Source organism: Carassius carassius, chromosome 13 (assembly GCF_963082965.1).
Source record: "Carassius carassius chromosome 13, fCarCar2.1, whole genome shotgun sequence".
NCBI lineage: Eukaryota > Metazoa > Chordata > Actinopteri > Cypriniformes > Cyprinidae > Carassius > Carassius carassius.
In genome coordinates, this window is record NC_081767.1 from 18811505 (window position 1) to 18883593 (window position 72089).

A 72089-nucleotide genomic window follows, 5' to 3' on the forward strand; every position below is an offset into this window, starting at 1 on the left:
TGCAGAGATGTATTGCATTGCAATTAATGTACAGTGATGCTTCTTATTCACAAGCAGCATTACAGATATATTAATTGGGAGTAATCATCGTTGAGAGATCTTTCACCATTAAATAATGCCTGTGAGTTCTAATTATAGGCCCATTTATTATGGCAACCTTTATCTAATGAATTGGGTCAACCTTTGCCTGAATGTGGAGCTAAGAGGGTTTGTAACTTCATGATTTGTGTCTAGGCCTATTACATCAGCACTGAAATTCAATATGGTCTCAACTAAGTGGTAAATTAAGTGCTATATAGAACAGAATTTGCTGTCTTTTTCAATTGTCGTTTTAGAAATCCACTTCAATTCACAGATGAAGAGATTAACAAAACAAAAATCAAACAAAACAAAATGCACATCGATTAATACCTGAACAAACCGACAACAAATATTTAACTGTAAGCAACAGGGAAAATACCTTTTTTATGTATTCTCACATTTACAGTGTCACGGTACAGGTACCACTGAGAAAATGTAGGATTTTTGCTTTCACCAAGAGTGTTTCATGCCAGAAGCAAACAACAAGAAATATGTTCAGAAATGACAGCAATGTGTTTGCACCACTGAACTCTAAAGACAACAGTGGTGCATACAGCCTTTTGTCTCATGAATTGGACACCAATGAAGCAATGCGTTTGCCAAAAGATTCTAAAGAGTGGTTACCATAACACTTTAGCATAGTCTTTCAGGTTGCAATACAAACATGTTGACTAAAAAGCTTTATAATTTAGCTCAAAAACAAATGGGTTTGGATTCTAGCCAAGTGCTGTTTTCGAGTACTCAAATCATATTTAATGTTACCTGTGGACAAGGCCATATGTTTGTTTTCCACACTGGTAGGGCTATTTTACATATATTTTTAGTCTCTACATATTTTTCTTGCCTGTCAATAACGTCATTGTCAATGTATTTATTAGTGGAGAAAATGTTCAAATCCCAATTATAAAATGATAAGCACCATAAGCGCCACAGCACCTTGAACTGAACTGTAAAAGGCTATGAACTGTAAAAATGTGATTCACAGATAACAACTGACAAAAACTAATTTGGTTAACTACTGATTAATTTGAACCTGAAACACAGATAAGCAAATAACATGTCTTAATAGTTAAGAATATTTCAACAAAACTGAGATAAATACTAATGTAATAGTCAAAACCAGCAAACAGTTTGGCCAGGAAAAGAGACCAACTTGATCAACCTAAACTAGTGAAAACCATCAAACTACTTAGCTAAGATTTTTAAAGAGCTTTAGAAATAGTTATTTATACATTGATATTTGAAAACCTAAAGCCACATGCCAAGACAGCATCCATCTGAGACTTTGATAAAAGACACCAAACGGTGAGCCAAAAAAAAAAAAAAAACGAAAACGAAAACACCCAGGACAAACACTCTCTCACAAACACATTTGCTATCACACTTTCCAGCATTTAGCGAGAGGATGCATTTCTTGGCTGTCTCATGGAACCTGTGCCAGTCCAGCTCCAGAGAGAGGACACTGACAGAATTTAATCCCAAATAACTGATTGATTGAGGCTTGCTATTGATTTATTCAAAGCTCTGCAGCTATAACTCTGCAAAGGAAAAGCGACTGAAATGGATTTGTAAAGCTTAAATAACTTTATTTGAGTCATCAACAGTGCTCTTGCCACATGCCGCTACCATCTTTGCCCTTTTAGTAGGTCACAATGCCCCATCAGCATTCCTCTCACCTTCACAGGTCATTAAAGAAACATGTACAATGAAAACGTCTGATTTATGTGCAATGCAATTGTTCACAAAAGGCTAGATGCATGGATTATGACAAAAATACTCACTTTGACTTCAATAAGAGCAGTGAAGAGAAAGGTTTACATGTCATACTCAATAAAATGTTGTTTAGGGATTTAAGGGGCTTGACCCTGAAGAACATTGGGCTGTACACTCAAAAAGAGGTTTTTACAGTGATGCTATAAGAACCACTTTGATTTTCCTAAAGAACCTTTCACTGAACAGTTCATAAAGGAACCATTTCTTAGTGTAAAGAATATTTAAATAATCTGAAGAACCTTTTTTTACTATAAAGAACCTTTTGTGCATTTGAAAGGGTCCATGGCTGTTAAAGGTTCTTTCACGGAGCCATCAATGCCAATAAAGAAACTTTTTTTTAAAAGTGTATGCTGTATGCACTTTAGAAACCCTTGCTGTGCAGGGAGTAACAACAGCACTGCAGTGCATATGAAAGCCTTCTCTGAGCTGGGTCACAAGTAACACTTTTCCGAACTTAATTTATTTTTATATTGTTTTACATGTTAGTTGTTGTTATTGTTGATAAATGTTAAATGTATAATTATACAAACCCGATTCCAAAAAAGTTGGGACACTGTACATATTGTGAATAAAAACCGAATGCAATTATGTGGAAGTTTCAAATTTCAATATTTTATTCAGAATACAACATAGATGACATATAAAATGTTTAAACTGAGAACATGCATCATTTTAAGGGAAAAATAAGTTGATTTTAAATTTCATGGCATCAACACATCACAAAAAAGTTGGGACAAGGTCATGTTTACCACTGTGTGGCATCCCCTCTTCTTTTTATAACAGTCTGCAAACGTCTGGAGACTGAGTAGGTGTTGTCCCATTCTTGTATAATACAGGCTTCTAGTTGCTCAACTGTCTTAGGTTTTCTTTGTAGCATCTTCCTCTTTATGATTGTAAGGGAAACAGGTCAATTTAACTCAAAGGGAATCATTTAAGATTGCAAAGGGAATTTGAACAGAATCACTCTTTCACGGCTGAGCACTGAGACGCCCTGCGATTCATTGAACGAGCCGTTTAACATCAAATCTGCGCTGGATATTAATATCCAAAGTATAGTGAAAACACTATCAATTAGCACAGTAACAAGATCGGCAGTTTAAGACATTAACTTGTAAGCACAAAACACAAGATACTTCTCTTTTCAATATGAATAAGGCTTTATTAGATAAATCTAAGACATATAAACTAATCTAACACATGAACGCACGCACTCACACATTTCACACAAGTTGCAGGAAGATCGAAAGTTAGGGAAAGATGAGTTTAAGTGAATGGAAATGTGGAATCCCAAGTTTACAGCAATACGTTAAATTGCCTAGACATGAACAGCCATCAATCACTTAATTAACCCTCGCATTGAGTTCCTCAATGAGGTTAAAATTATATTAGATACACCAGTACAAATGTCTGAAGGTACATTGCCTGTGTAAAGGTGTCCCTTTGATGTCGTTGAAATGGGGTTTCCGATGTCGCTGATTGGCTGGAAGTTCAGTAGTCGCTGAAGTGACGTCTTGGGAAGCCCGTGGTTGGGCGTTGGCTGAAGATGCAGAGTTGTGTGGCTGGTTGAAGTTGAACTCGACGTTACAAAACTTAACTCAGAACACGAAACTCTCAAACGGAAAAGAAAAGAAGTAAAGTTTGACGAGACTAGGTGGTGTTTCTTCTCATCGTGGCTAAGTAGCAGCAGGCAGGCCGAAGCACGCTGGAACCGCGCTCAAAGAACAGTGATGACTAACAGCATGGCTAAAAGCTAAAGCTAAGAAGCAAAGCTAAAAGCAAACTAAAAGCAGGCATGACTAATAGCAGAAGCTAAACGCATAGCTAAAAACTAAAACGCAAGATTTTATGGTGTCCTAAATATTTAAACTGGCCTGTTGGCCACACCTCAAATGTTGTCTTGACCAATCAGATATTGTCTTTGCTCTGGCGTATCATAAATCATATGTTATCTTACCAAGCATGTGGTCCGATTTTTCCCAGAAAAAAAAAGGTTCAAAGACCAGAGGTTCAAAGGCCCCCCCCCCCACCTTAGGAATTTCAGTCTGGTTCTGTTGGGGGAAGTCAATGGAACTTGTGTAGTACTCTCATGGGTTTCCACGTGATGTCCGGCGTTGCCTATCAAATACGAACAACAAATTTGACAATCTCTTCTCTGAATTGAAATTGTCAATAATTGTTTTAGTGGTGTTAATGTTGAAAGCTGTTCAGTGAAAGGGTTGGTTGGTCATCTTGCTTGGGACTTGTGGCACAGAATGTTTTATGACTTCCTGTTGCCTTACTGAGGAATTTGGCTCATGTTTCAGCCACAGCCCTGATCGACTCTTTAATTTGTCTGGTTTGAGTCATTTCTGCTACATGATGCACCAAATGTTTTCTATGGGTGAAAGATCTGGACTGCAGGCTGGCAATTTCAGTACCCGGATCCTTCTACGCAGCAATGGTGTTGTAATTGATGCAGTACGTGGTCTGGCATTGTCATGTTGGAAAATGCAAGGTCTTACCTGAAAGAGACGACATCTGGATGGGAGCATATGTTGGAGCATATACTTGGATATACCTTTCAACATTGATTGTGCCTTTCCAGATGTGTAAGCTGCCCAATCCACATGCACTCATGTAACCCCATACCATCAGAGATGCGGGCTTCATCAGCTCAGCGCTGATAACAACTTGGGTTGTCCTTGTCCTCTTTAGTTTGGATGACATGGCGTCCAAATTTTCCAAAAAGAACTTCAAATTTTGATCTGTCTGACCACAGAACAGTTTTCCACTTTGCCATAGTCCATTTTAAATGAGCCTTGGCCCAGAGAAAACAACTTTTCTCTAGAAATGGCTTCTTTTTTGACCTATAGAGTTTTAGCCGGGAATGGCGAATGGCACGGTGGATTTTGTTCACCAACAATGTTTTCTGAAAGTATTCCTGAGCCCATGTTGTGATTTCCATTACAGTATCACTCCTGTATGTGATGCAGTGATGCTTAGGGCCCGAAGATCACGGGCATCCAGTATGGTTTTCCGGCCTTGACCCTTACGCACAGAGATTGTTCCAGATTCTCTGAATCTTTGTATGATATTATGCACTGTAGATGATGATAATTTCAAACTCTTTTCAATTTTCCTTGGAGAAACTCCTTTCTGATATTGCTCCACTATTGTTCGCCACAGCATTGTGGGAATTTGTGATCCTCTGCCCATCTTGACTTCTGAGAGACACTGCCACTCTGAGAGGCTCTTTTTATGACCAACCATATTGCCAATTGACCTAATAAGTTGCAAATTGGTCCTCCAGCTGTTCCTTATATGTACATTTAACTTTTCCAGCCTCTCATTGCTACTTCTCCCAACTATTTTGTAATGTGTAGCTCTCATGAAATCCAAATGAGCCAATATTTGGCATGACATTTCAAAATGTCTTACTTTCAACATTTGATATGCTATCTATATTCCATTCCTTTTTTACTCACTGTGACGAGTGGGGCAGGGCCGAGAGACGTGGGAACAGAGCGAGGCCGGTGGAGTGGACCCACTGGTCTCGAGTCCCATGGAGGAGATGGAAGGATATAAAACTGGAGCGACGACAGTGAAGGACGAAAGAGGACCAGACCTGGGTCCTCTTTAGTTTGTGTTTTGATTTTTATTTGTGCGCGTCAGTCGTCCGTGAGGGGCTGACGCGCTGTTTTGTGTTATTTTGATCATTAATTTGATCATTTGATTGTCCGCCGGTTCCCGCCTCCTTCTTCCCGATGATTATGAAAGTTTAATTCGTTACAGTGGTGCCGAAACCCGGGAGAAGGAGGGACGCGCTGCTGAAGATCCCTCGCCACTGTGGTGAATCCGCGGAGGAGATCACCCAGCTGGTGGAGGGCCGAGCAGCAGTGCGTCTGGGAACCAGATTTTTTGTTTTTTTTTCTCTCCCCTCTCTCGTCTCTGTCGCTCTTCCTTCCATCTCCTTTTCTCTCGCCTCGTCTGTCCTACCCCTAGGTTCCCGCAGGTCCCCGCGAGCGCGTCAGTCTTCGTGAGGGGCTGATGCGCTGTTTTGTGTTTATTTTGATCATTAAAATATCATTTGATTGTCCGCCGGTTCCCGCCTCCTTCTTGCCGATAATTATGAAGGTTTAATTCGTTACACTCAAAATTTGTACAGTGTCCCAACTTTTTTGGAATCGGGTTTGTATTACACAATTATAGTCTTGATAACAGTATAAAAAGTAAACATGACTTGAATGGCTTAACTATAACAAATTGGAACACACTGAGAAACCATGACAACTATGGAAACTGAAAAGAAAACACAGGAAACAATAAGATGCAAAACTAAAAGTCCATGAAACTGAAACCAGAACTGAATGACCGCTAGCTATATTAAATTATAAACCATAGCAATTACCATTATTATTGAAGTGATGAAGATTGCTTGCCTTCTGCATAACCTAACATGAGTCTCAGTGACAGTAATGTTAATGTGAGGCGCTACACCCAGAGTCAATATGATCAGAAAGAATAAGTGCATTCATCAATGATTTGCTTAATGAGTCTTATATCATAATTTAGATAGAATCAGTACTGCCGTTTTTTAATTAAAGACAACAGTGGATTATTACTGGTCATCAGGGCCGGATTAATAATAGGGCTAGGTGGGGCAGAAGCCACAGGGCCCGAGCAAGGAGGATGCCCGTGATTGGCTGTGGAGTAGATAAGTTTAGGTTAGGTTTAGGGGTGGGGTTAGGTGTGCTCATTCAAATGAATAAGCCACCTAGTAAAATATGTACGAATTACTGTAAGATCGGTGTAAAAAGTCCACACACTGCATTTAAATAAACGTGCGTTTTGATTGGTTATTACATTATACGTCATTTCATAAAGACAGACGCAACGCGATACTGTCATTATTTTTACGCCTGCTAGAGGCCGCTTAACTTTAAAACGTAAATATAGGTTGTAATAAGGTGCTTGCACAAACGACCTATATTGTCGTTTTTTTTGTTGAAGGAAAGGCTCGTCTTATACTGTTCTATTTAAAAATGTAAATGGCTTTTTTATTTTAAAATATTGTGGCTGCACTTTAAATTAAAAAAAAAATATATATATATATATATATATATATATATATATTTCTATATTTCTATATTTATTTAGTTAAGTTGCTGTTGCACTACTTTTTTATACTGTTCTATTTAAAAATATATACAAATGGGTTCCATTTCCTGTATTCATTCATGTTTTACAAAGGGTTTAACCTGAGCCAGACCTTACCACAATGATAATATCACAGTTATGCAGGCCAGTGATTCGCGGGTCAATGTATTAATAACCCGCACCAGACCAACGTTTTCAACTAACCCACCCGCAACTCAGACCGCAAAAAATAACAAATAAAATATTGTACCTGACCCGCTTCCTGACCCACATTTTTAAAAAGCAGTAAATGCTCATCGTAGCGTCATTGGGCCAGAGGAACGTAGGCAAAACTAACTAGGCAAAAAAAAAAAAAACTAATCTTAATATTATAATTTTGTCAAGAATTATAAAAAATCGTCAGTAAGCTCATAATTTGTACTAAAATAGTCTAGTCTGGCTATGTCTATTTTTATGTTTCTGCAAGGTCATTGGTCATTTCTGCAGACATTGAGGCTCGGGTTTGTTCCGATCCGAGCTCGTCAGCGGAGAGCGCATTTCTGAATATCCCGATCCGCTCGCTCATTCCATGGGGTCTCACTCAACCCAGAATGGCCTGCTGGTTCGAAAATATGCAAGGAGTCTTTTTTTTTGTTTAGTAATAAACTGGTGTTTTCTGTGTCACTGCAAAGATGAAGTTGACGATGCAGACTCGCCATGAACGCCAGAGAAAAATGCACATTTCATATGGATTACATCATCAGAGAGTAGCCCATTTATTTTGGCTTGAATATTTTTGTTTAAAAGAAGTAGGGGTGTAACGGTACATGTATTCGTACCGGACCGTTTCGGTACAGGGCTTTCGGTACGGTGTACGTGTGTACCGAATGACCAAATGCAATATTTTGTGTGCGGAACAATAGGTACATTTTCGTGTTTCCAAACGAAAATATTAAGTGGCGGAAGTCTCCGTGTTCAGCGCATATCCCGCCCTGCAGCTGATTCTAAGGCCGGTGACACACTGGCTGCGTGGCGTTTCTGCTGCGTGTCAGTTGCGTGACGGCTGCTTCGCGTTTTCTGTGTCTTTACACACCAGAATCGTGCCTGACGCGGCGCTGACGCGCTGCTGCTAATATAGGTGACATAGAGGGAGGCCGCCGACAGACCACGATCTTGTCTTCACGACAACAATATCTATACTTCATGTTGAGCATAAATATAAGGCCTACTGATAAAGGACACCGTCAACAGTATTGACGGCAAAATAGACTATGTTTGACAGATGCAATATGCCAGTGTGTCACCGGCCTAAGGTGTTCAAAAGGCATCACGCGAGTGTGAACATCACTACAACTAGGAAAAAAAATTTGTAATTCAAACGCAGCTCCCGTCGGCATTTAAACAGACCTTTGCTCTTAATTCCGATCGGTCCAATGCAATAACGAAATCTGAGCAGGTCTAAAAACTGAAACTGGTGATGCTGCACTTTAAACTTTGGAAAAGTTATATATATTTTTTAAATATGAGCAGGCCTACAAGCAAGGATTGGTAATGCTGCACTGTAATCATAGTTATTTATTTATATTTTTCATTATATTTTATTATATGATATTGGTTTTAGACTGAGAGTATTTTATTTAGTGGAGAACTTTGCAGCAGTATTTTATTTCTTATTCTTTTTTTTATTTTATATATATTTTATTAAAAAGTATTTTAAAAAATTGTAAACAAATTGTTAAAAAAAGTTTATAGTAATAAACTAACTGCAGTTTAATGTTTGCATTTCTTTCCCTTACTGTACCGAAAATTAACCGAACCGTGATTTTTGCGTACCGTTACACCCCTAAAAAGAAGACATTTCAAGCTTTCTGTAATATATAGCATATATTTCTCAAATCTGTGAGGCACAAGCTGAGTTTTGGTGCCCTCCAGTTCACATGCAATGCAAGTGATCGTGCCGGCGCCTCATTACAGTGTCTGCTATATATTTGCATCTTATTTGTTAAATACGGGCAACAGATTGATAAAACATTGATCAAAATTAAGATACAATTTATACAAAACTAAAATCTTTTAAAAAGAGTTTTCTATAAAACAAAACTTAATGAAGTCGTCAAAATCATGTTTTACCAAAAACAGCGACGTTGCTCCCCATGCAGTCTTCTTTGCCACCTCCATCTCTACGTGCAGACTGAGCTCGTGTGTCATCTTCATGCCAGTTATTCAGCCAATAAAGTGTAAGCCTATGTATTTCAAAAATGTGTCTAGTACTATATAAATGACAAAGGTTTAATTGAGATTTTTAAGCTGATGATGGAGTGGAAGTTGTGGAACAGCAAGTGGACAGATAAAAACACAGAGCCATCGTCCACACAGATTAGGTTATTTTGATTATGAATTTTTGCCTTTTTTTTTAACAAACTCTATACATTCTCTTAAGAGTTGGGAAATAACCCGGTAGAAAAATGTCAATAGTTTTGCGCATCATGATGTAAGTGTAATAATTAAAACTCCGTAATCTTCGGGAAGAAGGAGGCAGGAACCGGCGGACAATCAAAACTTTAATAATCAAAAATAAACACAAAACAGCGCATCAGCCCCTCGCGGACGACTGATGCGCACAAATAAAAACCAAAACATAAAATAAAGCCCAGGCCTGGTCCTCTCTCGTCCTCCACTGTCGTTGCTCCAGTTTTATATCCTTCCATCTCCTCCGTGGGACTCGAGACCGGTGGTTCGAACAGGTGTAGTTCATCTCCAATCACTCCACCGGCCTCCCTCCTCGTTCCCACGTCCCTCGGCCCCGCCCAGCTCGTCACATACCCCCATCGCCCCTTGCAGGCCGGGGGGTACCCTCGAGACTGCGCTCTACTCCCCCAACCCGGTGGACGGCGACGGCTCCTCCGGTTTTGGGCAGCCAGCAGGAGTCCCCCGTTCCCTGCTCCTCCCCATTCAGACGGACGGCAGCAGGCTCCGGCTCCCTGGCGAACGGCGCCGACTCCTCCGCTCCCTCACGGACTGCAGCCGCCCCTCCACATCACGGGTGGCCGGCAGCGAGCTCGCCCATCCACGGCAACTCACTCCAGCCCACCGCCTAGAGTGTCCATGGCGGCACACTCCTCGCCTGCTCGATGGCACCGCGGAATTCACCACAGCGGCGAGGGATCTTCAGCAGCGCGTCCCTCCTTCTCCCGGGCTTCGGCACCACTGTAATAATAAAAACTCCGTAATCTTCAGGAAGAAGGAGGCGGGAACCGGCGGACAATCAAATGAAACTTTAATAATCAAAAATAAACACAAAACAGCGCATCAGCCCCTCGCGGACGACTGATGCGCACAAATAAAAACCAAAACATAAAATAAAGCCCAGGCCTGGTCCTCTCTCGTCCTTCACTGTCGTCGCTCCAGTTTTATATCCTTCCATCTCCTCCGTGGGACTCGAGACCGGTGGTTCGAACAGGTGTAGTTTATCTCCAATCACTCCACCGGCCTCGCTCCTCGTTCCCACGTCCCTCGGCCCCGCCCCACTCGTCACAGTATGATTATCAGTTAAAAGCGTTTTAAGTATCGTGGTTTAAAAACAAATGGTTTTAAACTATTCATGGACATTAAGCATCGGGGCAGAATTAATGTAGGTAAATGCGTGCGTTAAGACGGTTTCAGCCTGACACCTGCTCGTACATCACCCGACTAAACTTGAGTTATTTTCTGTGTCTTGTGCTTAAACATTCAAATACATAGTTATGTGTCAAAATGCCCATCTTTGCGAGTATCCCCGTCAACACAGTCATGTGTCTTACATCAACATTACTAGTTAAATATTAAGCATGGGCAGTAGTAGGCTGTATGAGATCCTGGCATTATATGATGAGATCTTCACCCAAAAATGATCATTTACTCACCCTCAAGTTGCTCTAAACCTCTATGAATTTCTTTGTTCTCCTTAGCATAACAGAAGATATTTTGAATAATGCCCATTGACTTATTTTTTATTATTTTTTTGGTTACCAGCATTGCTCCAAATATATTATTTTGCATTCAACAGCAGAGGGAAACTCATACAGGTTTAGAACAACAATATAATTTTTTTATTTTTGGGTGAACTATTCATTTAAAGCAGCCTAATACAGCTGCTATTGCCATTTGTGTCAATAATGTAAATCAAACATCAGAAAGAAAATCACTCACTGTCATTGACTTAATTAGTTTTGTAAAATAAGTAATAATTAATGTATATTGAATTTATACAGTGAAGCTATTCAGTCTATTTTTACATAGATCTATTTTACTTAACACAATATAATATTATTTATTCTTTTTTAGTTGTTTGTTTTTCAGGTAGGTTGATTTTGTATGTATCTTTGGTCTATTATAATTTGTGACTGTTTACTTGTGTTCTAGTAAGATTGTTTTTACTTGGGCAAGTATTTTTTGTGATATTGAAATTGGTAATAAGAAATTTCAGTGCATCAAAAAATGTTGATGGCATAAAAATCCTATTTATCATATACTGTACATACACACACACACACACACACACACAGAGAGAGAGAGAGAGAGAGAGATTATTTCATGAAACTGTGTTTATCAATTCTTCCAATTTAACAAATTAACATTGTCTTATTATATCACTGTTTAACTAGTTTCAACAACCACTGCTCATATGCACTCAGAGCTGATTCACAACTGGCCCTGCTGTGTAAAGCTAATAATTTACTAACAAAGCTGACATATTCCCTTGCCTGTTATTTGTTTAGCCTTTTGCTAGCATTTTACCATAAAGTTCACATCTATTATGCATTGCAGGTGCATGCATTATACATAGGCTAAAAGGGCACTATAATAAGACCAGCACCTGCAGAGTTCTAATCTGAAGGCAAAACACTGAGTTTTCTTTCAGTCATGAAGAATTGGCACTAAGCAGCCAACATCAACATTATAAATTTACAAAAAGTCATAAATATATTTTGAATTACACATGCACCCTTTACCCATTTTAAAAATAAACACCACATTAGCTCACCATTCCTCATTTTACTGTTTAATAATATTCAGAGGGTGTGTTGACAGTCATGTATATAATGTCAGCCTAAATGTATAACTCTGATGGTTCTGTTATTAATACAAGGATGTAACTGTAATTGAATCTATTTGACATAAAACATAATTAAAAAGTTTAAGGTCATTCTGTATACATGATTTTGGCTGATTTTCTCTACATTCCCATTTGTTTGCAACAAGAAACAGCAGGAGTCTTTAACAAATTGGCTATAGTTTCCATGGACCGAATTCAGATTGGATTCAAGAGGGTTATTCTGAAAGTCAGGAGATTACTGATTGGGCTTAACAGATGAGCTTTTAGAGAAATAAACTGAAGCAATTTAGTAAAAGGATGGATAAATGATGAATATACATGATGTTCCTCTTATTCCAATAGTTTGATTAATTTTAATCAGTGGTTTTGTCAAGGAAGCAGTATAAAGCTTCAGCTGTAAAATGAAGTGATTGCCATAATTCTGAGGTTGAATGTGTGTGTGTGTGTGTGTGTGTGTGTGTGTGTATGTGCTCTTGTTTTTGTGACATATCAGGACACAACTTTGTATAATTACATGGGTATGACACAGTATTACAAGGAGAGGGTGACTTATGAGGACATAACCCATGTCCCCATTTTTCAAAACGCTTATAAATCATACAGAATGCGTTTTTTTTGTTGTTGTTGAGAAAGAAAAAATGCACAAAGTTTCCTGTGAGGGTTAGGGTTAGGTGTAGGGTTGGTGTAGGGCCATAGAATATACAGTTTCTACAGTATAAAAACCATTACGCCTATGGGATGTCCCCACTTTTCACAAAAACAAACGTGTGTGTGTCTGTGTGTGTGTGCGTGTGTGTATCTGTGCGCACATGTGTGAGTACAGTGGAGTTGGTTGGCGTGAGTGAGCGTCCTTGAGTGAGTTTAATTTTTCAACTCTCTATTTTTGTACAATTTTTTAGTTGGATTAAAAGCCTTCGGTCAGCGTGCTCCGAGTAATGGAGACAAATGCAGGCGATTGTCTGGGGATGACTGTTAGGCATAAGTGTAAATGCATGCAAGATGCCTCGGTCTCAGTGAAGGATTTATATGAGTTCTGTGATCAGTGGCACAAACATTAGGTCTGCATAATGCATGAATAAGACTATAGTGCTGTTTCTAAGTGAAATTAACAATTAAGGACACATTTGTGCCTGTTCTACCTCTGTCAAGTCCAACAAAAAAGTTGTTCTTTCAAATGTACCGGTGCTTGTAAGAAGTGAAAAATTTGAGGAGATACTTCGGAGGTACAGTAAGCTAATGGGTCCTATCACGCTGATCCCACTTGGCTTTATGTGTGTCGACCTTAAACATGTAATGTCATTTAGACGCCAAGCAATTATGATTTTTAATTCCCAGAATGAGGCTTTGAACTTGCCCGTCAAGTTGAGTATTGATGGTAAAGGTTATACGATGTTTATGAGTTCAGAGACGGTTAAATGTTTTGTGTGCTGAGAGTTTGGGCATGTTCAGCAGTCTTGTCTGAATAAAAATGGAGTGAAAGTTAATATCAAGGTGCCGCTGTTAATAAAGTAACAACCAGGCAAGTAGTGAGATAAATATGGCTGTTGTATCATTGGAGGTGTCAGTTGTTGAAGGTGCCGCACCGAGAACCTCGCATGAGGTGAGTGTGGTCTCAGAAAACTCAATAGATGCTTCTGTGGAAACAGATAAGGTGACTGTTGTAAGTGGAATTGAGAACATGGTCTCACAATCAGTAACAGGCTTCTGTGAAGAGCAGGTAGATACTGAACACAATTCACATAGCAACATAAAACAGATGAAGCTTACTAAGGTAACGGTAAATAATGAAGACAAAAGTACTAGCTAAAGTGTAGAAGATGAAAGCTCTCAAGAATTTATAACATATATGCAAACGGAGGATTCTGATAATGATAATGAACATATTGAGAGCATTTTGGATGAGAACAATGAGACTAGTTAAAGTGTGCAGACACAGCTTACTGTTGAAGGTAGCAGGTCTAAATTGTATTAACTTCAACAAGTTAGCAACTTCCTGGATTTCACTAAAGGACTTAGTAAGCCTAAAATCGAGACTTTTTTTTCCTGATTTAGGTCTGTTTTTGCCCCAAATATTGTGACCGAACATATGCTTTTCTTTGAAAAACTTCATACAGCTTTAAATAGTGTTCCGCAGTTATTGTATTGGCTGGAGATTGTAATTCCACTTTAGATCACAAATTAGATAGGAATCATGAAGAACCTCACAGTCAGTCAGCAGATGTAAAATAAAAATATATAATATATATATGTTCATAACATATTATGAACATTGTAGATGTTTGGAGAGAAGCTTTTCCTGATGTAAATCAATACACATGGATAAAAGTATATTCTAAAATGGTTTCTGCAGCAAGACTTGGCAGAATTTATGTACAAATAATTGTCAGATATTTTTTTTTAATAGTTGTATTACTCCCACTCCCTTGTCAGACCATCATTATATGTCTGTCAATGTTACTACTGCAGAGAGCACATTTAAATGCCCCTACTGGTGTTTTAATAATAAGCTTTTGCAGGATCACAATTTTGTCAATGGTTGGACATCAGTAAAGTTAAAGTCAAACTATTTTGTCAGAAGTATTCTACACATAATAAGAATATTCTTGAAAACAAAATGAGACAAACTGAACAAGATATCTTGCAAATGAACACTGAAAAGGAAGATGGAAGTACTGTTGAAGTTTTGGAAACAAGAAAAATTCTTCTCTTGGTAGAGAAAGCCAAAGAGACTTTGATTCGTGCAAGGTTTACATCTTCATTTTTTTTTTTAAATTTGTAGAAGAAAGTAGCAGATAGAAAAACTTTAAGTCGTCTGAAACTTCCAGAAGGAGGTGAAATAAATGAATATGAAATAATTGTTCATGTATTGCATATTTATGAAAATCTTTATAGAGCAGAAGATGGAGAAATAACAGAAACACTTCTTCAGGATCTGCCTCATTTGACGGAAAGTGATAATCCTAGGCTTGATCAGCCACTGCACATGAACAAATTGATCAAATTGATCTTTGCTACAATCAAAGATCTATCTTCAGGCAATGCTCTGGGTTTAGATGGCTTAACTACAGAATTTTATAAAACATTTTGGCCAGTCATTGGAGAAGACTTGTTTTTTTTTAGAGTGCTTGGATATTGGCACTTTATCTCTGAGTCTACGGAGAGCAGTTATCACCTTGATACCCAAGAAAGGTGATCTTGCAGATATAAGAAACTGGTGACCAGTGTCTCTGCTTGTAGTTGATTATAAGATACTGTCCAAAGCATTAACTAATAGATTAAAACTTCATATATCAACAATAATTCACACTGATCAGTCATACTGTATTCCAAAACACACGATATTCGATCATTTGCTTCTGATTTGTGATTTGATTTAATTTGCCAGTGACAATAGTTTTAATGTGGGTTTTTTATCTTTGGATCAGGAAAATTTTTTGATCACATGGATCATGAGTTCCTTTTCAAATGTTTTGAAGCTTTTGGATTTGGTTCTTCATTGATTTTTTTACATGAAAATGTTGTATGCTGATATTTATAGTATTTTGAAAATTTGTGGTTCACTCACAAGACCTTTTCTAGTTGGCAGATGCTTACGGCAAGGATGTAGTATGCCAGGTATATGCCATTGCCATTGAACCTTTGCTAACTGCTCTCAGGCGTCAACTTTGTGGAATTTCGATGGTGGGATTTCTATTTCAGAAATGATAAATATTAATCCCAGTGCTTACGCTGACGATGTTTCCATAGTAATTAGATCAAATGAAGAGGTGTACAATCTGGAAGTGACTCTTGAGATCTATCAAAAAGTCTTCTTAGCTTAAGTCAACTGGAAAAAAGTACATCTTTTTTATTAGGCCAATGAGAGTAAGAAGGCATTCCAAAACTCACTCAGCGCTGCCACTGGAGTTCTGAAGGGTGTAAAGTTTTTTTTTTGGGGGAGGGTAATACATGGGGAAAAATTTGGGAAGGCCTCTATGAAAAGGTGGCTGGGAGCTTACAGAAATGGAGATGGATCCTTCCTAAAATATCTTATAGAGAGAGGGTTCTTTTGTCGTAAACAATCAGCAGCATCAGTGCTATGGCATTGTTTGACTGTTATTGATGAATGGGGAATGAATTTTCAAAAGTAATAAATGTTTCTTTAATAGGCACTTTTATGGCATGGGGTTGATTTTTTATTAAAACCAGAAAATTTCAATGCAATATTATATATATATATATATATATATATATATATATATATATACACACACACACACACACACACACACACACCTGGACTTATTTTGTGTGTTTTTTTCCCCTGTGACCCAGTTTCTGTCTTCCGTGTGTGGTTTTGATTAGTTCCCAGGTGTGTCTAGTCATTTCCCCATGTGTTCCATGTCCCTGTTAATTTAGTCATGCCATCCACCTGTGTTTCCCCAATTATCCCTTCTATAAAAGCCTTGTCCTTTCAGTTCCGTTTTGTTGGGTCTACTCATCTACTCGTTACTAGTTGCTTGTCCATTTGCCACTTGTTACTTGGCACTTGCCACTTGTTACTTGCCACTTGCCACCTGTTATCTGCTACTTACCTTGCCTATGTTTTATTTAATAAATCCTTGTTTCGTTTATCCCTCGGCTCCGTGTTCCTTCCAGCAGCGTAAGCCGTGACAGAAGACCCGACCTGAAAAAGTTAAAAAAACTGCGTGTTTTCCCTCCGTTTTGTTTTCCGTTTTTTCACAGTCTTTTTTCTTTCCGTAGTGTGTCATGGATCCCCTCTATCGCCCCGAATACCTCCTCCTCCTGCTGGAGCAGGAGGGACTGTCTCTCGAGGACCATACCAGACGGTTTCTCTGGCTAGCTAATGCCACCAGCTACCCGGATTACGCGCTCTGCACCTTTTATCACGCCAGCCTGAACCCTAGGTGCAGAGCGTTGTCGCCCGAAGATGGTCCTCGGGAGGATTTCGCCGCCTTTATAGAGTGGAATCTGGTGAGAAATGGGTCACCTCTCACGGTCGGCCCAATGGAGGATCTCGCCACGTCCACTCTGGACCCAGAGCCCAGCCTACAATCTCCCCACGGAACGAGGCATAAGCCCGAGCCCACCGATGACGGAGAGCCAGAGAGCAACCCGTCAGACCAGGTGCGAGAGCCGGCGACACTGCCCACCACGTGGGAGCAAAATGTGGAGCGCCAATTGGGTCAAAATGAGGGGGTTTCCAATGCACCTATGCCTGATCCTCTGTTAAGCCCAGGAAGGGCTCCTGATCCTCCTTTAAGCCCAGGACGGGCTCCTGATCTTCCGTTAAGCCCAGGACGGGCTCCTGATCCTCCTTTAAGCCCAGGACGGGCTCCTGATCCTCCTTTAAGCCCAGGACGGGCTCCTGAACCCCCGTTAAGCCCAGGACGTGCTCCTGAACCCCCGTTAAGCCCAGGACGGGCTCCTGAACCCCCGTTAAGCGCAGGACGGGCTCCTGAACCCCCGTTAAGCCCAGGACGGGCTCCTGATCCTCCTTTAAGCCCAGGACGGGCTCCTGAACCCCCGTTAAGCCGAGGACGGGCTCCTGAACCCCCGTTAAGCCGAGGACGGGCTCCTGAACCCCCGTTAAGCCCAGGACGGGCTCCTGAACCCCCGTTAAGCCCAGGACGGGCTCCTGAACCCCCGTTAAGCCCAGGACGGGCTCCTGATCCTCCGTTAAGCCCAGGACGGGCTCCTGATTCCCTGTTAAGCCCAGGACGGGCTCCTGATCCTCCGTTAAGCCCAGGACGGGCTCCTGATTCCCCGTTAAGCCCAGGACGGGCTCCTGATCCTCCGTTAAGCCCAGGACGGGCTCCTGATCTTCCGTTAAGCCCAGGACGGGCTCCTGAACCCCAGTTAAGCCCAGGACGGGCTCCAGCCCCAGAGCTCACTCCAGTGCTTGCTCCTCCGAAATTCCCACCCTCCCACCCACTCTTGCCTCCTCCTCCGCTGTCGTCTGGCTGCCCCTCTGCTCGCCCTCAGCCTACCATCATTGTGGTGCGAGCTCAGCGGGACCGCCATCCTCCAGCGACGCCTTGGTCGGCGTCTCCCTCACCTCCAGCCTCTGAGGCCTGGACTCCGCCTCGGCCCGTTGACCCGTCGGCTCCACCATGGCTCCTAGCTCCTTCCTCTCCGCCGTGGCCCGGCAGTCTGCAGGCTCTGCCTGGCTCCCTCGTCCCTCCGGCTCCGCCTTGGTCTGGCGTCGTCCATCCTATGCCTCGGGACTCCACTCCTCCGGCTTTGCCTCATCCCTCCGTCCCTCCGGCTCCGTCAGGCTCCTTCATCCCCTCGGCTACACCTCAGTCCTCGGTCACTCTGGCCTCACCGCGGCCTTCCGGATCCACATCGCCGCGTCAGTCACCAGAGCCATCAGTTCCGCCTAGGACCTCCGGCTCCTCCCCGTCACCCTGGCTCTTCGGCTCTCCGTCTCCGCCTCGGGCTCCTCCTCCACTTGCTCCGTTGCCGTGGGTCGAGTCCCTGGAGTCGGTGACCATTCCTCCTCCATGGCTCCTTCCTCCGTCGGCCCCACCTTGGGCCGTGATGGCTGTGGCCTGGGTCCTGCCGGGTGCCTCCTGCTTCAGATCCTTCCTGTCTCCTCCCTGGCTCCTCCCTCCGTCATCTCCTCCCTGGCTCCTTCCTCTGTGGTCCCTGTCTGCTGGCCCCCTCCTGGGAGGCTGTCCTCCACCGGAATCTCCTCCCAAGTTCCCACCCACGCCTCCCTTTGTTGTTTCTACGGTGCGAGGACGCACCTACCGGGAGGGGGGAGTACTGTCACACACCTGGACTTATTTTGTGTGTTTTTTTCCCCTGTGACCCAGTTTCTGTCTTCCGTGTGTGGTTTTGATTAGTTCCAAGGTGTGTCTAGTCATTTCCCCATGTGTTCCATGTCCCTGTTAATTTAGTCATGCCATCCACCTGTGTTTCCCCAATTATCCCTTCTATAAAAGCCTTGTCCTTTCAGTTCTGTTTTGTCGGGTCTACTCGTCTACTCGTTACTAGTTGCTTGTCCATTTGTTACTTGTCACTTGCCACTTGTTACTTGCCACTTGCCACCTGTTATCTGCTACTTACCTTGCCTATGTTTTATTTAATAAATCCTTGTTTCGTTTATCCCTCGGCTCCGTGTTCCTTCCAGCAGCGTAAGCCGTGACACACACACACACACACACACCATGTCTTTATCATTTATTTAGCTTCTTTTAAAATGACTTTTTTTTTTTTACAGTTTCAATTCCAGACTTATCATCATACAGCATTAATCATTATTTTATCAGTATTTTATCCCTCAATTATGTTTATCAAACATTTGTGTACACAATTAGAAAGTGTCAGAGAAGAAGAAAATATTAGGAGATTAAATATCTTAAAATATCTCAGGTAAACATGATTTATTTATTATTATTTCATTTCCAATCAAGCTGTTATTTTGTCAAACTATGCAAAACTTGCAAAATATTATTAAGCTGTATGTACTAACTAAACTGAAATTATTAATGAAGTTGGGCCTTTTATTTTAAATGGTTTAAAATGCCATTTCCACCTAGAATGCCATGAAACCCAATGCACGATTTGAGATGTGGTGAAAATTTGACGGGTGAGAAAAATTTTAAATATATAAATATTTAGGTGTATAAAAATAAATATGAATGTATAAAATATATAAAGTAATACACGACTTCCCTGAGCTATAACCAAAGTCATCGGAAGGAATTACTATCCAAAACCTTACAATAACCTAATAAGCTTTCATTGTAATTACTAAGGAGTTACCATGATCTTCATTTATAGGATAAATAATACATTATGTATTCACTTTAATTATGAACTTGTAAATAGTAGTTCTTGGTAGTGTTCTGCAAAGTATGAAAAAATATTAGTTAATAGTCAACTGCCTGCTATTACTGTGTTATGACTAATTTGTATTAATAGTTACTAGAATGTTAAATATTGCTTTACTCATTTGTTCCTGTGTAGTTATTCATTAATGATACAACAAGATTTCAAAATAAAAAATAAAGTGTTACCCATAATTCTTCTAAGAAACAGTACATATTATCTAGCTACATGTACGTCGTTGTTGGATCACATTAGCAGTATATTGGAAATTATAACTCTACTCTCTGCTGGCTGGCAGAAGCAAGCAAAACATACACCTCTGTGACCTGCACTGAGGCTAGAGAACAGTTGAATTTGTTTGATATTGGATAGCAGATTGTTTCTTTCTGTTAGTTTGGCCTCAAGTCTGCAGCATCCTGAGAAATATATTTTATCTGATTTAACCAGACTCCCACAGAATGAGAGAGAAAAAAAGTATCACATAGCACATTTTCCCAGTGGATGGTGAAGTGGCTTTCTAAGACCTTATTTCAATGCTCCAACAAACCAAACAATTAATCTATATAGATTTTGTGGGTTTCTTGTGTCAGGAATTAAAGCATATTATTATAATGAGTTTATTTTTCACAAATTTTCACATTTACAATTATATTTAGACAAATTATTTGTGTCATTAACTATGTCCTGGTTCTTTGTTTTCCTTTTATGTTTTTTATTTTCAGAGATGTTCTTACCAAAACTAGTTATTAGTTCACAAGCATGAGAAGTGAATACATCTTCTAAGGTTAGGACACTTAATGTTAATCATTTTTTCACTGTCAGTCAAGGTAGAGTCCACCTCTTCTCCTGCAAGCACCTGATGGCTATTATTCTGTTCACACACACAAACAAACACACACACACACACACACACACACACCACACACACACACACACACACACACATTTTAAACTATATTCTTATGATGATAATAATAATAATAATGAATGGTACTTCACTCCTTTGACAGTTCATTCCCACCCTTTGTCATCTTTTTATTCACTGTCGATTTTGTGCTCTTGCTGATAATATACAGTTTGCATAAAAAATATACAAATAATTTAAAATAAATGTTTTAAATCAACACACAGCTTTTTTGCATAACTGTCACACTATATTTGATATATTTTTATAATGGATCATGGTTCGTATAAACACAAAACAACAGTAAAACAAATGAAACAAACATGAAACAGTAAAAAAATATAAAATGTAATGAACAAAAATGGTATATAAGATGATTTTCATATACAGCACCATGTGACATCTAGCCCTAGCCTCTCCTGCGTTACTGTGCTGAAATGATATGTTCAAAAATGTAAAAAAAAAAAATTGTAAACCTAACATTACAAAATCAGACACTTTGAATGAAGTTTCAGATGCATTTTTTGGAAAGCTTTTTCAGCAAGATTTCTAATCCAATTTTTACTGTGGTACAAATAAATTCATATTTTTGGTTTCCTATCTTTCTTTTCATTTCCAGGTTGCTCCAAAGATTAAGACTGAACATTCCAATTCGATTTTTCTGAATGAAATTGAGAAATGGGAGACATCAGAAAGAACATATAAATAAACACTGGTTGAATATGGCCACACATGAAAAATGTACATCTTCACTCTGTACACCTCTGTACCAGAGGAAAATGTTGCAATTTGTTGTCAATACAACAGTCTAATACCTTTTGAGGACCAACAAATTCATGGTAAAGTGTCAGTCATTCTAATTGAAGAGATACAAAATCATCGGGAACCTTGTACCAGTGTCCCAGAAGTCCTCCCCACTGGCCAGGTTGGGATCGATGTTAATGTCCTCCAATCTCCAGTGTCTGATTGGAGCACTAATGTCTATCCCACTCTAGTCTGCTCTACATCTGATTGGAGTACCGACAGCCTCCCCACTTAAGGCTCTTTGTCGACATCCTCCAACAACAAGCCTGATCTGTGTCGCATCTGTGATGTCCTCTAAACTCCAGTTAGGAGGAGCTTGTCTTTGGAAAATAATAGCAAAGAAAGTACACTTAGGAAGTACACTTCCTATCATCCTATTCAGTTGGACCTATAGAAGAACACATATAAGTAGATTCTTCCTATATCAGCTAATCTGAACATCAACCAAGGCCACCCTAAGATCCAGATAACTTGAGAGAGAGCTCTTCGACTGCAAAAAACTCTCTTACTCTAGTCAACAAGATCACAAAGGGTCCTAACAAAGAGTGTTTCTAGTGCTAGAGTCACAGCCATCTTGGCCCTTCAGCCATTTTCTTGACTGTAGTTCTAGAGCTCTGCCTCTGCCACTCAGCTATGCTGTCTATTTTTAAGAAGTGATAAATAATATGCATTAAATCAATTTTCCCATAATAAAATTTATGGCTTTTTAAATCATATGCATACATGTGCACAGTATCCAGTAGCAACTCACTCACAAACTTCTCTGCAGTCCTCTGAAACCTTTAACAGTTAGAGCAATTCACTGAAGAATTTTTCACACAAAAAACGGTTATGGTGTTAAAGGGGTGGGTTATAGATCATAGATTCAAAGAGCCTTGTTTCAGAGAAGTGGTCATCAACATGAAGACAGAACTGTTTAAATGTCTTAAGGGATAGTATCTGGCATATAGGTGTAAGTTTGAATATCTCCAATTTCCAACTGTATTGATATTTATGCAGAAACAACTGCATCCGAGTACAAGGGTTAAGGTACCCTTTTTTAACTATTTCTGAAGCAGTCTTTCTCGACCTTTTAATGGAGGCACATACATTTTCAAACTCTTCCTAATCAAACACATCTAAAAAAATAAATAAAGTAAAAGTAGTTCCCTCTTTCCTCAAAGTTATGCCCTGGAATATTGTTGGAATTAAATTGCTGGAATCTAGAGCCTAGACAACACAGTCTCACCCCTATTCGTCACATACTGGCGTTTGGTCATTTTCCCCTCACGTCCATAAGCAACGTTGAGGGTACCCCCTATTCGTCGCTTGACAACGTAGAGGGGGTTCATCCAATATTTGAATGCAAATCCCTCATCTTTGGATTTTGACGAACCTGGCTTGGAGCGCAATATTTTATTGGAGCAGAAACCCTGGTCTAAATCGGAATCATGACTTTTTTCACTTTTAATATAATTTTGGGCTACATTAAAACGGCAAAATTGCAGGACTGCATATTTGCTGTAGGCTTAAACATGCCTTAATTTAGGTGGGATATTTTTAATTGTCATTGGTATTTCTATTTGCAATGGCTTATAGTGAGCCTACTTTGCTTTATTTGCGACAAAAAAAATAAAAAAAAATAAAAACCAAACCCATTAGCATACTTTTATAGACCTTTCATCTCAATACTAATTATGAAGTTGTGATAAATAGCCTGCTGCAGAAATCAAGTTCAAGTTCAGTTTATTTATAAAGCACAAATAAAAACGGCCACAGGCCGACCAAAGTGCTGTACAAGTTAGGAAAAATAAAAGGTTAAGTACTCTAAAGTTAGCAAGATAGTTTAAAACAGAACACTTATAAAGTACACAAATAGTAGCAAACAATTTATGATAGAACACTCTTATAAGTTAAAAGCAACCGAGAATAGATAAGTTTTGATACATGATTTGAACTCAGACAAAGTGGAGGCAGATCTAATATGGAGTGGAAGCTTATTCCACAGTGTTGTGCCGGCCACTTCAAAGGCTTGGTTACCCCTCGATTTTAGCCGGGTTGTGGGAATCTGAAGGAGGAGCTTATCTTTGGATCTAAGGCCTCTAGTGGGAAGGTAGGGATGGAGTAGATCGGATAAATAAGAAGGTGCTAAATCATTTAATGATTTAAAAACCAGTAGTAAAATTTTGAAATCAATTCTAAAATTAATCGGAAGCCAGTGAAGGGATCTTAGTAGGGGGGTGGCATGATCAAATTTCCTCTTTCCCTTCAGAAATCTCGCCGCTGCGTTTTGAGCGACCTGTAGGCGTGACGTTTGGGACTTAGATATACCAAAGTATAGGGAATTGCAATAGTCCAGGCGAGAGGTAATAAGAGCATGGATAGCAGTCTCCATGGAGTGCTTAGGGAGAAAAGATTTGATTTTTGTTAAAGAGCGAAGAGAGAAGAAGCTGGACCCAATGACTGCGCTTATCTGCTTGTCAAATTTGAGGCACCTATCTACCATCACACCTAGATTTCTTACTTGGGGAGAGATGAACTGATTTAGAGATTCAAGGTCAGGGTGATTACTTAGCCTGGATTCCGAGGAGTTAAAAACAATGACTTCTGTTTTGTCTGAGTTCAGAAAAAGAAAATTATTGGCAAGCCAAGCTTTCACATCCTCAAGACACGCTGTTAAGTCGTAATATAAACAGAAATGTTTATATTACTTAATATGGACATATCCTTTGGCAAAGAGATGGGTGCATTCTGGGACGTGATGTGTTAAAATGTAATGGCTAACATATACCCGTGTTTCCTTAGACATTTCTGCTGACCCCTTTAAAATTTTGAGCGAAGATATAAAATATTAAGACTGTACTTTTTCATTATGATTTATATTTTGCCGCAATTTTGTGCAACGCGTCACTGTGTGCGACCATCACAGAAACCAGTGTTGCCAGACGTACGATAATTATCGGATTTGTACGATAAGTTTTACCTCAGTACGATGTACAATCAATAATGAAAAAAATCCCGTAATGTACGATAATTTCAGAATTCTATGAAAATTTAAATGAGCGTAGTTGCAGTCATAGGGCTTCTTTACTCATACACGAAATCGGCTCATTACAGACACTCTAAATGCGTTCGTGTGCACCTCAGGGTATGTTAAGAATGCAGGAGAGTGCCCTGCTTTAAAGCCAATGAGCAATAGTTGCGGTCCATGACAGCAAGAACCCCTTCAACATCTGGCAACACGAAGGATTCCGATGACAGCGGCTCAGATGTGGAGTTAACTGCACCACGCAGCAACAGCTAAATTCCTTCTTCACTGGACGCGACAAAGCAAGTTTTAAAAATCATTTTAATATGTTTTAATATGCACCGCTACGCAGACAGTCACTGAAAATAATGCGATAGTATTTAGTCTCACTGCTTCCGTCCAACAATACGCCTTGTTTGAATAGAGAAATTAATAGGGATTTATATGTCCAAAATTAATACAATTACGAGTTTATATATATAAAAAAACATGGTGTGTGTGTGTGTGTGTGTGTGTGTGTGTGTATATATATATATATATATATATATATATATATAAAAAAAAATTTTTAATAAACTTATTTTGAACGTGTAAATGCCTATTAATGGATTTTTTTATTGTCTTGTTATCTTTCTCTCTATCTCTCACTCTCTCTCTCTCACTCTCTCACCCTCTCTCTCTCTCTCTCTCTCTCTCTCTATCTCTCTCTCACTCTCTCTCTCTCTCACACTCTCTCTCTCTCTCTCTCTCTCTCTCCCTCTCTCTCTCTCTCACTCTCTCTCTATCTCTCTCTCTCTCTCTCTCTCTCTCACTTTCTCTCTCTCTCTCACTCTCTCTCTCTCTCTCTCTCTCTCCATCCCTCTCTCTCTCCCCTACCATCTGAGTGGTGGTTGCTTTTTAGAGGGACGGATGACCTGGGTTGCTGCCTCTTCTTCACTTACTTTAATCAACTGAAAGTGTAAAGGTCGGGATCAAAGAATGTTTGTTGGTGTTGTTTTAAGTGCACATTATACCAATTTAATGGATAGAGACTGGCATATAATACCTGGTTATTGCACCAAATTAAATTTGCAGGAGTCTGCACAATATAGGCCAACCTATAAGATAAGATTGCTGTTTGCATGAAGTCTAAGTAAATCAAACTTAAGTTTTGTGAGGAATGCCGGTATTCAAAGATGGTTTATGACTACAGGAAAGCAAACAGCTCGCTTGGCGACTTTATGTTTCAGAGTTTTTCTGCACTTAAACAATTTGCCAGCTTGCAAACATCCAGATCTAATATTACCTTTGATAATGTTAGAAAAGTGTTACGTTAAGCAAAGCCTGCTGCTGTATGACACATGCTAATAGATTGACTAGCTCTGTCTTTCTTGTACTTATGTGTGTTTGGATCCCTGTATGATATTTAATATTTATATTTTGTATATGGGTGTACATTTCAGAATGACAAAGCCAAAATTCAGGTCTTGCCCAAGCTGCCAGGTCCATCAGCAGGCTAACCGCAAAACCTGCAGTGCTTGTTTTGCCACACTGCCAAGCAAGCGGTTATTAAAAACTGCAAAAATTAATGATGACTGGGGCCAGAGGGTCATCAAAAACAAAAATGCATCTCGGGTGGTGGCCTCTGCCCAAATTGCTGTAAGTAAAAATGCTCATGCTTCATTTATTGATTGATAATCAATATTAAGCCTAAAATAAATACAGTATTTGGTACCATGTTTGTTGATGGACAGAAGACATAGCAGCCATGCTGTGTGCTGTGTATCAAGCTTCACATGCGTGCCTGGATGTTGGAAGTTGACACATCTTGTCAGTATGAAATTTTAGAGAGACAGTCGCTTTAAAAAACACACCATACATCCCTATTAAATTGCTTTTGCAACTCATGACACTCAAGATATAAATGTACATCACATTCAAGTTGCTCTGATAAACAGTTTGCCAAAAAAGCTCCCCATACACAATATGTAAAGAAACTTTCATTTTATACAGGTGTACTTCTGTTGTGAAAAAAAAATCTTGAAAATGCATTGGTGTATGTACATAAGTAGGCAATAATCTAGCCTATACTTATCTTACAGTAACATTAATTAAATTCTTCCCATAGTTATGGAGTTGTGGAATCGCGCTGGGCAATGGTTTCTGTGATGGTCGCACACAGTAGTGATGTGTCGTTCGTGAACGAATCGTTCTTTTTGAACGAATCTTTTAGGTGAATGAATCGTTCTCATTCACGTAATCCACTGACTCATATTTCTTGTTCACTGAAGTTCCTCCCTTCACAGCAGCGCAGCTCAATGAACCGGGTAACAACCATTTCATCCTGTCAAAGAATTACTCAACCTCGAGCCTTCGAGTATGAGATGTGACAGAGTATGTGATTTGTTGAATGTAGTGAACGAATACGCCCTTCAATGAACGAGTTTCATATGAGTCTGAACTAGATCTAGAGATCTTATCGTTCGTGAACGAAATGACTGAACTGGTACCCATGTCATTCGTGCACGAGTTGAATGATTTAGTACATCTCATTCGTGAATAAAATGACTGAACTGATACACATGTCATTCGTGAACGAGCTGAATGAATGGATACATGTCGTTCGTGAATGAAATGAACTGGTACATAGCTTATCTTGTTCGTGAACTAAATGAATGAGAGTAAACCGGGTTAGTCTTTAGCATGTCATTTAGCATGTCAATCTCGGAAAATGCAAAGCGCAGTTATAGGTACTGTGCACATACGCTTGTTTTGATATTTAGCAACTCCACGTTTAATCCCCGATATTATGAATGTAAATATATAATATACAAACTGTCTGACCAAACAATTAAAATGCTAATTAGGAAAGAAAACCTTGTGCTTTGTTCATCTAAACGACTTAATTAGACTTTATATATTGAATGCAATTATACACATATTTTAATAAAGTCAGATCAGTTTTTGTAACAAGTGAATACGTTCGTTGACTAAAGACATAACACATAATACACTCTTTTTTTGCCACCTGGGGGCTGTTCCATAAAAGCCGCTTAGAAAAGTGGGGATTAAAGTCCAAAACCTGACTTGAATGAACCGAGCTAAACATCCGCGCTTAAATTGGTTCCATAACAGTAAGTTGAGGATCATGTGATCTTACTAATTTGAGTCAGGTTTAAATAGTCTAGATAATTGCGCGTGCACGCCATTGTTTAAAAGTCCTGAAAAGTCGAGCATGGGTCAATCGATTTACTGTGGGCTACCATGGCAACAAAAGGAAAAGATAGAGCAGCGATGTTCACGGCAACGGAACAGCGTTTGCTATTGGAAACATATGACAAATTTAAAGATGTCATCACCAAAAAAGGCAATACAGCGGCAATAAATAAAGCAAGAGAGAAAGGTTGGCAGGAAATTGCTGATCGTCTCAATGCGTAAGTAGCGATGTAAGCTATTTAAAATACTTTATCAACATTGAATGTGTGTCACAATACATTGCAAAGTTTGTTTGTGAATAACCGTAACGTTAACGTTAATTGCTTTCACGCAGCAGCAACTTAAGTGAAGGAAAAAGAACCTGGCAGCAGGTGAAAATAAAATATAAAAATATAGTTCAGAATGGTAAGTAAATCCAATGGTATGTATATATGTAATCAATGCCAGCTTGAAGTTACAACTAATCAGGGTTATTTTTATGTATTTTTTTTTATTGCAGCGACCAAAAAGAAGACTGAGGTTGCTGGCACTGGGGGAGGGCCACCACCAGCCAGCTTCACTCCTGCAGAGGAGCTGGCTTTGGAAATTAATAAAGGGAGGCCCGTCCTTGAGGGAATAGAGGGGGGGACATCATCTAAGATGATATCACGTAGTATAAGGAGTGAGCATATAAAAGGTGTGTGTGTGTTTTATTATCATTATTCCTTCCTGACTAACTGATTTCCTCCTTCCTTAGGCATTGTAAGCCTAAGTACACCATAGCAGTAATGTCACGTAGCGGTACTTGTGCTACTGTAGTGGTGCATTTTGGTTCAAGATTCTGTATGCTTTATGGATCCACCAGACATCATGTTTCCTGTGAGTATGAGTCCTTTTAAATCAGTCATGTAAGCTAATGAGTTTAACTGAGTTTAATCAGTGGTCACAGGGAGAAGGCCCATCAGTTGAAGAGGATGAGGAGACTGTGTCTGTATGTTCAAGGAGGCCTGAGGTAGTCACAGGTTCCATGTGATACTGTATTGAATATTAAAAAGTGTACTTGTGTGATAAAATGACCATAATGTGTTTTCAGGATGCTGACACTGTTCTAGAGCCCTCTCAGTCTGGGACCACATGTGACAAAGTGAGTATTAAGAAATGAAAACAATGTGACAAGAGTATTCAATGAAATAACTTAAATCTATGTTGCTACAGAACCCAGAAAACATAAAAGGAGTGTATAAACGCTACCTCCTTAAACAAATGGAAGCGATTGATATCGACATCCAGTATAAAAAACTGAAGATGAGGAAGTTGGAGCTGGAAATTCAACAGCTACAGAAAAATGCAAGTAGAACTACCATTTTTAAAAAAGGAAAAGAAAAAAAAGTTACCTTTTTGATCACTTTCCACAAAATTTGTGTGTTTTCACCCCTAACAGGCAGATTCACTCTGAATAAAGACAAATCACATTAAATACTTTGACTTCTGTGTGTTTGTTCACCTAAGGAGAAAGTTGAGGGGCCAGTGGAAATTTTTAAAAGCTACACATGGTTTAGACCATATTAAGCAAAATAATTATTTGCATATGTGTCTCGTATAAGTCTGCCTGTTTCGTTTTCTTCCAATACTGCTTCATTGCCCCAGTCTTCCTCTTCAACAATCCTTGGTTGCCTCCAGAGCCGCCTTAACCTAATGGGAGGCCCCGGGGCTGAGAGGTTTTGTAGGCCCCCCAAATCTCCCCGCCATCCACTCAATTTAGTCTCGTTTTAAAATGGTGTAATCTACATCATAAAATGCATTAGTTTCTTTCAAGACCTGGCAACAACAGTGAGTTTTCCTTCTTTGAGACAGAAAACACCATAATATTGTTATTAAAATATCACTGAGCCCTCTTGAGCATAAACACAAGACACTTTATTTATCAACAAAGCAACTTACGTTGACGAAAACCAAAATGTGTGATTTTAAACACTATTATGAAAAACATCATCACCAACCATCACCTGTCTGCACAAACATACTCAACCTGTCTGAACTGATATAACTGATAACAGCAAGAACAGCAACAGATAAATGTAGGAGCCTCTTCTCTGACCTCAGCAGGCCTTTTGAACCAATCACATGACATGCACCTGCACAGACACAAACACACTCATTTCAGCACCGTGGATAGCAACACCAACACGGCCAAACCACAGGCTCCTGACATATTATTAGCATTGTCATAACATTGTCCTCTACAGTTAATAATGTCAATGCCCATCTCCTCTAAAACACTAATAACAGAGTTGAACAGTGCTTCTCCGGTGTGGTTTTCAATAGGGAGGAATTTTACAAATCGCTCCTCGTAACGCAAGATGAAAGTCAGCTGGTCAATGTGGGTGATATCTGGCGTGGAGTCCACACTGATAGCAAAATACTTTGCAAGCTTCACTCTGCTAATTACTTCCTCGAGCACTTTCTGTCCCATCAGCTGTATGAATTCCTCACACACATTCAGGGAGAGGTAGGATGGGGTTCCTCTTTCAGCGTTTCCATATTTTTCAATATGAGCCTTTAAAAAAGGATCAAACTGGCTAATCAGCTCCATGCACCCCAAATAATTGCCGTTATCTGAGTCTCCAAACCTGTGGCTGTCACCCCTGAAAGCAACAGCAACAACTCTCTGTAGAACCTGTGTCCAGTACTCACACTCCTCATTGAACTGTTTTTTTAGTTCTGAATCCACTGTTCCCCTGTCAGCTGCTTGACTGATGTAAGTGATCATGGCTTTTCTGTGAATGTCGCAGCTTTCATGTTCTGCTATGCGATCATTTGCATGTTTCCAGTCAAAATAACCCCCACTCACAAATGCTGATTTCTCCGTGTTCTGGCCAAATAGTTTGCATGCAAAACAAAACACACTACCTGCTGATGGTGAATAACAGAGCCATTCTCCGGGCACAAACTCTCCATTACTGAGTTTTCGTTTGAAATGCATTTTTGAGAAAAATCTTCTCTGCTGTTTATATTTGCGTTCCGATGCTGACACGTCCGCATTTTTATTTTGACAGACCTTCGGTCCCATTTTCGCCCAATAAGCCCGCACTTGTGGGTCAATATTATTTCCCCAGCGGCCCGGGTCACTGTTATATCGGTCATCATCTGACTGTTTAGCGGCCTGGTCCTCTCTCTGAGACTCACCCGCACCCCGCTCCTCCTCCTCCTCCCCTCTATTGATGCTGCTGCTGGCAGTCCCCTGCTGTTCCTCGTCCACCTGCGCGGGCAGCGCGGGCGCGGCGGTCGCGGCCTGCACCTCCTCCGCTCCCTCCGCCTCCGGTGTGTGAAGCGATGTTTCTCCGGTGCTGGATGCATCTTCAGTAGCACTAGAAGCTGGTTTAAAAAATCCGGTGAGCTTTGGGATGCTCTTTAGCAGACATTTTTCGCGCAACTCCTTCTTAATAAGGTTTTTTCTTTTCTGGGCACCGCTCTCAAACCTCCGACTCATTTTTTCTTTTCTGATCACCGCTCTCAAACTTCCGACTAAATGAATGACACGGACACACCCAGTAGCGCAGGAAGGGAGACCACCCCTGGTGGTGGGCTGTCACTTCACCTGTCACGGGGGAGCTGTCAGTCTGACTAAACATTAAGCAACTAGACATATAATAGCTTTAGAGCCTTGAACACGAGGAAAAAAAAAAAAAACACAGACCATCGGAGGCCCCTAAACTTGCGAGGCCCCTGGGCTCGCCTCTCTCTCCTCAGACAAGCAATGTTATGGAGCACTACACAAGCAACTACAATGTTACATGCCCTAGGTGGAGTCACTCTGAGGTGCTTCAGACACTGAAACCTTGACTTTATCAGCCCAAATGCCATCTCTATATGACCTCTTGTGCGTGCATGGGCAATGTTGTAGCGGTGCTGTGCCTCTGTCTGGGGCTCCTGATAGGGAGTCAAGGGGTAAGGCAGGCATGGGTATCCCTTGTCTCCCAGCAAAACTCCTGAGAATTCTCCTGCATAGACAGAATGAATATATATAATAAAGTTGTGTAGTAATGTAATGTAGTACCAACCTCTTGCTAGTTGCTGGTAGAGAGATGAGGCTCTAAAGATTCTGGAGTCATGCACAGAGCCTGGCCATTTGGCCTCTACATTTGTGATTGATGCAATCTGCATCACTAATCATCTAAAATAAATTAAACCTGTAGGTCACTACATTTTAATTGCAATGAACTAAACACTGGTGCCCAGCTTAGTACAGAACACTTAGTGCTAGAGCATAGCCTTCAATATCATCTCAGTGGGACCGTACCTGTACATTGATGCTGTGTACTTCCTATTCACAAAGTCCGTTTCATGTGGACCAGACGGACACTTAATATGCACATGGGTGCAGTCCAATGCACCGATAACATTTGGGAAACCTAGGAAAATTATGTTTGTTTTAAATATGTCCCATGTAAAATCAACAGTCAAGAAATATTTACATGTTTTATAGTTATTTGAACTAACCAGCTATTCCATAAAAGGCATGTTTAATGGTACGAATAGCTTCGTGGCCAGGGAATGTGATGAACACATTGAGTAGTCTTTTTAAAGAAAGGTACACAGTTCGTACAGAGCGGCAAACTAATGCTTTGCTGATATTCTCTACATCTCCAACTGTGTACAAAAATGTTCCACTGGCAAAAAAGCGAAGTGCAATGCACACCGTCTGTGGGACTGTGAGCGCTCTGTTGCGGCGTGTATTATTTTCAATGTATGGGCTTAGTAATCTACAAATATATGCAATCCCATCTCTTGAGAACCTATATCGCTCATACAGGTAGCTGTCATTAAAAGCCAATGGGTCTGACCTGTCTCTGAAAGTTCTCTCTCTTTGAAATGCCCTCCGCAAGACTATAGCTCCCTCATCCACCACCTCATCTATGAAAGGACACGCCATGGCTAAGTTTGGAAACGATTTCAGCTCCCTATTTATATACTTTTAATTAATTACCAAACTCATTAACCAAACTCACCAATTAAACACACAAGTTTTGAACATTTCTTAGTGTATTTATACCTTATGATTTCTTACATTTATTAGTAAAGTACATTTGCTTATTTATTTATTTAAAAAATTTTTTTATTAATAGTGGTTAAGTAAAATAAAATGACATCGAAATACCAGAAGGTGAGTATAAATGGTATGCTCGTTAAGCCTGAACTCAGACTTAGCCTGACAGTTAGCCTGCCCCGGACCAGGTTAATTTGCCAGCATAAGTTGCCGGGGTAACTGAGTTTGAACTTTTGTAAGTTTGATTTATGAAACCGAATCTACCAAAAATAAGCCTGACTAACCGAAATAAGCCTGGCTTATACTCTAATCTTGGTTTATGGAACAGCCCCCTGCTGGCATATTTTGTGTAATACAAAGAAATGATCACTGAACAAATCAGTGAACGATTCTGAACGAATCATGTTGGTGAACGAACTGAAAATGAACGAATCTCTAGAAAGAACCATAATTTCCACCACTAGCACACAGTGACACGTTGCACAAAATTGCGCCAAAATATAAATCATAATGAAGAGGGGGAGTCCAAGATGGCATCCTGCTAACTTAACTTTCGCCGAGCTCTGCTGACAAATTTTAATAATGGCATAAATATCACTCCTTAAAGTTACTTTTATGCAAAAAAATTACCCATGTCTATATTTCTGCTTTCTCTAATGTTTGAAATATGAAGTCGACCGCTAACAAAAGGAAAGATTTGTCGCGTGTTTCACGGCAATCTGAAAAGATGGACTTTCACAACTATGTGTCTGTGAAAGAAACGCTGCCTGGGGCCAGAACACCACTTTCTGATAGCCCAGCTAAACCTCCCTCCAAGAAGGGCAAAGCAGACGATGATATCTCTTCTGTTGTTTCGACGCTCTCCAACTTGATTAATACTCGCTCTGATGTCTTAGAGAAAAAAATGAGTGAAAATGCTCTTAAAATTGAAGGTTTAAAAAAAACTGTGGACTTCGTATGTGCTGAACTAAACGACATCAAAGGCCAAGTCAGTCACGTTGAGAAAAGATTGAACACTGAAGAGAAGAAGATGAGTTTCTGTGAACAACGTCTCATTGACTTGGAAACATATTCCCGTCGCTGGAATCTACGTTTACACAGTGTTACTGAGAAGGTATCTGTGAAGCCACTTTCCCTGAGGGTAGAAGCAGTCTAGCAGGCAAAATCGATACAGTTCATCGCATTGGTAGAAGGCTCCAGAATAGTTCACCTCCGCGATTGATCTTCATTCAGTTTTCTTCGCGAGTTACGAGAGACAGTGTGTGGAAGGCAGCGAGGACATCGGAGTTTCTTCGCGCCAATCATCTTCGCTTTACTGAGGATCTCATCGCGACTGATGGAGAAAGAAGACAGCTGCTTTGGCCTGCTGTAGATAAGGCTCGAAAGGAGAGAAAGAAAGCTCACTTCATTGGAGGTCGTGCCTTTATTGATGGATCTGAAATTTTTCCACCTTAAGCATGGGAAACCAGTTTATTTTTAGTGGGTGTAATATTTCATTTTAAGAAAGCTCACTAAGCTCACTTGATTGACTAAGTTCATGCTGAAGATTGGTTTTACCCGGCACTGTTAGTCAGCTATCGATGCACTTTTTTTTTTCCCTTGAGGGTTCTACTACTGGTATTTCTGTTCTATTATCTCTTGTTCTGTTCTTTTAAATGTCTATTTCAATTGTTTCCCTCAATGCCAGGGGTTTGCGTGACAATGTAAAGCGCAAGGCATTGTTTTTGTATGCTAAGTCTTTTAAAACTGACTTTTGTTTTTTCCAGGAGTCTCACTCTGTTTCCATTGACATTTCTTTTTGGAAAAACCAATGGGGCAATGAGGTTTGGATGGCTCATGGTTCAGAACATTCTGCCTGTGTTATGATAGTGAAAAACCATTTCGCAGGTTCAGTGTTACAGAGTTATATAGATCCTATGGGACATTTTCTTATTCTGGTTATTTGTATTAATAATATATTTGTTTTATTGGTAAACATTTATGGGTATAATACCTCTAGAAAAAATGACTTGTTACTTGATGAGATAGGAGACAAAATTTTATTATGGTTTAATAAATTTCCTGATGCTGTAATTTGTATTGGTGGAGATTTTAATATCACTCCTGATAATAATCTTGATAGATTTCCTCCTAGGCAGTCTACTTCTCCTAATTTAAAATTGAAAATGTTCATGGAGAAGTTGGATTTAGTTGATATTTGGAGGGAAAAGTTTCCAAATACTAAATCTTATACATGGGGTAACAAGACTCACTCAAGACTTTCTCGTTTAGATTATTGGCTTGTACCATACTCTTTCAAAAATTATAATGTTTCGGTTAGTATTCTTCCCTTTCCCTTAATGGATCACCACACTATTCTTCTTTCTACTCCTTTATCCACAGGACACTCAAATATATATTCTAGAGCCTCTTATTAGAAAATGAATTCATCGTTACTTAAGCATGATGAATTGAAAAAAAGAATTTCCTTTCTGATTCGATATTACTGGGTGAAAGCTTCTTCTGAAAAAAATTTTTGCTTAAATTGGGATTTGTTAAAATACGAAGTAGGAATGTGTTTTAGACATTTTAGCAGCATTTTGGCAAAACAGAGAAGGGAGGAAGAGGAGAAGGTTATATCAAAGATCATAACATTTAAAAGCAAAATTCTAATAAGCTTATCGGAAACTGATCTAACAGAACTTACTGAGCTCCAAACTAAATTAGACAATATTTATAAATATAAAGCTGAAGGCTCTTACGTTCGTTCAAGGAGGAAATGGCTAGAACAATGTGAACAGAGCTCTGCTTATTTTTTTAGAATGGAAAAACACAACGCTAGGAATCTTTCTATTAGTTCTCTACAAATCAAGTGCATACTGACTGATAGTTCTAAGGATATTGACTCTTTTTGTAGTAACTTCTATTCAAAACTATATAAATCTAATTACAGTAAGGACTCAGCCACCCTTTTTTTTCAGTCATTAAAGGAGGTTAAATCAATATCTAAAGATGAGCAGCTTGCCTGTGATAAAACTATAACTATCTCTGAAATAATTGAGGGGATTGAGGGCCTAAAAAATAACAAATCTCCTGGAACAGATGGCCTAACGGCAGAGTTCTATAAAAACTTTGCTGAAGAATTAGCACCATTCTTGCTAAAAATGTTTTTGGAGAGTATTCAGTCAGAAACTTTGCCTTCTAGCTTAACTCAAGGGCTTTTAACTCTGATACCTAAACCTAAAAAAGATACAACATTGATTGATAATTGGCGACCTATCTGTCTTCTTAATAACGATTATAAAATATTAGCTTGGGCTTTGGCCAAAAGACTTAAGTGTGTTCTGAGTTCAGTTATTGATGAGTCTCAATCAGGATTTATGCCAAAAAGACATATAGCAAACAATATCCGTTTTGTTCTAGATTTATTAGACTATAGCAAATTAGTTGATGATGACAGTTTTATTCTTTTTGTAGATTTTTAGTAAGCTTTTGACTCTCTTGAACACAAGTTTATTTTTCTAGCTCTCCAAAAGCTTGGGTTCGGTGATCCATTCTGCAAGTTTATAAGAACTCTTTATAATAATGCCAACTGTTCCATCAACCTTAAATCGGGTACCTCATCTAGATTACAATTGTCAAGAGGAGTTCGTCAGGGCTGCCCTGTCTCCCCTTATTTATTTCTTGTGGCTGCACAAATTCTTTCCTCCTTTCTTCTGAGTACTCATCTGCAAGGTATTACTATTGCCAATAAACATATACTTATTAGTCAGCTAGCTGACGACACTACCCTGTTCTTAAAAGACGAAGTACAGATTCCGATTGCAATCCAACACATTAAAGTTTTCTCTAAAGCTTCCGGTTTAAACCTAAATCTTAACAAATGTGAGTTGTTAGCCATTAAAACCTGTCCTTCTCTCTCTCTTTACAGTATTCCAGTTAAGTCACAGGTGACTTATCTGGGTATATCCATATGTAAGTATGATAAAGTCAGATGCAGACTGAACTTTGACCCAGTTGTTGGGAAAGCTAAAAGGAAGTTCAATTCATGGTTACAGAGAGATTTATTTCTGAGAGGTCGAACTCTTATTGCTAAAGCTGAGGGTATCTCAAGAATGACTTACCCAGCTCTCTCCTTATATGTGGATAAAGCTGCATGTGCAGATATTGGTAGAATGCTATTTGATTTTCTGTGGAAGCATAAGAAGCATCATATTAAAAAATCAGTGGTTATTAATAATTATGAATGTGGTTGTCTAAACTTTTTAGATTTTACTTCTTTAAATAATACTTTCAAGATAAATTGGTTAAAGCGGTACTTGATTAATCCTGATTCATTCTGGAATACTCTTCCAAGTCTTGTTTTCTCTAAGGTGGGTGGTCTCCCTTTTCTATTGGTATGTAACTACAACATCACCAAATTGCCCCTTAAATTGTCCAATTTTCATAAACAAGCGCTTTTGGCCTGGCACCTAATTTATAAACACAATTTTAGTCCTCACCGGTACTTTATTTTAGAATAATTGTGATATTATCTATAAAAATAAGTCGTTGTTTTTCCCAAACTGGGTAAAGAATAATTTTATTTTGGTTTCTCAATTAATTAATACTGATGGATACCTGTATTCATATTCAGAGTTTTTGAACAAGTACAATATACCTGTTACTCCATGAGAGTTGGCTATTGTAATGGATGCCATCCCTTATGGAGCAATAACTCTTCTCAGAGATTCAGCTAGATCCCAGATTTCCTTATCAGTTGCTCATCCTTTTGATACAATGATTGGAAATACAGTATGACTACTCATGTAGTCGGAACAGGAAAATTAAACAGCTATTTCAAAAGGAGATTGTTTCTCTCCCATACATTGTGTCGTACTGGAATGGCCAGTTTGTCGATATTCCATGGAAGAAAGTGTGGACTTTGTCATCTAAATACTTAATAACCAATAAGGTTAAGGATGTGTCTTACAAATTACTTCATCTTTTCTATCTGGAATGATAGAAAATCAGAAAAGCTTCTAGAAAGCTGATAGAAAAGCTTCACTATCCCGTGAAGCTTTACTTAAAAAAGATGTTTCCTGATATTGACACTTTATGTTCTTTTTGTGGTGCTGAACACGAATCCATTTCTCATCTCTTCTGGGAATGCACATATACAAGTCTGTTCTGGAAGAATTTTTGTATCTTTGTTCACACATTTTCATCACAGAGTTTTTCTTTGTTATATAAAGATGTTTTATTTGGTCAGCACAACTTTGATAAAAATGTAAAGGACCAATTTTTTCTGATAAACCTATTTATTTTTCTTGCGAAAATTTTTATACATAAATGTAAATTTCAAGATGCTAAGCCCTATTTTTTTATTTTCTATAAGGAACTTAAATCCTACCTGGACACTCTCAGTACATCCAACAATTCCAAAGCCCTTAAAACTGTCTCATTATGTCATTTGCATAATATTCTGACTATATAATCTGTAGCTGACTGTACTCGCAATTGTATTTACCCCTGGCATTGATTGTGTATGCTCTTAACAATTCAATTTAAAAAAAATAAATAAATAAATAAATCATAATGAAAAAGTACAGTCTTAATATTTTATATGTTAGCTCAAAATTTTAAAGGGGTCAGCAGAAATGTCTAAGGAAACACAGGTATATGTTAGCCACTACATTTTGAAACATCACGTCCCAGAATGCATCCATCTCTTTGCCAAAGGATATGTCCATATTAAGTAATATAAACATTTCTGCGGCAGGCTATTTATCACAACTTCATAATTAGTATTGAGATGAAAGGTCTAAAAGTATGCTATTGGTTTTGGGTTGTATTGTTATTTTATTGTTTTTTTTTTTGTCGTAAAAAAAAGCAAAGTAGGCTCACTATAAGCCATTGCAAATAGAAATACCATCGACAATTAAAAATATCCCACCTAAATTAAGGCATGTTTAAGCCTACAGCAAATATGCAGTCCTTTAATTATGCCCAAAATTATATTAAAAAAGAAAAAAGTCGTGATGCCGATTTAGACCAGGGTTTCTGCTCCAATAAAATATATGGTCACTGCACCAATTAATGATTGTAACAGTATTTGCGCTGCATGCTACTCCAAAATACACAATTAGCAGCATTACAATTAATCGCCTGAAACCATACTTTCTAGCGCAGGAAAACCGCTAGATGGATAAGCCAGGTTCGTCAAAATCCAAAGATGAGGGATTTGCATTCAAATATCGGACGACCCCACCTCTACGCAGTCAAGCGACGAATAGGGGGTACCCTCAACGTTGCTTATGGACGTGAGGGGGAAATGACCAAACGGCAGTATGTGACGAATAGGGGTGAGACTGTGTTGATCTAGAAAATACACAGTCTTTTAAAGCATTTTATGTACTAAATGCTTTGCAAAGTGTTTACATATACCTAAAAAAAAGGCTCAGTATTATGAGTATTCACATGAGTTTTTCAGAGTAATGTGATCATGGACTTGAATTTCTTGCATAGCCTCAGCTGATATGCAGTCGCCTTGCCGCCTGTTAGTGGAAAACACTTTTTCAAATTTCAAACAAATTTCAGAAGAGCCTGAGGCGATAGGTCATTCTGCTGCACTTTTTCCTCTGTCAACATAAGAACAGCACCCTACATGTCAATTAAACTCATACAACAATATCTCAGTATGGAGCACAAATATCACTTTTATAGTTTTGTGCATTTTTCTAATATCTTGGTGGTGAACAGTTTATATTCATGTAAATTCTTCAGGAAAGTGTCATATCTGGTTTGTGAAGGGGACATTTTACAATATTTTAGTGTCTAATGAATATACAGTTTATATATATTGTAGCAACGTACAGTTGTTCAAATACCGTGGGCTAACTAGAGCTGAGCTAGACTGTTTATTTTAACCTAACGGCTAGCAGGGTGCTAGCACCTATACGGCGCGACTTACTTTCGCTAGCGGGGAGAGCGAGCACTCGCGTCCCATACACCGCACGACCATGAGTGTCTCTGTTTGTGAAGAGTTGTCAACAAACCAGCCAACAGGAGGCAGTAGTGTCTGTTACTCTTTAATTTCAGAACTCAATATTCAAACTTACACTGGCAAGGCCATATCACAAGTCACTCCCCTACACATCTCTCTCCATGACGGTGACAGTCACCCCTTTTTATAACATGGCAGTAAATGAACCCGAATCAACTCAAATTAACTTAGACATGAACATGTATAACATTACTAATAAAGGAACTCAAACATCTTGCTTAAATAACTCATAATTGAACGTTAAACAAATTCCCATGATGCACCTGGCTGCCAGTGCTGACTTACGGGTCATTACATAACCCCCCCCCAAGAGGGTTAGTGTCCCCACAACCCTATTCTCCCACAACAAAATCCAAAAAATGTCCTGGCCAACTTCGAACACGCTTCGGTCTCTCTGATGTTTTACCCCCAGCGCCAGGCTCAACCCTGAGTCCATTACTGTCCGTTGCAGCGCTGGGAGTGGATGGTGGGGAGCCTCCCTGGCCTCCACCATTCTCTTGTTCTGGGGCCAGTGGGTGGTACGGTGCCAACCGATCCTTGTGAAGCACCACCCGCCTACCCCGTCCAGGCATTCGGACCCGGAAGACCACCTCCGAAATTTGATTTAGTATCTCTCCGGGTCCCTGCCAATGATGGGTCAGTTTGGGTGACAACCCACGCTTTCTCTGAGGGCAGAACACCCACACTCTGTCCCCTGGCTTAAGGGTAGGCCCGTGGGCCCGGGTATCGTACGCCCGCTTCTGGCGGGCTCCAGCGTCCTCTAGAGCCTCCCTGGCCAGTTGATGGACAGTGCCCAGACGCTCCTTCAATCGCCGGAAGTAGTCCAGTTCTGGTCCACCAGCAATCTCCGGCTCGGGGGGCGACCCGAACACCAAGTCCACCGGCGTGCGGAGCTCCCTCCCAAACATCAGCGCTGCCGGTGTGCACTGACTTGACTCCTGCACTGCTGTCCTATATGCCCAAAGGACCAGGGGCAGATGCTGGTCCCAGTCTCTCTGGTGCTGACTAGTCAAGATAGCAAGTTGGGTGGCCAGGGTGCGGTTGAACCGCTCAACCAGTCCATCGCTTTGAGGGTGGAGGGGAGTGGTTCTTGTTTTCTTTACCCCCAGCCGCTGGCACACCTCACTGAACAACCGACTTTCAAAGTTCCGCCCCTGGTCACTGTGAAGTTCGTCCGGCACCCCGAAACGGGCAAACATCTCATCCACTAGTCGCTGTGCCGACGTGGAAGCACTCTGATCCGGCACCGCATATGCTTCTGGCCACTTCGTGAAATAGTCCATAGCTACTAGGACAAAGCGGTTGCCGGCCTCTGTGATGGGAAATGGTCCCAAGATATCAACTCCGATCCTCTCCATGGGTGCCCCTACTAGGTACTGTTGCAACGGTGCATGAGAGCGTTGGCTGGGTCCCTTCTGTGCCGTGCAGACATCGCAGCAGTGAACATGTAGCTCTGCATCCTGCCGACACCCCGGCCAGTAGAACCGCTGCCGCAGCCGCCGCACTGTTTTGGAGTTCCCGAAATGGCCAGCTCCAGCTGCCCCATGAACCCAATGGAGGACTTCCGACCGCAGAGCGTGGGGAACCAGGAGTTGCAGACGGTCCACTCCCCCCCTGGGTGCCTGCCACCTTCTGTAGATCACATCATCGTGGAGCTCCAGGCTGCCCCACTGAGAATGAAGTGACTTGATTTCAGGCCCCTGTGAGGACACCGCTGGCCAGTCTGGACGTGCTCGAGCCTCCAGCCAACCCCTCACCTTCACCATAACTCGGTCATTCGCCTGCTGTTGTCTCAGCTGCTCGATGGTGAATGGCCCTGCGTCTCCACCACTGCCACCTGGCTCTGTGGCTGCCGACGATGGGCCCAGATCTCGTTCTTCCTGACGAGCACAATACCGACATTCATCAGCAAGGCATGGACGTCTGGAGAGGGCATCAGCGTTGGCATGCTGCCGCCCTGGTCGGTGTTGAACCTCGAAGTCGTACTCTTGGAGGATCTCCAGCCACCTTGCCACCTGACCCTCTGGTTGGCGGAAGTTCAGCATCCAGGTGAGGCTAGCGTGGTCGGTCCTCAGTGTGAACCTGGTGCCCAGGAGGTAGGGCCTGAAGTGACGGACTGCCAAGACCACAGCTAACAACTCCCGCCGGGTGACACAGTAGTTTCTTTCAGGACGACTAAGGCTGCAGCTATAATAAGCCACCACTCGCTCTCCAGTCTCCCCCTTCTGGGAGAGTACGGCACCAACCCCCACGTTGCTGGCATCAGTATCCACCAGGAAAGGTTGGTTGGGGTCAGGGTAGGCCAGAACAGGAGCATCTATAAGAGCGGCTTTTAGCTGGTGGAAGGCTGCCGCACAGTCCTCGGACCACCCGAATCGCCGACCCTTATTTGTCAGCTGATGTAAGGGGCTGGCGATGGTAGCAAAGTCTCTGACATACCTTCTATAATAGGAGGCCAGGCCTAAGAAGCTCCGCAACTCATTGATGTTGGTTGGTGGGGGCCAGTCCTTCACTGTGGCCACCTTTGTTGGGTCGGTGGCCACCCCGCTCTCACTAACAACGTGCCCCAGGAACTGCGTTTGGCGGGTGAGCAGGTTACACTTGGCCGGGTTCAACCGCAGCCCGGCATTACGGATGGCTGTCAGGACCTCCCTTAAATTGTGGACAGCGTGGTCAAAGTCTCTGGCATGGACTAATAGATCATCCAAATAGACCACACAGCGGGTACGAGGAATGTCTTTAAGGACCCGCTCCATCAGCCTCTCAAAGGTTGCTGGGGCATTACACAGCCCAAAGGGCATCACCTTAAACTGCCACAGTCCTTGCCCTATGGTAAACGCAGTTTTGGGCCGGGCCTCCGCCGCCAGCTCCACTTGCCAATACCCACTGCGCAAGTCCAAAGAGCTGAACCAACAGGATCCAGCAACATAATCCAATGCGTCATCAATGCGCGGAAGTGGGTATGAGTCCTTGCGGGTGACCGAATTTAGCCGCCGAAAGTCCACGCAAGGGCGCCACCCCCCCGTTTTCTTCCGCACCATGACCATAGGTGCAGCCCAGGGACTGTCTGAGGGCTCTATAATGCCGTTAGCTGCCATATCTCGGATCATTTCTTCAGCAGCCTGGCGCTTGGCGAGAGGCAGTCTGTGGGGCCGCAAGCGAATGGGAGCAGCGGGGCCAGTGTCAATGTGATGCTGCACCAAATCTGTTCTAGTACAGTCCTCCTCTCGAGCAGCAAAAATGTCCACAAAGTCTTTCAATAGGCATTGCAGCTGCTCCTGCTGCAGCACGCTCAGATGCTCACTGCTTCGCCGCCCCAACTCCTCAACAGCAGCAACAGTCTCAGGTGATGGATGGGTGAAAGGAGCGTGCGGTGTTAATGACTGGGATGCACTAGTCTGAGCTGCAATACTCCCATGGAGCACCCCTTGAGTCTCTGCAGATCTTGTATGGCGGCCGGGGGCCGGAGCCAGTGAACACTGGTGTCTAAGCGGTGGCTGCGGGGCGGCAGCCTCTCCATGATGACTCCGACCCGACCGGAGCGGCACGCTCTCATTACCTAAGCACAGTGCGGACCCCAGCACGTCGACACATGCTCCCCAGTGGGCCAACAAGTCCAAACCAACAATGCACTCATCTCTGATGTCGGCGAGCCAGAACTCATGGCTTGTCTGGCTCATCCCCACCGCCACAGACAACAGTTTCTTCCCAGGCATTACTGTCTTTTCACCCGTGACGGTGAGGAGTTCGGTATTGGTGGGGGTCCAGTCCCCTGGAAGAGGACCGGCCGTCCCTGGCAACAATCCTTTTCGTAGCAAGCAAATGGTGGACCCCGTATCCACCAGGGCGCTGCAGGGCTGTCCGTCAATAACACAGTCAAGGTACAATCCTCTGATAAGCCCACAGCGCCCCACAGTAGGGCAGTCATTGTGGAGGGGTGCCAAAGAACGGGGTGAGGGTCCCCTCACTGCCTCACTCCAAGGTCGTTTCCCGGGGGTGATGTTGCCCGGGGCCGGGGACTCGGGGCAGGGCAGTCCCTGGCGAAGTGCCCCGGTTCTCCACAGCGAAAGCAGCGGTCTAGTCTCGACCTCCGTCGGGGGGTCACTGGTTGAGCCCGGCTGACCTCCTCCTGAGACTGGACACCGTCAAGCTCTCGTTCTGCTGCTCTTGCTAGCTGGCGCTGGAGTGGAGATTGACCTGTTGTCGGCCCAGCCTGCAGCACTTCCTCAGCTCGCTCAGCCTCTCTCAGTGCCTCACTCAGATCTTGAGGTGATGACAAACGGACATGCTGACGTAGCCGTTCAGGTGTAAGACCCCGCAGGAAAGCATGGAGGCTCAGCTCTTCCCTCGCTGTGGCTGGGAAGGTAGGGTAGCCTTTCCTAACATGGACACGTATGTCAGCGGCGAATGCCCCCACACTCTCTTCTTCATGTCGACGTCGGTTAGTAAGCTCTTCCCTGCTCTGCTCTGCAGAGGTTCTCTGCCCGAAGCGGCTGTTAAGGGCATCGGTGAGGGCCTGAATATCACGTCGCTCTTCAGGAGACAGATCGATGAGGACCTGAAGTGCAGAACCCTCCAAGGCGAGGGCCAAGTGAGTCGCCGTCTCCTCACGGGTCCATCCATCGTGGAGAGCAGCCAGATCGACCTGGGCCAGGTAGGGCTCCAGGGGCGTCAACCCGCTGTATCGTGGTAGCTTTGCGGGTGATCGTGAGGGGAGGCCAGCCTGGACGCTGATTTGGCGTGTTGGTGTGAGAGTCGCAGATTTATCCTGCCCATGCCTAAGAGAGCGATACACAGTCCGGGGAACGCTGGCGCCATCAGGCCAGTGCGGAGCCCTGTTTCTCTGCGTCGCCTCATTTGTCAGGCGCTCTAGCGTGATACAATTCTCTCTGAGAGCACGCTCTATTTCGCCTATACTTTGCTCCATAGCTCCGTCTTCTAAACGGCCTCAATCCCACTTCTGACATCAATGTAGCAACGTACAGTTGTTCAAATACCGTGGGCTAACTAGAGCTGAGCTAGACTGTTTATTTTAACCTAACGGCTAGCAGGGTGCTAGCACCTATACGGCGCGACTTACTTTCGCTAGCGGGGAGAGCGAGCACTCGCGTCCCATACACCGCACGACCATGAGTGTCTCTGTTTGTGAAGAGTTGTCAACAAACCAGCCAACAGGAGGCAGTAGTGTCTGTTACTCTTTAATTTCAGAACTCAATATTCAAACTTACACTGGCAAGGCCATATCACAAGTCACTCCCCTACACATCTCTCTCCATGACGGTGACAGTCACCCCTTTTTATAACATGGCAGTAAATGAACCCGAATCAACTCAAATTAACTTAGACATGAACATGTATAACATTACTAATAAAGGAACTCAAACATCTTGCTTAAATAACTCATAATTGAACGTTAAACAAATTCCCATGATGCACCTGGCTGCCAGTGCTGACTTACGGGTCATTACAATATATATATATATAGAGAGAGAGAGAGAGAGAGAGAGAGAGAGGGAGGGAGATAGAAAATGCTGCATACTTCTTTTTTTTAGTGCGACATGAGAATATAAATTACTACTTGTGTGTATTTTTTGCAATTAGCTTGAACTTTTTCCATCAAACAGTCATTAATATTTCCACTACATATATGTGCTTATGTTTATCATCCATGTCATCCTCAGTTTATTCATGATTAGCATTCATTTCAAGGTTTCCATCTAAATCATTGTGTTTAAACACAGCACATATACGAAAATCATTATCGTCATGTCATTGTCATTTGTGGTTGTTTATTCCATGGAACACACACAAAAAAAATAAGAACCTTCATGCACATCTTTTCCATGGTAGCCACAGCTGCCAAGATCTGAAAAAGAAAAACACCACAAAAGAATCATAAATTGCCCATATGACTCATGAAATATATTATGAGCCTTCAAAAGCCAGTTACACTTTAATTTTTAATTTTAAAGTTTCAGTTCAATTTTAGTTTCTGATAAAAGTGTGAATATCTTATGCAGCTATTAACAGAATGTAGGTTTACTAACAGAAAGACACGAGATGAATTCTGAATTCATGCACATAACACAATATACACTAGGGTAACACAGAGATGGTGACATTTGGTAGTATTTCTATTTAGTATACTGTAAAAGAATTATGTAAAGCCTTTGTTTTTGCATAGCATCTCATATATTGCCATAATGGAGTATTCTGCCCTCCTTACCTCTTGGCCAGAGTCAGAGACTTCCTGATCCACTGAAAAACTGCACTTGGCAAGTAATGAGTTTAGCTGGCTAGTCAGCACATTAGATAGTTCCAAATGAGCACTTAATTCATTGCTCCCTGTTTAGAGATTTGTATTGAAATTCAGATGCTTATTGTGGATAAAATAGAGCTAGCTAAAGAAAGATTTATAGGTCCAAAAGCAAAGCTTGTGTGATCTGAGGACTGGTCACAGTGGAAATCAAGCATTATTGTATGAGGTACTAAGCCATCCAATTAATATTTCCAATTTCATTGATATGTTAAGTTCTTTATAATCTATATAAAAATAAAAAAACATGAACAATCCAACAATTGAGCTTGCCATTTATGAAAGAAAACAAGTTCTAGATCATTTTCATGATAATTTTCCCTGAATCAACTTAAAAGGTGCAAAGTGATGCAGATATCAACACACTGCAAAATTTTTAATAAGTCAGCGCTAATAAAATGTGACACTTTAATTATTAGGCACAAATTCATTACATTTTCATCCCTGCACTTAATCTCACTTACAAAGCAGCGATTCATCAACCAAAATCAAGCCCAACAAAACTAATTACAAAATAGAACTACACATATTTGTGGTCCCTAGATGCGTTTTTGATTAGAAACTGAGATACACAGAGGCACACATTCATCCTCTTCACACCTTGTGTTAGTCAAGGCATTCAATAGGATTTTCTTTCATTTGCTTGCCTACGGTACTCATTATAAGTTAATCTTGTTCCATGAAAAATATGTCTTCTGGATATGACCTTAAAATATCACTTATTTAATCAGTGACATATTTATTCCTGTGTAATGCGCTTAGAAACTAATTTACATTTATTATGGAGCAACATACTGTGCATATCCATGTTTAAAATTATACATTTGGAATTAATTTTGCATTCTATTTTTTGAAAAGATGAAAGACTGACTGAGATTAATAAAAACTTATATAAATTATTCAGTCTGCAATATACACACTGGCAATGTTTACATGCACAAGTATTAATTCCGATTGATGAATCTGACTGTAGTGTTTACATGAATGCTAAATAAAGTGATGGTGTTGATGTGCACTGTGACGAGTGGGGCGGGGCCGAGGGACGTGGGAGCGAGGCCGGTGGAGTGATTGGAGATGAACTACACCTGTTCGACCCGCCGGTCTCGAGGCCCACGGAGGAGATGGAAGGATATAAAACTGGAGCGACGACAGTGAAGGACGAGAGAGGACCAGGCCTGGGCTTTATTTTAGGTTTTGGTTTTATTTTGTGCGCATCAGTCGTCCGTGAGGGGCTGATGCGCTGTTTTGTGTTTATTTTGAATTATTCAAGTTTCATTTGATTGTCCGCCGGTTCCTGCCTCCTTCTTCCAGATGATTACGAAGGTTTTATCATTACATGCACATTTATGTGTCACAAGCTTCAAATCAGAATTGATTCTTTTTTTTTGACATGCTCACCCTACACAAATATAGAGTTTCTCACTGTTTGCACATAAAAACCACTCTCTTACACAGTTTCTTTATTTGTTTTTAACAGCAGAATTGATATTTATCTATTTATGGGTATAAATCTTATGGATAAATATACATATATACTGCTGTGCCGTACTGCTCATATTTATCACACCCACATACAAAAAAGCCCCTCCCCACACCCAAAACGCTTGCCTGTGGATGAGTATCCAAAACAAGGACTGGTGGGAGGTGGTGCTGCTCCACTTCACAGTTACAGAGTGAAAGAAAAGTTTTATAATGATAGGACATGCATTTATACAACACTTTATTCAAAAAGGAAGAGTATGAAGGTAATTTAATGGCAAAAAGATTTGCCTATGCAGGGTAAGAGTTGTGGAAGTGTACATAAGACTGTAAGCATAAATTAAATATACATGCGCAAGTGAAGCTTTGTAAAGGTGTAAATCGCATTTCAAGCGTAAGAAAAAACTGATTTGCAGCATTTTACTGTTACTCATATGTGTAATTCAAGTTTTGTTAAACTACAGCTTCATGCTAAACCTAAATAAATATGATCTGCATTCTTCTGACTTTCATTTTTCTGTGCTTACACTTTTGGCACGTTGTTTTCACTAAAAGACGGTCAAAAGCACTGCAAGCCTGTGAACAGCGATTTGCAAGTTTACACCTTTACAAAAAGCTTCTCTTGTGCATGCAAATTTAATTTATGCTTACAGTCTTATGTTCACTTCCACAACTCTTACCCTGCATATGCAAATCTTTTTCGCAATAAATTAACTTCATAGAAGAGCCGCATATCATATTTCATTACTTATTTCTGCATCATTGCACATGCGCAGTCCTTTGTGTTTCGTGGTTCAATCCAATCGAGAGTTAACATCCATCATATTAGAAGAGGAATAAACTACCCCCTTCAATCTGATCGAAATTTCATTACGATCGAGCTCAGTTGGATTGATTTGAGGTGTTTTAGTACGATTGAGCCGTCAATCCGATTTCAAACATATTATTTGGTTGCATATAAATGTAGCCACTGTCACGGAGTCAACAGCAATGGCAAATCCTTCAGCTCCTCCTACTAGAGCTTAGATCGGGCCCAACAAATCAAGCCCGACCCTACCCGAGCCCGAGCACGTTGTGTCCGAGCCCGGCCCGGCCCGACACGTTCACTGTAATTATGAGCCCGAGCCCGATTTAAACCCGACCATTTTTAATATGTGGGCCGTTATAACCAGGGGCGGCGCCAGATTTTTTTTTTTTTTTACCGCAGATGCTGCTGTGCTAGATCATTTAGGCTACAGGGGAGCTGCGCAGTTATATATATACATTTAATGCACGATACAAAGCCAACACATATGTTGTCACTCCCCACGACTAGTTTAAAATGTTTCCATACCTCTGATTTTCCTCCAAACTTGCTCAAAGTTAATTCTCCTGTTTTAATTTTTTTCTTTGATTCTTCAAGCTCCATGTTGCACTTATTCTACTGAATAGTACAGCACGCACAGCAGGTGTGATGCGTCACGCATGCGGGACTGCGAGTGGACGAGACGCTGCGCATGACACGTGACGTGCTTTATCAAGGGCCCGACCCGACCCGGCCCGAGGACGGTGGCGGGAAATATCGGGTTGAGCCCGAGCTCGGGCTTGGGCAGAGAATCTAAGCTCTACCTCCTACTCATTCACAATCACCCGAATACTGATGGATTTCACCTGTCAACACCAATCAAGCCCCGTATAAAGCCACATCCCTTCATCCCTTCCCCAGTTTTTTGTCTTGTTGTTCACATTCTTGCATCAACATCCCTGGCTCCTTACATGATCTTCTTACCTGTTCATCTTTAGTCTTCGGTTCAGCTGTCCGGGTCCATCACCACCTGCAAAGACACCAGTGTGATTATTCAGCAAAGTCAACAGATAATTATTAATGGCTTGTTCTTGTACTGCAGAGTAGCAGGACATCTGATATCGGTCTGCACAGTTTGTCCACCATGCCCAGTGGTGAGTACCTACAATTGCAACCTATGATTGCACTATATCATGCACCACCATGTGGGTAACCTCTGCTCACCATTTTGTTTCAGCGCAAGCCCTCTTTGGATCTCTAACAAAAATTAAACCTCAAGAGAAAAACCTGCTCTCAACCGCTCAGAACTCACACTATCCTGGGAAAACCACGAGCAAGAGGCAAGATCCTACCATCCTGCTCCGCATTGGCTGTCTCCATCGGGAATCCATCTCCTTTCTGGTGCTGGACTGTTATCACCCTGCCGATATCCTGCCAATATCAACCTGGGATGCCCTTGGCTGACTTAACATTACCCTCAAGTCAAGAGGGACACGCGTGAGATGCTCCAATGGAGTGATGTTTATTTCCAAAACTGAATGCCTCCTGTTCAGAAGTTATCTACAGCTCCATCCTCATCCATGAATACTTAGGTGTCCATCTTTTCCGTGACTATGGAGAGTCCAGAAACCTCCTGAGATTCCACCTGACTACAGGGCATTCGAGGATTTCTTCAGCAAGCAGGCAGCAACGGAATTACCACCTTATCAGCCATGGGACTGCTCAATTGACCTGCTGCCTGAGGCCATGCTAACATCCTGGTATCCATGGTATACACACTGTCCATCCCTGAACAGAGGGCCATGGAGGAGTACATCGAGGAGGCTCTCAAGTAGGAATCCGTCCGCCCTTCTACTTAACCAGTAGAATCCAGTTTCATTTTTATCAGCAAGAAGTACTGTATGGAGGCTTGAGGCCATGTATCGATTACAATATCCTGAACGCACAAAATGTAAAATATCGCTACCCACTTCCTCTGGTCCCAGCCACCCTGGAACAGCTTTGTGGGGCTCGCATCTTCCAAACTGGACCTGTGTAGTGCTTACAACTTTATTCAAATCCACGAGGGTGATGAATGATGAATGGAAGACTGCCTTCATAACACCATCAGGTCACTATGAATACCAGGTGATGCCATATGGACTCTCCAACTCCCCCTCTGTCTTCCATGATTAATGAATGAGGTGTTCCAGGAGTTCCTCCATTGGTTCATCATTGTATACATCAATGATATCCTCATCTACTCCTGGAACCTGGCCAAAGAACGCCATCAAGTGCATATTCCAGGTCTTTGCCAATTTCTACCACCTTTTCTTTGCCGACTTTAGTGAGATCTGTGCACCTCTCACCTTACTACTTGAGATTAAGAATAAATAAATATACAGTAGGAGTGGTATTGTCATGGAGAGCCTCCTACACTCTATCCATGTGCCTTCTCCTCTAGGAAGATGTTTCTGGCAGAGCAGAACTACAGACATCAGCAACAGGGAGTTTCTGGCAAACAAGCTTTCCATAGAGGTTTGGTGACACTGGTTGGAGGGAGCTAACCAACTGGAATATCTGCCCTTCATTTTTTAGATTTTCTTACTTTGAAAGGCTTTGTCTTTATAATGGTGAAATTTGTTTTGCTGTAATGCTCAGACAGCTTGCAAAATAGAAAAACCAACATGACAAAGAATCATGATAAAATCATGAATTGTGATATAAAAATTAAAAATGTGATATTTTTGCCATATATCTTCCACACCTAGGCAAGGGGGAACAAACCCACCACCCATGTTAACTAACTAAATAACTAACCCAACATTACCCACTCCTCATCGACCCTCGTCCCACCGTGACTTCATTAAGGACTTCCCTACTTCCAACTCCAATAGCTGTGAGGGATTCAACCCCAAGGAGAGCACGTGATGATAGGCTTGATCCTGAGTTATTGACAGAGTTCCACACTCATCATCCTGACCATCCAGCATCCAGGGGCCGTGGCAGTCCTTGGCCTGGCGTCTTGAGGGCTTCTGGAGCTTCATGGACAAGGGGGTACTGTCACAGAGTCAGCAGTAACCCCAGATACTTTAGGTCTACCCACTCATTCACAATTACCCGAATACTGATGCACTCCACATCCCAACACCAATCAAGCCTGGTATTAATCTACCATCACATCCCTTTCTCAGTGTCTGGTCTTGTAGGTCATGAAAATTCATAAAAGGGAAACTCATACAAATGCATATTTTCATAGCCAATTTCATAGCTTACTGCATGTCATTAAATCCTGACCATCGCTTTTTTACCCCAAAAGATGTTAGCAAAGATCTTAATCATTAATGAAAGTCCTGATTGATGACAAAAGTTTCCATCACCTGTGAGTTTACATTCCATCTGGACAATGCTCTTATGTTGTCTTACTTTTTTTGTCTTGTATTTGCAGATAGGAGATGTGAAGCAAGTTTAATCACATTTTCCTCCAGACAATTTCCATAATTTGTTTGAAAAGCCTTGATTAACCTACAGCTGTGTCACAGCAGATAGTGGGGAAGGATCACTGCAGACTGCTCTCCAGTAATTAGTTTGGGAATATTTGGGAACCAAGAAGGAAAAGTCGCACCAGGAGTGAAAATGTCATTTTCACAGTTTCAGCTACCTACTGACACCTATTATCCTTGACCTCTACAATGCAGCTGTGACAGTGAAAGAAGCACATTTATTTCAACAATTATATCTGGACAGCATAAAATGTATGTATGATAACAGTCAAAGGATAAAATATATTTATAAACAACTGCATAAAAGCTTTAACTTTTCAGAATGGTGCTCATTGGTATACAACCTCTCTCCCGACACAAATTGGATATTCTCAAAACATATAGTAGACTGTATATACAATATGCAAAGCAAAATAGTGCAATAACAAAACTTAGTAGAGCATGTCTTGAAATGAAACCACATACCTACATCTAAACCTTCAAATAATTCTACTAATCCCTTTCTAAATTACCACTGGCCTTTTATGTAAAATGAGTGGTTTCTGTTTCCATTTTTCATAATTAGATGAGCTTCCCAAAACTGGTCATAGTCAAGAAATCAATGAACATAATTGTGCCTATTGTCTTCTCTTGACAAAATGTATGTGTATTTTTTTTTTTCTTGTACAGTCTCATTAATTGAAAATCACTTGCTTTTAAAGTGTGACATCTTTGTATTGGTCTGGACTGTCCGAGAAGATGTTGATACTCTTTGGCTATAATTACCAACCAGACACGTCTGCATATGGCATTTCTAGTAATATATATGAAAGTTCAGGAAGGCAGATTTTACAATATTCACTCTTTTTGGTATAACGTTACAATATGTTTAGATGCACAAATTTAAACAAGATTAATTATGTGATGTGAATTTTGAACTGATTTTCTAAAAGACAATGATTGGTACGTAATTCCTGTGATTACCACTTATTGCTTATACATTACCAACATGTCCATTTGGTTTTTGTTTGGTCATTTTATTCTTAATGAATATGCAGGGGGTTAAAAACTTATAGAAGTGGAAGGAATGTGTCCCCAAGTTTCCCTGCTGCATGATTGGCCATAAGGCAGAAGAAGTTTGCTGCTTGGCTATAGTTTTAACTGAAGCAAGGGTTGAAAGGCTCTTGAATGATCAAGAGTCTTGTTGCATCCTTCAACAGTACACAGTGTTTCGCAGATGAAAACGAAATAGATGAACTGCTATTTTTGAAACACTGCTTTTTCTAAAGGTTTAATCATAGAATCAGATTTGAAACCCTTTGCAATGCCTCTGATTTTTAGCCACAGTAAATGTTAAAAGGACAAACCATGTACTTTAGAATAAATATTCAGCGTCTGACAGTCACAAGTGAATAAGCTTGCTGTATTGGTACATCAAACAAAATAATACTTTTAAAGCTTACAGCACTCAGAAAATGTCTGTTTTTGGAACAAGTGCATTTCAAAGTCACTTTTTATATTCATGATGAGAGTCATCACAGTCCTGTGCACCATGAAAGGATAATCTGCTTTTCGAATCTTTTCCTCCTGCAAGATACACTGCAAGACCCCATACTTTATTCTCAGTTTTTCAAGCACAACCATGAAACCCATTGAACTTTTCACTGATTTACCATGGCAAACAAGCTCCCATTGCATTTTCCTCAATTATTTATGACTACAGTGGTGATGGGACATATTAAGTACTTCAAGCTCAGTGGCATAAATCTCTGGCTTCAGTGCACTATAAATGTATAGATGAATGAATGTTGCATTTATATAGCACTTTATTGTGTATAACTGTACACCCAAAGCTTTTTGTTTTGGGAGTGTATATATATATATATATATATATATATATATATATATATATATATTGTGGCGAGTATCCCGGGGTAAGATTAGTGTCGCCATGGAAATGCCATTCCTACCCAAATCACCAAATCACTTTCTGAATTACACAGTTTGTGAATAAAGCACCCTCCTGCGACACTTTTTGCCAGTTCTGTGTCTGTGTTGTCATTCACTCCACGACTATATATATACACACTAAAAAATGTTGGGTTAAAAATAAGCCAACCTGTAACCCAACTATGGGTTGGTATAGCACCTTCCCATCTGTGGGTTATTTCAACCCAACCCATTGGGTTAAAATCCTGTTTGGTTAAAAGTTACCCAACAGTTGAGTTAATTATTTATATTAATTAACATCAGTATTTTTATTAAAAATTACTTAATAAAAACATATTTTGAAACTTCTTTGTTGTAAATTACAGATTTAATTTTAATATGCAAATAACACATATACAAATATATTTTAAAATATTTTACTTAAAAGTACAAGAATGTGTAAAAATACAACTGACATTTTCAAGATGTACAAATGTGTTAATTCATATTCATATCAAAACACACAAATGTGCAAATACAGTTCACAGCTGTGGCCTAATGGTTAGAGAGTTGGAGCTGTAACCCGAAGGTTGCAGGTTTGAGTCTCGGTGCTGGCAGGAGTTTTAGGTGGAGGGAGTGAATGAACAGCGCTCTCTTCCACCCTCAATACCCATGGCTGAAGTGCCCTTGAGCAAGGCACTGAGCCCCCAGTTGCTCCCCAGTTGCTGGATCTATAGCTGCCCACTGCTCTGAGGGTGTGTTCACTTCTCACTGCTGTGTGTGTGCACATGGATGGGTTAAATGCAGAGCACCAATTCTGAGTATGGGTTACCATCCTTGGCAAATATTATGACTTTCAAATAAAATGAACATAACATATAATAATAAAACAAAAAATAATCATAAAATCAAGTAATAATAATAAAAAATATACTGCTGGACCTACTGATGATCAATAAACTAAAAAAGTCTTTTACTGATTACAAAGTTTTTAAGTTTTTAAGGAAGAGACAGTGTGCAGAAGAAACTATTAAAGACTGTGTGTTCCAAAAACTCTCAAATAGGAGCAGAGGGCTTTAGGTAGTAGATGTCATATGCAAAGAAATGTTTGAAACACAGATCGACTGCTTGTAGTATTGTGCTTGTAGAGTTTTCCTTGTCACCAAGCACCAGGACATGTGGATTCTGGATATATATATATATATATATATACTCACAAACCCAATAGAGTTTCCTCACAACAATTACATTACATTACTTTTATTCATTTAGCAGACCCTGCAAATTTCCTCATTTAAAGTTATTTATCATTAGAGCTACAATATTAGGAAAACACAATGGCAAGTTTAATTATAGGTTTTTGTATAAGTTATTACTATAATTTTGTAAATATAAACACATTTTACTAGGAAAAAGTGGAAGTTACAATTCAACTAATAACAGACAATGTGAGGTGTTACAAAATCATCTGTTAAGATGTGCTGACAGATGCGATCACTATCAACAAGTCATATTGTCAACTACAAATGACATGTGACATATGAAAATAATAGTTAAATGATACAATCTGTTATCAAACCTCTTAACGGGCAGATGTTCACTCCCACAATGCCTCTCTAGTGGCAAATAAAGAAACGACAGATTGGCAAAAACCAACCATCTCTTGAGATTTGTTGGTCAGTAGATCTAATAGATCCCCTACATGAGTATCTTTCTGGATTTTTGTGTTTACAACTAAAGCTAAAATGCAAGGTGTGCACTGTTGTCGATCTCGTTAACATATTTTGCATAGTATCAGTCAGACAGCTTAGGGACTGGCTGTCAGTGCGCTGAAGGACAGGGATGATAATATTCTGCTCTATGTGACAGATTGTCATGTCAATGCTACAAAGTGGCATGGCAGATTGCTGCGGATGGGGAAATTATGCTTCCATATCATTGCGCTCACACTGATGAACCTTTAAGCCCCTTCAGATAAACAGGTGGCAATGCTGCATCTAGGGCAGAAACAATGCCAGAAGAGGTGCTTGTCATTTTCTTCTTTCCAGAATAATGTTTTGCCTATAGCATTTGAATACATTAAACACGTCTGCATCCTACAGATAAAGGAGCATCGCCCGGCAGAGGGGAACCGCCTCGGTCCAGCCGTGGCTTTGTAAAAAAAAAAAAAAAATCTGGTTTCTTGTTTATTTAATCTCTTTTCAGTGACAAAAAAGACCAAGCCCTAAAAAGAGAATTCCATTCATCTTTTGTTTCTCTTCATTTCAAAGAATGTCACTTTCCTCTGTAATCGGCATCGAAAAGTGGGAAGATTGAGTATTTGAGCTCAGCATGTGCTTGCCAGAGCTCAGCTCATTTGTCAAAGGCAGCGTACTGAGCTCTAACAGCAGCCCTGTTTCAGCTCATATTGATCAATTCTGTCATGTGTATCTGCAGCAGGTGATACTGAATATCTTTCCTTGTGTTCTGCATGACATTTTAGAGATGGGACATGAACAGTTGGCCAACACACAAAGAACCAAAAGAAGAAAGGAAGGCTTTATCTCACTGTGAAGTTTTCAGGCTCAAAGTCGGCTGAGAAGGAAGGAGAACGGAGTCGGCGTTCTGAGGCTCGTGGGAAATTTTTATTAACTCAAAAGAAACAAAGTCGCGCCACATGCGCATATATTCAAACGTCACTCAACACGGTTCACGGCTCCTGCACGTCTGCTGCTTCCTCCGAGCTTGCTCGGTCTCTGCCGGTTTGCGGGCGGCTTAAATACCGATTCCCCACGACAATCACTGCAACGAGAACCAGGTGTTACTTGTTTCTCACTTGAACCACTTACCACTGCTCGTCTCTTCACTCTCTCTCCCGTCGCAGACCTCGCTGAACCACGCCTCCCCCGCCACTGACTCAGGCCGTAGATTCTACAGCGTCTAACACTTCAGTTTCATCCATCGCACCCAAAGATAAACTGCAGTGCTTTACAAATATAGGACAGGAAGAGCTAAATAAACTTATCACTGTATCTAAACCAACAACATGTTTATTAGATCCTGTACCCACTAAATTACTAAAAGAGCTGTTACCTGTAGCCGAAGAACCGCTTCTCAATATCATTAACTCGTCGTTATCTTTAGGTCACGTCCCAAAACCATTCAAGCTGGCGGTTATCAAGCCTCTTATTAAGAAACCAAAACTAGATCCTAGTGTACTGGCAAATTATAGGCCTATTTCAAATCTTCCATTTATGTCTAAAATTTTAGAAAAAGTTGTGTCTGCTCAATTGAGCACCTTCCTGCATAAAAATGATCTGTATGAAGAATTTCAGTCAGGTTTTAGGCCCCACCATAGCACAGAAACTGCACTTGTTAAAATTACAAATGACCTGCTTCTTGCGTCAGATCAAGGCTGCATCTCATTTCTAGTCTTACTTGATCTTAGTGCTGCGTTCGACACCATAGATCATGACATACTCATAGATCGATTACAAAACTATACAGGTATTCAAGGGCAGGCTCTAAGATGGTTTAGATCCTACCTGTCCGATCGCTACCATTTTGTTTACTTAAATGGGGTGTCATCTCATTTATCATCAGTAAAATATGGAGTGCCACAAGGATCCGTCCTAGGTCCCCTTCTATTTTCAATATACATGTTGCCCCTTGGTAATATTATTAGAAAATACGGAATAAGCTTCCACTGTTATGCTGATGATACTCAGCTATATATTTCAACGAGACCAGATGAAACTTCCCAATTATCTAAGCTAACAGAGTGTGTTAAAAATGTAAAAGATTGGATGACAAATAATTTTCTCCAATTAAATTCGGATAAGACAGAGATATTAATTATTGGACCAAAAAACACCACACAGAATCTTGTAGATTACAATCTGCAACTAGACGGATGTACTGTTACTTCCTCTACAGTCAGAAATCTGGGTGTTATATTAGACAGCAATTTGTCTTTTGAAAATCATATTTCCAATGTTACAAAAACTGCATTCTTCCATCTTAGAAACATTGCCAAGCTACGAAACATGTTATCTGTTTCTGATGCAGAAAAGCTAGTTCATGCATTCATGACCTCTAGACTGGACTATTGTAATGCACTTCTAGGTGGTTGTCCTGCTTCGTCAATAAACAAGCTACAGGTAGTCCAAAATGCAGCAGCTAGAGTCCTTACCAGGTCAAGAAAATATGATCATATTACCCCAATTTTACAGTCTCTGCACTGGCTACCTATTAAGTTCCGTATCTGTTACAAATTATCATTACTTACCTATAAGGCCCTAAATGGTTTAGCTCCTGCGTACCTAACTAGCCTTCTACCACGCTACAACCCATCACGCACCCTAAGGTCACAAAACGCTGGACTTTTGGTAGTTCCTAGGATAGCAAAGTCCACTAAAGGAGGTAGAGCTTTTTCACATTTGGCTCCCAAACTCTGGAATAGCCTTCCTGATAATGTTCGGGGTTCAGACACACTCTCTCTGTTTAAATCTAGATTAAAAACGCATCTCTTTCGCCAAGCATTCGAATAATGTATCTCTTAAATTGTGAGTGTAGTTGCATCTGCATTTTTATTCTTTAGCTTGGGTTAAACTAATTTTACTTTGTTGGATCAGCAGCTATGCTAATGATGTCTCTATTTTGTTTCTATGTTTTGCCACGGGATTTACATCCCGTGGTAACTAGGATTTACACAAGCTCCAGTCTGGATCCAGAACACCTGAGAAGAGATGATGCTGACCCTCAGAGGACCCCAGATGATCCTAACCTTGAATCAACAAACAGAACTAACAATTATTGCTACATGTGTGACTGCATCATATAATTACTATTAATTAATAATATTGATAGTTCATCATCTAGCTGACTACGTCTTGTATTATTATTATTATTTTTATTTTTCTAAAATCCTGTCAAACGTGCACAAACTACTAGCTACTACTAAATATTGTAGAAACATAATTTTCTGTAAAGTTGCTTTGTAACGATTTGTATTGTAAAAAGCGCTATACAAATAAACTTGAATTGAATTGAATTGAATTACTTCTCGCCTGGATTACTGTAATTCCTTGTACTTGGGTCTTCCTCAGTCATCACTTGCTCGGCTCCAGATGGTCCAAAATGCTGCTGCAAGGCTGTTGACCGGGACAAAGAAATACGATCATGTTACCCCAATTTTAGCCTCGCTTCATTGGCTCCCGATCCATTTTAGAATTCAGTTTAAAATTCTATTATTTGTTTTTAAAGCTCTTAATGATCAAGCTCCTTTATATATTAGAGATCTTCTTACTCCTCTTGCTCACACTAGATCTTTAAGATCTTCAGACATGGCTCTTTTATCTATCCCTCGCTCCCGTCTAAAATCTAAGGGAGATAGAGCCTTTGCCGTTGCCGCCCCACGTATATGGAACCAATTGCCTCTCGACATCCACCTTGCACCTTCAATTGCTATTTTTAAATCTAAATTGAAAACTTATTTTTATTCCCTGGCATTTTAATTATCTCCTGATGCTGTTTCTGTCTGTTCTGTTTGGTTGTTTCTGTGTTTTATTCTATTTGTTTTTACTTTGTTCAGCACTTTGGATAGCCCTGCTATGTTTAAATGTGCTATATAAATAAAATTTACTTACTTTACTTACTTACTTACTAGATACCAACAAGTAATTCGCGCGTTGGTATACTTCATGCGGTGGAGCCACTGGAGGGGCGCGTGGCCTCAGGAGGTAATAGCGAAGGGTGAGAACTGCCCACCTGATGGCCAAACACTCCTTCTCTATGGTGCTGTACTTAGTCTCTCTCTTTGAGAGCTTTCGACTAATGTACAGCACCGGCCGGTCCACCCCCTCCACCTCCTGGGACAGGACCGCGCCCAACCCCCTGTCCGATGCGTCAGTCTGCAACAAAAAGGGGAGAGAAAAGTTAGGAGAGTGCAGGAGCGGTCCGCCACACAGGGCAGCCTTAACCCGGGTGAAGGCCTGTTGGCACTGCTCCGTCCACTGGACCGTATCTGGTACACCCTTTATAGTGAGGTCAGTCAGCGGGCTGGTGAGGGCCGAATAGTCAGGGATAAACCTCCTGTAATATCCCGCCAGCCCCAGGAACTGCCTCACCTCCTTTTTGGTCTTGGGCCTGGGGCAGGCTGCAATCGCTGCCGTCTTGTCAATTTGGGGACGCACCTGCCAGTGACCCAAGTGGAAGCCCAGATACCTTAACTTCACCCACCCAACTGCGCACTTCTTCGGGTTGGCCGTTAGCCCCGCCCGTCTCAGCGCCCCAAGGACGGCCCTCATATGCTCCACATGCCGCTGCCAGTCTCCACTATAGATGATGATATCATCCAGATAGGCCGCGGCATATGCAGCATGGGGTCTTAGCACTCGATCCATGAGACGCTGAAACGTAGCCGGGGCCCGGAACAAACCGAACAGATGCATCACAAATTGGTGCAACCCAAACGGCGTGGTGAAGGCTGTTCTTTGGACATTGGAGATAAGGGGATCTGCCAATATCCCTTTGTTAAGTCCAATGTCGAATAAAAACGAGCCGTGCCTAACCGATCGAGCAACTCGTCAATCCGCGGCATTGGATAAGCATCAAACTTTGACACTGCGTTCACCCTGCGGTAGTCCACACAAAAGCGCACAGAGCCGTCCGTTTTAGGCACCAAAACTAATTCCGCCTGAACTACCTTTTTTTTGTGTTCAGGTAATCTATATGGCCGGCTGCGAACCACCACGCCCGGCTCGGTCTCAATATGGTGCTGAATCAGATTAGTACGACCCCCCGGGGCCAGGGCCAGGGATTTCTCTTTGATAATCGCTTCTGGCCCGAGATCCTCCTCTCCGCTCACTGCCGTCGCTAACAGCACTGACGCCTCCGCGCTCCATTTTTTGACGAGGTTGAGGTGGTAAATTTGCCGTGCGTTGCCTCTATCCGTTCGTACTACTTCCAAATTGAGATCCCCTATCCGCTGTGTGACCTCAAAGGGTCATTGCCACTTCGCTAATAATTTGGAGCTAGAGGTGGGTGGTAAAACAAGCACTTTATCTACCGGTGCAAATTCTCGTAGCCTAGTTCCCCTGTTATACGACTGGCTCTGTCTGCCCTGGGCCTAAAGCAAATTCTCCATAGAGAGCTGCCCCAGTGTATGGAGTTTTGCCCTCAGGTCCATGACATATTGAATTTCGTTTTTACTCTCCGAAACGTCCGTCCTCCCAAGTTTCTTTCAGGACGTCCAACACCCCCCGGGGCTGGCGTCCGTAAAGAAGCTCGAAGGGGGAAAACCCCGTGGAGGCTTGGGGGACCTCGCGCACAGAGAATAAGAGGGGTTCCAGCGATCTGTCCCAATTTTTCGCGTCCTCTTGTACAAATTTACGAATCATCGTTTTCAAGGTGCGATTAAAGCGTTCGACCAGTCCGTCCGTTTGTGGGTGATAGACGCTGGTACGTACCGCTTTAATGCCCAATAATTCGTACAATTCGCGTAACGTGCATGACATAAACGCGGTGCCCTGGTCCGTGAGAATCTCTTTTGGGATTCCCACGCGGGAGATTAAACGAAACAGGACGTCCACCACACTCTTTGCCGAGATGCTGCGGAGCGCCACTGCCTCGGGATATCGGGTTGCGTAATCGACTATGACTAGCGCAAACCGATGTCCGCGTGCCGATCGCTCTAATGGCCCGATGAGGTCCATACCAATTCGTTCGAAGGGGACCTGCACTAGAGGAAGAGGGCCCAATGGCGCTTTTGGGGTGGCCGGTGGGTTTACCAACTGACATTCACGACAAGACGCGCACCATCTGCGCACGTTCTCGTGAATGCTCGGCCAAAAAAAACAGGGCATTAGGCGATTAAGTGTCGCTGTCATTCCTAAATGCCCTGCCATAGGATTACAATGTGCCGTCTGGAATAGCATTTCCCGACTGATCCGAGGTACTAACAATTGGGTTGTACCCTCCTTTGTTTGCGTGTCGTAGGTCACACTATACAACAGGTCTTTAATAATGGCAAAATACGGATAGGAGAGCGCGCGGTCAGGATGGGGGACCTGTCCATCGATGGTCCGGACCTGTTCAAATGCATGTTTGAGGGTTTCATCCTGGGACTGTTCCAGGGGAAAGTCATCGCAACTGGAAAGGTTCAGCCTCGCCAAGCCGCTCAGTTCCCCTGGAGCCTTCCCACTGGGTCCTGGCACAGATTCTCCCACCTGAGCGCTCGCTCCCCCGTCCTGCCGACTCTTATTCCCAGAGGCACCCATTGTTAAACACCCCAATAATTGTTCGAAGCCTGGCCAATTGGTTCCCAAAATTAGCGGGTGCCGGAGGCGCGGACTAACGGCCACCTCCACATAATGCTTTTGCCCCTAAATTTAATAGCTATGGCTTTTACGGGGTATTCCACTATATCCCCGTGCAAACACCTCACTTTAACCATGCAGCCCATATCCAATGCCCCAGATTGTATCAGGCTTTGATGAATGGAGGTCTGGTTACAACCTGAATCCACCAAAGCCCGATAGATACCCCCCTTAATACTCACGGGTATTTGGTACAACCCGGCTTGATCGGGGGCAGCCTGCGGGTCGTCCGGGATCCGAACCAATGTCCCCACCTCCATGACCGGGCACCTATCCACAAAATGGCCCAGATCCCCGCAACGCCAGCAGGCTGGCCCAGGCCTCCCCAACGCCCTAGTGGCCGGAAGTGGGTCAGGTGATTGGCGTGGGGAAGCAACAGGAGGCTCCTCGCCCCCTTCCCAGCGCGGCGACCCCATTCCCCTGGCAGGGCCCCGCGACCCAGCTGCCAGCTCCGTCCCCGTCCTCCAAAGCGGTGCGGCCCCCGGTGGCCCCACGAATCGGGTCCTAGGAGAAGGAACAGGTTTTGGGGTGGGGGAAGAGAGGGAGGTAGGGGAAGAGAGAGAGAGAGAGATAGATGGAAGGGGTTTGCCGACCCCGGAACACGCCGCCAGCTGGTCCTCCGCCAGTTGGATGGCCAGATCCAGCGACGCCGGTCATGTCCAACGGCCAGAAACGCTGACGATGTTGCTCGGGGCTGAGGTCGACCCTCTGGAGAATAGCTCTTTTTAGGTCGGCATAAACCAAGAGGTTAGGAACGGGCAGTTGTTGGGCCGCCTTCTGGGCCTCTCCTGACAGCAGCGGGATCACCCGGACCGGCCAGCTGTCCGATGGCCACCCACATGCCTCGGCTGTCCTCTCGAACAATTCCAGGAATGCTTTCAGATCATCGGTTTGCCCCATCTTCATGAGAGGCATGTGGGCAGCGTAGCTGGCACTGGGGGCAGCCAGCCGCGTCCGAACCTCCCGGTCCAGCAAGCTCCGGAACAGCTCCCGGTCCTCCTGCTGTACCTGCATCATCACCTGGAAACGGCGATCGTGGTCGGCCCGCAAGTCCAGCAGGGCCTGGTGGTGTTCTTGGTGCAGGCCCGCGAGCGACGTGATGATCTCCGCAAACGCCGATCCCGATGTTCCCGGCGGAGTCTGCATCGCAGTGTGATTCTCCTTCCTTCCCGGGTTTCGGCACCAGTGTGAAGTTTTCAGGCTCAAAGTCGGCTGAGAAGGAAGGAGAACAGAGTCGGCGTTCTGAGGCTCATGGGAAATTTTTATTAACTCAAAAGAAACAAAGTCGCGCCACATGCGCATATATTCAAACGTCACTCAACACGCTTCACGGCTTTCTGAATTACGGTCTCTCCCACACGTCTGCTGCTTCCTCCCACGAGTCCTCAGCTCTCTCGGTCTCTGCCGGTTCGCGGGCGGCTTAAATACCGATTCCCCACGCCAATCACTGCAACAAGAACCAGGTGTTACTTGTTTCTCACTTGAACCACTTACCACCACTCGTTTCTTCACTCTCTCTCCCGTCGCAGACCTCTCTGAACCACGCCTCCCCCGCCACACTCACCTTTTTCACAAAAATATGTATCCTACTACAGTGCATTCCTAATTTCCTGACATGTTGGGGTGATGAGATGTAACCCTGCCTCAAGTAAAAGTGATCATAACATCTTATCCTTGACTGGTAACAAGCTGCTTGCCATCTCTGTACAACTAAAGTGGAGCCACCATTGCCCCCCCCCCCCCCATTTTTTTCACTTCTGGGTCCAAAAATGCTTTCTTCCTGTTTTTATGTCTGTGTTTGGATTATGGTAATTTTTTATTTTTTTTTTATCTGCAAAGAGGAATGTGAATAAATAACTAAACACAGCATGTTCAGCCGATTTCTCATCAAAATGCATGATGAAAACCTGGTGTTTTTGATGGAATCGACACTTTGGATGCCACATTGTGAACTACAGGACTTGTATTGTATCAAATAATTAATCTTTATTTGTTTGGTTATTTATTTTGAAACCATTTCCACTTTTAAAAGGTATAATATAAAAGGGTAAATGGGGTAAACTTACATTTTGAGGTAAGCTGTCACAATGCCATTACTAGCCGAGTTTGAATAAAAATACAAAACAATTCATGACACACACACAAAAGACATTTACATTTATGCATTTGGCGGACACTTTTATTTTTTTTTATTCTGTATTCAAGGTATACATTTTATCAAGTTCATTTTCTTAATCAACCAATGACCTTGCTTTTTTATAGGACTGTAACAATGTACAAACTTCATAATCTCCCCGGGAAGAAGGAGGCGGGAACCGGCGGACAATCAAATCAAACTTTAATTACAAAATAAAGATCAGATCTGGTCCTCTCTCGTCCGTCACTGTCGTCGCTCCTGTTTTATATCCCTCCATCTCCTCCGTGGGACTCGAGACCGGTGGGTCGAGCAGGTGTCGCTCATTTCCAATCACTCCACCGGCCTCGCTCCTGTTCCCACGTCTCTCGGCCCCGCCCCACTCGTCACATACCCCCAACGCCCCTCGCCGGCCGGGGGGTACCCTCGAGATGCTCTACTCCCGTCCCCCCCTCCCTCCAGGGGGGACCGCTCGCGGGGACCTGCGGGAACCTGGGGGTAGGACAGACGAGGCGAGAGAAAAGGAGATGGAAGGATGAGGAGCGACAGAGACGAGAGAGGGGAGAGAGGAGAAAAAAAAAATTCTGGTTCCCAGACGAACTGCCGCTTGGCCCTCCACCAGCTGGGTGATCTCCTCCGTGGTGCCTGGCGGTGGCACTGGATGGCCCTCGGCGGACGGCACGACACTCCTCCGCTGCCCGGTGGCCGGCGACGGCTCCTCCGATTTTGGGCAGCCAGCAGGAGTCCCCCGTTCCCTGCTCCTGCCCGTTCAGGCGGATGGCAGCAGGCTCCGGCCCCCTGGCAAACGGCGCCGACTCCTCCGCTCCCTCACGGACCGCAGCCGCCCCTCCACATCACGGGCGGCCGGCAGCGAGCTCGCCCGTCCCCAGCAACTCACTCCAGCCCACCGCCTCGTGCGTCCATGGCGGCACACTTCTTTGCCTGCTCGATGGCACCGTGGATTCACCACAGCGGCGAGGGATCTTCAACAGCACGTCCCTCCTTCTCCCGGGCTTCGGCACCACTGTAACGAATAAAACTCCATGACCACGGGAAGAAGGAGGCGGGAACTGGCGGACAATCAAATATAAACTTTAATTACAAAATAAAGACAAAACAGCGTGTCAGCCCCTCACGGACGACTGATGTGCACAAACAAAAACCAAATACAGAATAAAGTCCAGGCCTGGTCCTCTCTCGTCCGTCACTGTCGTCGCTCCCATTTTACATCCCTCCATCTCCTCCGTGGGACTCGAGACCGGTGGGTCGAGCAGGTGTCACTCATTTCCAATCACTCCACCGGCCTCCCTCCTGTTCCATCGTCTCTCGGCCCCGCCCCACTCGTCACAAGGACCATTTCTCATTGTTTGAGAAAGGTAACATACAAAAACATAAAACTGGTTTGTATAAAATACATTTTGTCACATTAATATAGATGTCACAACGGTACATAATCTTAAACAGACTACAGGCTTTTCAACAAAAATGTAAACAATAAAACAAAAACGCAAATCAAAATAATGTGTGTGTGTGTGTGTGTGTGTGTGTGTGTGTGTGTGTGTGTGTGTGTGTGTGTGTGTGTTAATTATTTTACCAAAATAAGAGGGATCATATAAAATGCATGTTATTTTTTTAAGTACTGACCTGAATGAGATATTTCACACTGCCCAGTGTTCTTCAGAAAAATCCCTCAGGGTGTCAAATTCGTTGGTTTTCCAGCATCTTTTGTGTATTTGAACCTTTCCAACAATGACTGTATAATTTTGAGATCCATCTTTTCACATTGCGGCAGATGAAGGACTGATATGCAACTATTACAAAAGGTTCAAATGGTCACTGATGCATCAGAAGGAATTTTCTTTTTTTCATTTTTTTTTTCATTTAGTACTGCCCTTCAGAAGCTCCAGAAGATACTTACATGTTTCCCGGAAAACTAAATATATTCAGTTTATCCTGATCTTCAAATTCAAAAAGTTTTCACCTCCAGTCTCTTAATGCAGCAACTATCCTATATGCTACTGTATATATGGCAGTGGTTTACATGTATAATTATTATTTTATTATTATTATTATTATTATTATTATTATTTTAGATTTTATTTCTTAAAAACGCCAGTCATCTTATATGTTATATAAGAGGTATTTAAATATATGAGAAAAGAGGATATGTAACTTTATACACATTATAAAATTACATTCTTATCGATAAAATATAGTAAAGCATGGTGCCAGCAACACCATAGTCGTGAATTTGATTCCAAGGAAATGCTTTAATATTAGCGCACTGGGAAAACATGGCTCTACCTGCATTTTTGCAAAACTGGTAATCTGTTTCAGAAAAATTTACGTATTTTTAACTTTTTATTTTTAATTTTTGAACAATTCACTTTGAAAGTTTTATAAAACATGCAGACATGTGGCCATAGGCACGCTTTCCCAATAAGCCTGGGCTGAAATGCATATACTGAAAAAAATAATAATAAAAGCTTGAAGTTAATGCAACCAGTTCTGGATAAAAGCATCTTCAAAATTCATCAAAATGTAAATGTAACTGTCATTTACTCCCATTGTTGTCTTCTATGGATAGGCCTCATTAGCCAGCATTGCTATGCCACCATGCTGAAACCTAAATAATTATGAGATGTGTCTCTTCCTGTCTGAAGCATTGAACATCTGATTGGGCTTCACATATCCAACTGTTCTCAAGCCTAATCCACCCCAGTAAACAAAGAGCAGATGATTGTTAATGTTCAGGAGGCGGCAGGTGCTGTCATGTGATTGCATTCACCCCAGCGGCCATTAGAGGTTTATCAGCTCTCAGCTAGGCTAAGCTGAATGGAAGCATATGGGTAGCGATATTCAATTTGGAATGTAATATACAAAATGACAATGCAATATGTAAAATGGCAATGCATTTCTGTATTTACATTTACATTTTCCAATACATTTGTGCAACGTTTGGTGCAAAAATGAAAATGAAAATTAAATTACATAATTTTCATTTGGCATTTCATACACCAGTTTTAATATGTAAAATGAATACTAATTTTAACGCTTTATATGTTGCAAAATTAAAATGAAAATGTATTACAGAAATGATTAGATATGTATAACATGTTCAAGCAAAAACTGTGGCAGAATTATCATTTAAATGCTATTTTTCTTAAATGCATTAACACTCACAGTCAAGACACTTCGATTGCATTTTCATTCAATGTCCCGCAATGAATGTAGCAAAATTCAATGTGCACATTTAAAATGCATTCCGAGCCGATCACGTGTCTGCCCCCTCCCGCCATGTCAATCACTGCGTGAACAAGGCGGGGCTTGTAGAAGGTCATAGACTCAAATCTCAAGAAGAGGATTCAAGTGAGAGAACATGGACAAGACCGTTGGTCCGTGTACGTTTTGATCATTTCGGTTTATGGCTTCAATATTTCATTCGCACTTGTGGGCGGCGCTGAAGCGCTCCTTTCATCTGATTGGTCGAATCGCTCCACTTTCAGCACAGTCTTTTCATTCTTTCAGACAGAATAAGAGTCAGTGCGAGTGAAGCACTGTAATGTCTGAAACCACCGCTCACTGTTAATTAGCATAATATTTGAATCCGATGATGCTGGCCACATAATTCGTGCTGCTGCGACTTGCAAAAGACCCCGTTAAATTATTTCTAGGTTATAGTATTGTATAAATATTGTCCCACTGATAAAAACAGTGCAAATAGTTCTGTCTCCTTGGATAAAAGTGAAGTGGAAATAAATATAGTTAAATTTATGAAATAAAATTAAATAGGATTTTTTGGGAAGGTAAGTCTGGCCAGTTATACAGCAACACGAGTCAGACGAGTCTGAAGATCTGAGCTGAATTTGGTGAAACATTAAAGTTCTAGTCTGTGTCAGTTACTCTCATAATAAATAATAATAATAATGTTACCCGTATTTTTCGGTAAAAGTTGCATCAGTCCAAAAATACGTCATGACGAGGAAAAAAACATATATAAGTCGCATTTATTCAGAACCAAGAGAAAACATTACCGTCTACAGCCACGACAGGGCGCTCTGGGGTAGGCTACAGGAGCACTGAGCAGCATAGAGCTAATTTTACTATTTTTATTTCAGAAATGTAAAAATATTAATTTTTACAATTATTTATTAATGTCACACACACATACCTAGTGCCTTATGACTTAAAAGATGAGAGTGGTAAATGTTACAGACATGGAACTGTTCAGTCTATTATTGATTTTTATTTCCACTTCACTTTTTTCCAAAGAGACAGAACTATTTGCACTGTATTTATCAGTCGGACAATATTCATACAATACTACAACTTATGTGCCCAGCTACATCTGATTCAAATATTATGCTAATTAACAGTGAGCGGTGGTTTCAGACATTACAGTGCTTCACTCGCACTGACTCTTATTCTGCCTGAAAGAATGAAAAGACCGAGTTGAAGGTGGAACGATTCGACCAATCAGATGAAAGCAGCGTTTCAGCTCCGCCCAAGTGCGAATGAAATATTAAAGCCATAAACTGAAATGATCAAAACGTACACGGACCAACTGTCTTGTCCATGTTCTCTCACTTGAATCCTCTTCTTGAGATTTGAGTCTCTGACCTTCTGCAAGCCCCGCCTTGTTCACGCAGTGATTGACATGGCGGGAGAGGGCAGACACGTGATCGGCTCGGAATGCATTTTCAATGTGCACATTGAATTTTGCTACATTCATTGCGGGACATTGAATGAAAATGCAATCGTAAGTGTCTTGACTGTGAGTGTTAATGCATTTAAGAAAAATAGCATTTAAATGATAATTTTGCCACACTTTTTGCTTGAACATGTTATACATATCTAATTATTTCTGTAATACATTTTCATTTTCATTTTGCAACTTATAAAGCGTTAAAATTAGTTTTCATTTTACATATTAAAACTGGTGTATGAAATGGCAAATGAAAATTATGTAATTTAATTTTCAATTTCATTTTGCACCAAACGTTGCACAAATGTATTGGAAAATGTAAATGTAAATACAGAAATGCATTGTCATTTTACATATTGCATTGTCATTTACATATTACATTCCAAATTGAATATTGCTACCCATATGCTTCCATAAAGCTTGGAGGTGATGGTGGGTAAATGTAGCTTCACCGTTTGAAATAGCATGTATGAAAAGACTTCTGTTGTTGTGGTTGTTGTGTCTTAGGTGATAGATTAGACCTGGAAAAGGTTAAATATGTCTCGAAGGAAACAATGTTAGTAAAAGAGAATAGATGTCCATGTTTACCATGCAGGCAGGCAGATGTATTCCCTACACTGTTCTTCAGCCACACTGTGGCTGGTCAAAATGATAATTAACAACATGACCACAGACATGGATCCTTGCTCAGATAGATTTATACATGCATCTCTTTTCTTGAACTCCTGGGAACCAACGTCTGATAACATCAGTGTACTGGAATGACACATTTACAAGGCATTATATCAGCGGGGTTACGAGGCAGAGGAAGGACTGGGAAGAAACAGGACAACTGTTGAAAGATCAAAAGGATAATGATGAAAATGGTGATTTTTTTAAGACATCACACATACACGTCACTACAGTGACACATTGTAGTTACTGACTAGGCCAGGTTAAAAAATGAGCTACAGATATAATCCTTCAGATGTATCTGGTTCATAAGTTGATTTTTGGTCATGTCGATGTTAAATGAGTTATGTTTCTAGCGTTTTATATGTGTACCAAAATTTTGGGGGGATACTGGTATGGATATAATTATATAGAGAGAGTTTTGCTTTGCTGTCTCAAGCTTCATCACTGCTGAAAATTAAGACATTTGCAAGTTTTGTTTCCTTCAGTGGATTGAAGGTAAATATCACATGCAGCAATCTTTTTTTCTATCTTACAAAGTATCATTGCTACAAAAGTGTGTGTGTGTGGGGGGGGGGCGTGTTTTTGTGACATATCAGGACACAACTCTGTATAATGACATGGGTATGACACAGGTATTACAAGGAGAGGATGACTTATGAGGACATAACCCATGTCCCCATTTTTCAAAATGCTTATAAACCATACAGAAAGTTTTTTTGAGAAAGTAAAAATGCACAAAGTTTCCTGTGAGGGTTAGTTAGGGTTAGGTGTAGGGTAGGTGAAGGGCCATAGAATATACAGTTTGTACAGTATAAAAACCATTACGCCTATGGGATGTCCCCACTTTTCACAAAAACAAACTTCAACAAAATACATATTATAGATAATCAGTTTTGTAAATTAAAAGAATATCTCTGTGTGATTTATTATCTTAAGTAATTTATTTGTAATTCTTTGTTTAGTGCATACATTATGATAATAAACAGATTATTGATAAATTGGTCAATTAGAATTTTTATTTCCGGTGTTTTTTTGTTTCGTTTTTTTTTTTTTGCCTATTTGGCATTAATCAAAAGTGCATTTTAGAGAGTGATTAATGAAACAATGGAGGGTCCACTGATCCATTCTTTTAGCATTCAGTTCTGCAAGCTCAGCTGAACTCTCCTAATGTAATGCTAATTACTTCCAGATGGAATATTACACAACAGGCCTTGACGTCATGAGTGGCAATTGAAGCCCATAAATTAAAGTATCACAAAGTCACAAGAAAATTGTGAAACAGGAAATTGCACAATTTTTGTCCCACACAGCACTGAATATCCTAACCAATGTCCAAAATGAACACTTTAAGGAAAACTTTGCTTTGGCAGTTGAGACTTGAGAAATAGCCAGAATAAAACCTGTGAGTCTGTTGTAAGTCAGTTTTGTATGTCAGAGACAACCATTCTTCTAAAGTCGTGGTCTAGTGGTTAGAGTGTTTGACTCCTAACCTTAAGGTTGTGGGTTCGAGTCTCGGGCTGGTAATACAGTATCATGATTTAGGTTCCCTTGAGCAAGGCACTGAACCCCCAACTGCTCCCCGGGTCCTGCAGCATAAATGGCTGCCTACTGCTCTGGGTGTGTGTTCACTGCTGTGTGTGCACTTTGGATGGGTTAAATGCAGAGCATGAATTCTGAGTATGAGTCACCATACTTGGCTGTACTGTATGTCACATCACTCACTTACTAAAGAAAATCATGATGTTGTTGCTAATATTCTTGTTTGTTTGGTTTAATTTAATGCAAAATACAGAATTTCTTTTGCCTACATATCAAGCCCATCCAGAGAGCCTTATACCTGGAGCTGTAAAAAATTAATAAAATAATTTTTCAAACAGAAAAAGCTAAAAAAATAAAAAAAAATAAACCACAGTTAACAACTGAAAGCAGAAAAAGTGTGATAGTCCTGCATATTTGCAGTCGTGGTAATGATCATGCCTGATAAACATCCTCTTACTAAGATCGAAATTCAGTAATGATATTAGAGTGATGTTATGATCAAAATACACAGAATAATAATAAAGAACAATGTGATTAGCAGTACACATCAGTGGCATTTCTTCTACATTGTCATATGGTCACTAAATGTGTCACAAATCAACAGCTCAGTTGTCTCAGCTAAATGATTGACATTCACTTTATTAATTCTAGCTGGAACTTTTTTTTCACCATTCATCTCAGATAATTGCACCCGCTGTGCTAGAATATATTTGAAATCTGTGCTGATAGAGTGGAATAGCAGGAAGTTATTTGCATGAAAATTAAAACTATACAACAATGTCTACAAAATTTTGAATGTTTCCTTATCTTGCTTGCTCTGTCACACAAACACAGACACACATTCTCT

General features: G+C 41.4%; 1 protein-coding gene and 2 long non-coding RNA genes across 3 annotated transcripts; 2 read left to right on the forward strand and 1 right to left on the reverse strand.

Annotated features, from left to right (window-relative positions):
• Positions 1 to 25329: 25329 nt before the first annotated feature.
• Positions 25330 to 26092, forward strand: LOC132155648 (uncharacterized). Its single transcript, XR_009437321.1, has 2 exons — positions 25330 to 25582; positions 26061 to 26092. It is a non-coding gene; the product is annotated as an uncharacterized LOC132155648 (long non-coding RNA).
• A 1607-nt stretch (positions 26093 to 27699) lies between these two features.
• LOC132155650 (uncharacterized) lies at positions 27700 to 29269 on the forward strand. Its single transcript, XM_059564377.1, has 8 exons — positions 27700 to 28031; positions 28148 to 28218; positions 28313 to 28489; positions 28631 to 28671; positions 28742 to 28804; positions 28886 to 28936; positions 29008 to 29143; positions 29238 to 29269. The coding sequence occupies exons 1-8, from the start codon at positions 27862 to 27864 to the stop codon at positions 29246 to 29248; spliced, it is 720 nt and encodes a 239-aa protein (XP_059420360.1). The 5' UTR covers positions 27700 to 27861; the 3' UTR covers positions 29249 to 29269.
• Positions 29270 to 60902: 31633 nt separating this feature from the next.
• On the reverse strand, positions 60903 to 61642 carry LOC132155651 (uncharacterized). The gene is made up of 3 exons (XR_009437322.1): positions 61529 to 61642; positions 61069 to 61471; positions 60903 to 61022 (listed from the first exon to the last, which is right to left on the reverse strand). It is a non-coding gene; the product is annotated as an uncharacterized LOC132155651 (long non-coding RNA).
• Positions 61643 to 72089: the final 10447 nt, after the last annotated feature.

Excerpts from the sequence above, each read along its gene's own strand:
- LOC132155650 (XM_059564377.1), top strand. The coding sequence starts at position 27,862 with ATGGCAACAAAAGGAAAAGATAGAGCAGCGATGTTCACGGCAACGGAA. Across the intron at positions 28,490-28,630 it reads AAGGAGTGAGCATATAAAAG|ATTCTGTATGCTTTATGGAT; the intron begins GTGTGTGTGTGT and ends TTTTGGTTCAAG. Across the intron at positions 28,672-28,741 it reads CACCAGACATCATGTTTCCT|GGAGAAGGCCCATCAGTTGA; the intron begins GTGAGTATGAGT and ends CAGTGGTCACAG.